At 54.8% G+C, this 66,642-nt stretch overlaps 6 protein-coding genes across 13 annotated transcripts in view; 4 read left to right on the forward strand and 2 right to left on the reverse strand.

Annotated features, from left to right (window-relative positions):
- P2RX5 (purinergic receptor P2X 5) overlaps positions 1–1,263 on the forward strand; it is a 7,918-nt gene extending 6,655 nt beyond the window's left edge. For 3 of the 6 annotated variants that reach the window (XM_074190519.1, XM_074190523.1, XM_074190525.1), the window contains 3 exons: positions 464–600; positions 712–969; positions 1,161–1,244. In XM_074190519.1, the coding sequence (XP_074046620.1) occupies positions 464–600; positions 712–969; positions 1,161–1,197 (432 nt within the window). In that variant the 3' untranslated portion in view covers positions 1,198–1,244. Of the gene's footprint in view, positions 1–463; positions 601–711; positions 1,078–1,160 lie in introns of those variants that run through there. The other 3 variants (XM_074190522.1, XM_074190521.1, XM_074190520.1) reach the window with 3 other exon arrangements.
- The window catches only part of EMC6 (ER membrane protein complex subunit 6), a 3,646-nt gene extending 1,655 nt beyond the window's left edge, over positions 1–1,991 (reverse strand). Inside the window, exon 1 of the mRNA XM_074192488.1 lies at positions 1–1,991. This exon is cut by the window's left edge and continues 1,655 nt beyond it. Coding sequence (XP_074048589.1) covers positions 1,638–1,991 — 354 coding nt within the window. The 3' untranslated portion in view covers positions 1–1,637.
- Positions 1,992–2,279: 288 nt separating this feature from the next.
- TAX1BP3 (Tax1 binding protein 3) lies at positions 2,280–5,728 on the forward strand. Of its 2 annotated transcripts, none has more exons than XM_074190528.1 (4): positions 2,280–2,378; positions 4,526–4,645; positions 4,788–4,865; positions 4,970–5,728. In XM_074190528.1, exons 1-4 carry the CDS (start codon positions 2,340–2,342, stop codon positions 5,105–5,107), a joined length of 375 nt encoding a protein of 124 aa, XP_074046629.1. In that variant the 5' UTR covers positions 2,280–2,339; the 3' UTR covers positions 5,108–5,728. The 2 variants fall into 2 exon arrangements, with proteins under 2 accessions (XP_074046629.1, XP_074046630.1); XM_074190529.1 differs by lacking the exon at positions 2,280–2,378 and adding an exon at positions 2,812–2,867.
- A 576-nt stretch (positions 5,729–6,304) lies between these two features.
- Positions 6,305–12,132, reverse strand: CTNS (cystinosin, lysosomal cystine transporter). Of its 2 annotated transcripts, XM_074190526.1 has the most exons (12): positions 12,070–12,132; positions 11,714–11,785; positions 11,134–11,212; positions 10,477–10,552; positions 10,257–10,360; positions 9,961–10,092; positions 9,037–9,136; positions 8,805–8,924; positions 8,141–8,311; positions 7,684–7,801; positions 6,805–6,919; positions 6,305–6,471 (listed from the first exon to the last, which is right to left on the reverse strand). In XM_074190526.1, exons 2-12 carry the CDS (start codon positions 11,775–11,777, stop codon positions 6,432–6,434), a joined length of 1,119 nt encoding a protein of 372 aa, XP_074046627.1. In that variant the 5' UTR covers positions 11,778–11,785; positions 12,070–12,132; the 3' UTR covers positions 6,305–6,431. The 2 variants fall into 2 exon arrangements, with proteins under 2 accessions (XP_074046627.1, XP_074046628.1); XM_074190527.1 differs by lacking the exons at positions 6,305–6,471; positions 6,805–6,919 and adding an exon at positions 7,001–7,090.
- A 156-nt stretch (positions 12,133–12,288) lies between these two features.
- SHPK (sedoheptulokinase) lies at positions 12,289–19,477 on the forward strand. Its single transcript, XM_074190531.1, has 8 exons — positions 12,289–12,486; positions 12,777–12,918; positions 13,334–13,517; positions 14,897–15,049; positions 15,182–15,357; positions 15,816–16,016; positions 17,980–18,429; positions 18,945–19,477. Exons 1-7 carry the CDS (start codon positions 12,322–12,324, stop codon positions 18,387–18,389), a joined length of 1,431 nt encoding a protein of 476 aa, XP_074046632.1. The 5' UTR covers positions 12,289–12,321; the 3' UTR covers positions 18,390–18,429; positions 18,945–19,477.
- Positions 19,478–39,714: 20,237 nt separating this feature from the next.
- TRPV1 (transient receptor potential cation channel subfamily V member 1) lies at positions 39,715–60,408 on the forward strand. Its single transcript, XM_074192489.1, has 15 exons — positions 39,715–39,992; positions 40,485–40,651; positions 40,733–40,885; positions 41,081–41,221; positions 45,188–45,486; positions 45,849–46,028; positions 47,868–48,026; positions 48,233–48,328; positions 49,167–49,237; positions 50,556–50,721; positions 54,177–54,243; positions 54,430–54,746; positions 55,594–55,721; positions 59,319–59,434; positions 60,236–60,408. Exons 1-15 carry the CDS (start codon positions 39,715–39,717, stop codon positions 60,406–60,408), a joined length of 2,511 nt encoding a protein of 836 aa, XP_074048590.1.
- The last annotated feature ends 6,234 nt before the right edge of the window (positions 60,409–66,642 follow it).

A 66,642-nucleotide genomic window follows, 5' to 3' on the forward strand; every position in this document is an offset into this window, starting at 1 on the left:
TTTAACAGCTACCTCTCAATCTTTCCCTGTCATTCTCTTGTTTTTTTTGGTTTTTGCAAGAGAATGGAATTAAGTGATTTGCCCAAGATCAATCAGGTACTTATTTAGCATCTGAATCTGACCTCAGACACTTGAAACTTGAAAATCCCTAGCTACGTGACCTTGGACAAATCACTTCACCCTGAACACCTCATGTCCAGGGCCATCTCTGGTCGTTCTAATTCCCCTCTGATCACTGGACCTAGATGGCTCTGGAGGTGAGGCCTCCAATTCACCTGATATGCCTGATGTGGTGCCACCTCCCAGACACTGTTTTGTCTGCCCAAGGATCTTGGGACACAGGCATCTGGAAATGTGATGCCACTACCGCCACTGGGGTAACCCAGAGTGGGGATGGGCACCACGGGATGGTGTGCCCGTTTCCTCCATTCACTCATGGCTCTCAACCTCTCTCTCTCTTAAGGGTGGGGTAATAGGGATTCAGATCCAATGGGACTGTGATCTGGACAAACCCCCTTCGGCCTGCCAGCCTCAGTATTCCTTCAGCCGCCTGGACAACAAGTTTGCAGAAAAGTACGTCTCCTCCGGCTACAACTTCAGGTAAATGGGATTATGTGGGGAGGGAAGATGTACGCCACCAGTCACCCCCCTGGGCAGACTCCCCTGTGTTCTCCCCATCCTTGGGACAACTGTGCCTCCTCTTTTGGTTAGGTATGCTAAGTATTACCAAGACGCCAACGGGGTGGAGTTCCGAACGCTAATGAAGGTCTACGGGATCCGCTTCGATGTGCTGGTGAACGGCAAGGTGGGTGTGTGGGGTCAGGCGTCCTCTGGGCCAGGGTCCTTCTCTGGGCCAGGCGGTGGGCCCTCCGGATCCCTAGTCTTTTGCATGCTTTCTTTCAGGCCGGAAAGTTTGGAGTCATACCCCTGGTCATCAATCTGGGCACCGGCGTGGCTCTCATGGGCGCTGTAAGTAGCCCAACCCAGACCTCCCCCAGGCCAGGAGCCCAATGGGGCCACGCCGAGGCTCCTCCCCCATCCCCCGCAGGGGCCCGGGTCTGAGGCCTGTCTCCCCGTTTCCAGCCCTGCCCTGAAGGGGGGACCTCTAGGAGGCTGGGGGGCTCGGGAGTCTCCTGGCTGACGCCCCTGGCTGCTTTTAGGGGGCCTTCTTCTGTGACTTGGTGCTCATCTACCTGATCAAAAAGAGCCAGTTCTACCGGGATAAGAAGTACGAGGAAGTGAGGTGAGGTGAGCGGCCCTCCGTGGGGGGGGGACCCCGCCTGGCCCGGCCGGGGCCCCCCGTGACGCCTCCTTTTCCCTCAGGCTGGGCCCGCAGCCGTTTCGGTCCAGACCCCTGGTCCACGGAAAAGGGTCCTCGGAGCCGGCGGAGCCGTAGCCCGGAGGGGCCGACCCCCTTCTTTGGACTCTGGACATCGGGGGGCTGGGGGGCCGGCGAGCGCCGAATAAAGGCCTGTTCGGAGCAGAGCGCGTGCCTGGGGGTCCGGGGATCGCGGGTTCCGGGGATCGTGGGGGCCGGGGGTCCGGGGATCGCGGGGGCCGGGACCGGGGGTCCGGGGATCCGGGGATCGCGGGGGCCGGGGGTCCGGGGCCGGGGATCGCGGGGGCCGGGGCCGGGCTCAGTACACGTGCACCATGCCGTAGAGGAAGGTCCAGAAGAGCACGTAGGTGAAGAGCCCCCCCAGCAGCCCCCCGGTCAGCAGCGGCCGCCGCGACTTGAAGTACTTGCCCCAGCGGCGGCCGGCCTTGAGCGCCAGCAGCAGCGACAGCAGCGCGGACGCCAGCAGGTAGAAGGCGAAGCCGCCCAGGCCGCCCAGGCCCAGGATGCCGGCCGTGGCGCCCGACAGCGCCGACACCGACGTGCGGCAGTAGTCCAGCAGCGCCGCGTTGCCGCGCACGGCCGCCTCGCTGACGAAGGGCGGGCCCTCGCGCCGGGGGCCGGCGGGCGGCGCGGGCGGCGCGGCCGCGGCCATGGCGGGCTCGGCGGGCTCCGGGGCCTGGGGGGGAAGGGCGGGCTGAGCCTCGGCGGGCCGGGCGGCCGCCCCCCGCCCGGGCCCAGCTCCGCGGGGGTTACCTGGTGCGGCGGCGGCGGCGGCGGCGGCGGCGGCGGAGGCGCGGGCGGCGGCGGCGGGGTCGCGGGCCTCAGGCGGGCGGGGAGGACGCGGACTCGGGGGGCGCCATCTTGGCCCGGAGGCTGCCGGGAGCAGGGAGGCGGGGCGCGCGCGTGCGCAGACGCCGGCGGGCGGCCGGGGGCGGGGCCTCGGGGGGCGGGGCCTCCAGCCCTTTTGTTCTGCGGGTGGGGCCGGGGCGCCGGAGCCAAGATGTCCTACGTGCCCGGGCAGCCGGTCACGGCCGTGGTGGTGAGAGCGGGGCCGGGGCCGGGGCCGGGGCCGGGGCCGGGGCCGGGGCCAGGGACGGAGCTAGGGACGGGGCTGGGCCGGGGCCGGGGCCGGAAGGAGCCGGGGCCAGGGACGGGGCCGGGAGGGGACGGGGCCAGGGACGGGGCTGGGCCGGGGCCGGGGCCGGGAGGGGACGGGGCCGGGAGGGGACAGAGCTAGGGACGGGGCTGGGCCGGGGCCGGGGCCGGAAGGGGCCGGGGCCAGGGACGGGGCCGGGAGGGGACGGGGCCAGGGACGGGGCCGGGCCGGGGCCGGGGCCAGGGCCAGGGACGGGGCCGGGCCGGGGCCGGGGCCGGGCCGGGCCGGGCCGGGACGGGACGGGGCCAGGGACGGAGCTAGGGACGGGGCTGGGCCGGGGCCGGGGCCGGAAGGGGCCGGGGCCGGGGCCGGGGCCGGGGCGCCGGAGCCAAGATGTCCTACGTGCCCGGGAAGCCGGTCACGGCCGTGGTGGTGAGAGCGGGGCCGGGCCGGGGCCGGTGCCGGGGCCGGGCCGGGAGGGGACGGGGCCGGTGCCGGGGCCGGGCCGGGAGGGGACGGGGCCGGGGCCGGGGGCCGAGGCCGGGGCGCCCCCGATGCCGCCGTCCTCGGCGCTGACAAGCCAGGAAGGCGGAGCCGGGCCCGGGGACCCCCCTCCGGCTCCGACAGCTCCCGCGGGCGTAGCCCCCCCGGGATGAGAATTGGGGGCCGAGCCGGCCAAGGACGGGGCGCCGGGGAGCGGGGCCCCGAGGCTCCCCCGGACACGCCCGCGCAGCAGGAGGAGCCGGGAAGCGGCTCTGGGGGGGCCTCGGGCGACCCCACCTCCTGCCCCCCCCCCCCCGGGGCCATCCGAGGACGTGGGGGCAAAGAGCGCCTGGGGGGGCGGGGCACAAGGGCGAGTCCCGCTTCCGGGTTCCCCGCCTTGCATGACTCCCCGGCCCGGTTGGGGGACCCCCACCGCCCCCTCCCCCTCGGGGCTTCCAGACCCAGTTGGACCAGCTGGCCCCCAATAAAGAGCGGGGCGAAGCCCTCGGGTTCCGCCAGACCCCGCCGAGGGCCGCCACGGCTTAGGGGATCCAGGGGCTCCTTCTGGGGGGTCAGGGGGAGCCCGCGGGAGCGCAGGGGGCTCTGCCCAACCCGGAAGGGGAGCGCTGCCAAGTGCCCAGGAGAAGGGGGCCAGCTGCTGGCGCCGGCGCTCAGGGCAGGCACCCAGACGGATGGAGCCCAGGGCCCGGCTGAACAGGCTCTTCAAGGCCTCTCCTCTCCCAGAAACTGGCAGGAGAAAAATTTTCCTGGGGGGGCAGTTCCCCGAAACCCTTAGGATCTTTTGAGGGGAAAGCCAAGGCTTCTGGGAGCCTGCTGGGAGGAGGGACCCCCGAGAGTATCTCATCATCACTTCTGCCTGTCTCAGTTTAGGGGATCATAACAGTCCCTTTCTGACCCCCAGGGAGGCAAGTGCTGGGGGCTTCCGGAGGCCTTTCTTCTCCCCTCCCTCCCTTCTCAGCACCCTCCTCCTCCCATGCCTCCTTCCACTCAACACCCCCAGAACTGGGGGGTAGAGGAAGGGAGCCAGACTTTCTGGCCCTTTTCATTTATTCCCATGAGTGGGGAGCAAGCCAAGGCAGGGTAAGAGGTCACCCCACCTTCTCCAAGGGTGAGCTTTTTTGGGGGGGAGGGGCGTATCAGAAAAGTGAGGAGAGAGCATCCATAAGAGGAGACAGACATGTGAAATGCCAGCTGTGGAGGACAGGGCAGAGCCAAGGAGCAGCCTGGCCTGGAAGGCCCCTGGGTGGGCCCGGGCACAGGAGGGCCAAGCTGCTCTTAGCTGCACCCCACTCCCCAAGTTGAGGCTGGTCATGCTTTACAAAATCGTAGCTGTCTCTCCTCTGCTCCTCCCACCCCCCACGTCCACCTTCCTTGGGGGGCAGTGGAGGCCACGCTTTGTTGGGGACACTAGCGGAGAGGTTCAAGATGCTGGCCAACACCCCCCCGCCCAACACACACGTCCGGACCAGAAGCAGCAGAAAAGGGCTGCCCCTTTCGGTTGTGGGTCCCGGCCGCCGGGTGGATGGCCAGGGCCCGCCAGGATGGCTGCTTTGGGAGGTGACCGTCCTCCCCTTTTTTCTGACCAGCAAAGAGTTGAAATTCACAAATTGCGCCAAGGCGAAAATCTGATTCTTGGCTTCAGCATCGGTGGGGGTATCGACCAGGACCCTGCTCAGAACCCCTTCTCTGAAGACAAAACTGACAAGGTGAGGGGCCCGGCGGGTCTCCAGGTTTGTTTCTACCCCAGGTTCTGGAGGCCCTGGCCCAGAAGGGGTTTTGCACCCTCCCAGGCCAGTGGGGGAGAGCCTGCCTCCAGAATGTCCTGCAATGACACTGTCCCCTTCCCAGGGTATTTACGTCACCAGGGTGTCGGAAGGGGGCCCCGCAGAGGTGGCCGGCCTCCAGATAGGAGACAAGATCATGCAGGTGAGGAGCCGCAGGCTGGGAGGGAGGGAAGCCGGAGCAGACTTGGACCAAGCCAGGGGGCTCGTGGGACCTGGGGCCAGCCTGGAAAGAGTCTGTGCCCACAGGTGAATGGTTGGGATATGACCATGGTGACCCACGACCAAGCCAGGAAGAGGCTCACCAAGAGGAACGAGGAGGTGGTGCGGCTGCTGGTGACGCGGCAAGGCCTGCAGAAGGCGGTGCAGCAGTCCATGCTGGCGTAGGGCAGGGCTGTGGGCCGGCCCCTCAGCGCTCCTTCTGGGGAAGAGAGGTGCAAGGGCCCAAGCCTGGAGTGCCACCACCCAAAAAGCCATGTGGGAGCCCCACCATCAGTGCAGTCAGCCAAAGAAGAGAGTCAGGGGGTACTTGGGGTGGGGCAGGGGACCAAGGGCACCTTTTCCCAGGTTCCATCCCTCTTTCCTTGGGCAGCTGGGTGGACAACACTCGGGCCCCCTCTCTTCTCATAGGGCGGGCAGAGGGCCAGAGGCCAGATCTCGGAGGCTTTCCCATAGGTTCTCGGCATGCTCCCCTCCAAGACTGTTCTCGGGCAAGGCTGCTCTGGAGCAGGCTGTCCCTGGACCTGGGGCCATCCTGTCAGAGTGCCTCTCTGGGTTCCCGTAGGCTCCCACCCCCAAGAACGCCTCGGGAGGGGGGGGCAGCCCCTGCTGCCATCCCGCTGTCTCCAGGCAGGACCACCTCTCCCTTTTGTATTTTTCCTTAAACTTTTGTATGTAGCCACTTCTAATTTTGAAGATGCCAAGTTGGCAGCGCCAAACCTCTGCACAAGCCCACAGGCCTTATTTTTGTTACTCTGGCTCCTTCTCAATAAACAAAGCCAGAATTCATGGTGGCGTTCTACCTATCTATGTGTCTGGGAGAGAAAGGCCAGGGTGCCTGCCCTCTGGGGGGAGGGGATCTCAACCTTTGGGGTGCCAAAGTGAGCTTGAGCCCTAGTTGGGGGGGCAGGGTTGTAATAACAGGAAGATGGGACATTGGAAGGTTAGTTTTAATTTAAAACTCTTTAAGTTTCTTACATTGATCTTTTAAAAATGAAACACGTAGGGAGTAGAAAAAAAAATTATGTCCACAGACCACCACCAGCATTGCAGAACTGAGACAGCCAAGGACCCCAGAGGCCCAGGGCATGCCTGCCCAACTCCTGGGAGCCAAAAGGGGGAAGTGGGGTTGGGGCGTGAGCCTAGCACCCCCCAAAGGATGGAGGGGGGTGTCTAGGTGTTGACCTTCCTCACCCCCCAAACTGCTGCTTATGGGGATGCAGAAAGCTGGCTAAGAAGCCCCCCCCCCCCAAGAAAATAGCAGGATTGTGCCAGCGACCTGGCCCCATGGGGTTTCCAAGCACAGCAAGCTGAGGCAGGCCTAGGGAGGAGCCTGCCCTGGGCAGGTGGCTTCATGGGCCTGGGCTGAGGGCCTTCTTAGCAGAAGGCTCCCAGGGGATGCTTGGGACAGAGAGCAGCAACAGACAGACAGACAACAGGCGCCAGGATGCAGTGCTCCCTGTGCCCTCCTCCCTGCTGGGGCGCGATGCTACTAGGGCTGCGTCTCAGACCCTGTGAATGGCGGCGGGAGCCTTTAAAACACAAAACAGAGAGATGTTTCTGAGCCCGGGGAAGGAAGGCATCCTGGGACCGACAGATGTGGAGGCCAGCTGGCTAGCCGGTCACTGGGGGGTCTGGGTCCAGGAAGACCCTGAGAGAGACACCAATCCCAGCATCCCCAGGTCAGCATCTCGGCAGACAATCGCCTTAGGATTGTAGAGGGAGGCCGGGGTGCCCGCCAGGGAGTGGCCAGCACGCTTGGTGGGGTTTCCGGCAGGCAGAGGCAGGGTCGCCATCCCTGAAGGCTCCGGCGGGTCAACTGTGGCCTCTGGGCCTACAGAGGGAGTTAGGTGAGCTGCTCGTACCCAGGCTTCTGTCTATACAAGCAGTAGTGCTGGACGATGAAGACCACATCAAAGATGATGGAGAACATGCCGAGGCCAAACTTGGTGGGGTCTCCAAAGACCAGGGTCCACTCATCTGTGGAGAGGCCAGACGAGAGCCGTGAGGGCCCCCTGGGCCGAGGATGAAGAGAGATGGGCCCCAGGGATGGGGTACCCCCAGGATACTGCCAGCTTTTCTTCTTGTGTCAGGTGGTTGGTGGGTCTGATAGAGGCCGCCAGGGGGCGCACGGTCCTCAAAGAACCAGGCCTAGCAGCCAGGAAGACCTGAGTTCAAATTTGACCTCATACACTCACCAGCTGTCTGCCTCAGTCTCATCTGTAAAATCGGGATTTAATAACAGTGCCCACCTCCCAGGGGGGTTGAGAGATCTAGTGAGGTAGGTACCTCCAGATGGTCAGCCAAGAGCTTGCATGGGTCACTTGTGGTTTAAGACCCCCTTTCCAGGGGCAGCGAGGGGGCAGTGGATAGAACACTGGCCCTGGAGTCCAGAGACCATGAGTTCAAATCCAGCCTCAGACGCTTGATACTTCCTAGCTGAGAGATCTTGGGCAGGTCACTTTCCAGTCCCCCCCCCACACCTCACTCGCTCTTTCACCCCCAGGCCCCACTTTCTGATGGTCCCAGGTCAGGAGGTCAGCTGTCCCCAGTATGGAAGAGGCTGGTGGTGGGGGGGAACTTAGACCTTAGAATCTTAAAAATGCTATTAAGAATGGATTAAAGGGAAAATCCATTTAACTGCCAGGGCTGGTCCCAGGCCGCTTCAGCCCATGGGGACAGGTTTTAAGGCCTAGGGGCTGCCACACTCTCCTGTGGTTCTCCCCTCCCCACCGACCACTTACCGTTGTTGTATGACTGGAAGAACATCTGCAGGAGGCTGAAGAAGCCACCAGTGAAGTCCAGGAGCACATTGCCGATGCTCCACCCTTCCGTGCTCTTGCGGCGGAAGTTCAGATATGCCTGCCACGCAGGTGGATAGAGTGGGTAAGGCCACCGCCAGGCTGCCCCAGCTCTTTCCAGAAGGCGTCCTGTCCTTCCAAGGGCCAGCCCTCCCTAGACTTTCCTACTTTGCACAAGTCCACATGCATCAGAAAGGGCTGATGTGTGGGCGCGAACGCACGCACACACACACACACACCCTCAGACATACGATATTTCTGACTTCTCATGACTTCTGTCTGTTGTGTGGTTCCTTGCTCTCTGGGGCTCACCCCTGTCCACACCAGCCCCCCACCCTCACAGGCTCTCTGCTGGTCCCCCCTCCCCGCCCACTGCCAGAGCTCAGGCGACGGGCTCCACCTGGGGAAAGTACTTGATGAGTGTGACAGCCAGCTTGATATAGGAGAAGCAGAAGAGAAACTGCAGCCAGGTGAGGGCCCCGCCAAGGGTCACGCACATCATGATGAGAGCAAAGAGCCAGGAGAGCACCAAGAAGGCCCCGGAGGCCTTGGACACCTTCTGGTCGCCTCTCTGAAAGGACAGAGGGGGCATCACTGGCTCAGCACCCCTCCTGTACAAGGCTCAGAGCCAGCAAGACTTAATGGACTGATAGATAAACAGGAGGACAGAGGCGCAAGGGGCTGAGGAGAGAGCCCGAGGGGAAAGGAGGTCTCATTCCTGTCTCTGTTTTCTCTGTCCTGTCCATGCCAGCAGCTGCCCAGAGGACACTTCCCTGGAGGTCCCGGTGGCTTCTCAGAGAGCACCTCCTTCTCATGCCAAAGAGTTAGAACTGCCCCTGCCATCCCACCCCCCAGGAGCCAGACCAGGAACAGGTCCTGATGCTCCCAGACCTCGTAGGGAAGCAGTCCTATAAGACCTGCAAGACCCATGTGTCCAGGATGGCTCCCTCTGTGCCTTGGGTGGGTCCTCAGCCCCGACTGGCAGCTACCAGGGCAGAGGGTCCAGCAGGGAGGGGATGGGCAGAACGTCGGCTTCAGGCCGTTCTAGGGAGACCCTCACCCACCTCATACAGACAACACTGAATGATGACCACCAGCGTCAGGACCACGGCGTGAAGACTGAAGAAGACGTCATTGCTGTCCACGGGGTTCACGCCAGTGGGGTGCTGCTGCAGAAACTGCTCCTGAGGGGCCGAAGCGGAGTGGCCGTGAACTGGGGGGCCGGGCACAAGGGGCTAGTGGTGAGGGAACGGTGGGCTTCCAGGGGCTAGCGGGGAGGGTAAGCTGGGACTTCACCTTGATGTAGGGCACCCAAAAGAGACCAACATTGAACACAGCATAGGCGATGAAGCCGGTGAGATTCAGGGCAATGAAGTCAAAGCTCAGACCAACCACACTACAAGGACAGGAACACACAGCTTAGATTTGTGGCCCAGGGGCATCGGAGCCAAGGCAGCAGACCATGGGGAGCCTGGGCTCCTGTCTGCTACCCCCCGCAGCGGCCCTGGGGGCACTGCCCATCTCTGGCTTCTTCTTGGAAAGGCCCAGCACTGAGGGCCTGAAGGTCACAGCAGACCCAAGGACTGAGGCCAAGACCAAAAGGAGTTGGGCTGTGTGCCCCATCCCAGCCCCCACCTTGGCCTCTGCCTGCCCCTCCCTATGGGCCATCCGCAGGGGAAGGCAGGGAGGCTGGCCACCTCCTCTAGGGTCCCCCAAGCTCAGGGCCCTGCTGCAGGGCCCCCCAAGGCTCAGAAGCTGACCTCTCAAGCCTAACAAGGAGATATTTGGCGATTTCCGCCAATTTTCCTCCAGATGTCTATACTGCCTGACCAGGCGCTGACCAAACTGGAGTGAGTGACAGCCAACATGATTGGGCCTGTCGAGGCACCCCCCCCCCCCCGCTATCAGCAAGGCCCGGGCCAGAGGACCAGGTGGCCACAGACAAGCTTTTTAGGCACCAACCACAGTGGAATGTGACCCTGGTGAAGCTGGTCCCTGGCAAGGGGCTGGGAAGCCAGAGAGAGAGAGCCCTAGTGGGATGCTGCCTCCCCAGGAAGGGGACCTCCAGCCCCCCACTCTCCCCTCAGCCCAGGGGGAAACTCATTGACTCCCTGGCTTGCTCCCCTCTGGTTAAAGCCCAGAAGTGCCAGGCTGCCTTCCTCATGGGAGACAAAGCCAGTGGCACGGCTCTCAAGAGATCTGGCGACCCCCCACATTTACCTTTTGCGTCTCCAGTTTTCAATCACCTGGGGGTAGAAGGAGATGGACCAGGCCACAAAGTAGATCCACCCGATGACCTGGTTGAGCCATTCCAGGGCACGGCTCCGGTACACCAAGAAGTGAATGAAGGTCCTGGGAAGGGATGTGGTAGGAAGTTGAGGGCAGTGAAGGTGGTGAGTGCGGCAAAGGTGGTGTTGGTGCTGAGGGCAGTGAGAGTGCTGAGGGTGGGGCAAGGGTGGCACTGAGGGGACCAGCCCCTCCCTCCAACCTCCACCAGGCTCTCAGCAGCCCCTCACCTGGTCTGATTGGAGCCATTCACCTGGAGGAGGAGGGTCACCTGGCCCACGTCTCTCCCCTTCACGGAGAATGAGAAAGCCTCCTGCCCTGCAGGCACCGTGACCTGTCAGAAGTGGTAGAGAGCCCTGCCCATTGGCCTTGGCCCACTGCCCCGCCCCACAGGATCCCAGGCACCTCCAACCTCCAGGGGGGGCTCCAGGAGGAAGCCCGGACACTCACCTCATTGGGGAATTCAAGGATGGTTTGGTTTTTCGAAACATAGAAGACTTCAAAGGTCACCACATCTAGAGGAGCCCTGGAGAGGACAGAAAGCCGTCACCTCAGGGCCCCCCAGAGAACTGACTGGCTCAGACCAGTCAGAGGTTCCCTCGGTGGGGCTGGACGGACAGTCCCAGAGCAAGGGAGCAGAGAGGAAAGTCAGGGTACACAAGGTGGGAACCCCAAAGTTTTCAGATCAGGCAAAGAGAGGTCAGGCAGAAGAATCCCCACCCCCCACCTCGGGGCCAGTGTTCAGAGGTGGGAGGTAGAGACCTTGGTCACGTGCAGAGCTGCTAGGTTTCTGGGAAAGGCTGAGCCTACTGGGGCTGCTTGGAGGACCCAGGTTAGGCAGTGATCGCCAGTCAGCCTCACCCCACCTGGCCAGATCCAGCTTGGCCCTGCGTTCCCCACCCCCCAAATTTAGTGTCATCTGTTTGGGTCCTACTGAGGCTCACATCTAGACCTGCCTTCAGCCTCCTCCACTGACCTGGCCATGAGGGAGAAAGGGCAGACGTGTGACTGGGGTGGGGGGCAGCCACTCACCTCCCCCCCACAGAAGCGGCCCCTTCCCAATTCTTGCACCCCCCCACTGGTCCTGGCCTGGGCTGACCCACTCACCCCAGAGTGACCGTGACGTTTTGGGAGCTGCCATTCTCAAGTTTCACGATCTGAGGAGCAGAGAGGCTGACCACGGCGCCTGATGGGACAGATAAGCAGCGATTTCAAAGTCTGGGCCTCTGATGCCCCTTCGGCTACCCCAGGGGCGGCGGGGAGGGGACCAGCGGCTGCGTGGCCGGGGGTGTGGGCTGGGTGCTTCCTTCCCCAAGGCTGGGACCCGAGGGCACTCAGGGGCCTGGGCCGGCCAGGGTCCACCCCCGGGTCAGAATCCCGCTGGCCATGTGACAAAGGGAAGTTCTGAAGCAGGAAGGAGGCCCCGAGAGCCAGGAGAGCCCAAGGCGGCGCCCGGCACGGGGCCTGCAGCAGGAGGGAAGGGCTGAGCCCCTGCCCCGGCCACTTCTTGGGGGCACCCCGCTTTGGAACTGCGCTGGGGGGCGGCCCCTGGGCGCCAGAAGAAAGCTCATGTTCCAGAGCCAGGGCCGGCCTGGCCCCCCCCCGCCCCCCAGGACCAGGGCCGGCCGGGGGTCCCCGGAGGCAGTGCCCCGCCCCCCGACATCCCGCGGGGCTCCCCTGCACTCACCACACACTCCTGCCAGCTGGGCAACCACGAGAAGCCCCCAGCCCGAGCCCCAGCACCTGGCCATGGTGGAGCCTGGGGGGATGCAAGCAGTTAGGGCGCCCGTGGGGTCGCGGCTCCCCTCCCCCGCCCCCGAGCTCAGAGGCCTGCGGGCGGCGTCCCTGCCCCGGGGACCCGCTCGTGGGGGGCCCAGGCTGGCACCCCCGATCTCCGGGGCTTGGGGGCTGCCAGGCAATGGGGCTGGGGGGAGCCACCCGCTCCGGGCTCAGGGTGAGGGGCGGCCCCCCGCCTCCCGCAGCCCCCCCCCCCCCCCCCCCCCCCCCCCCCCCCCCCCGCTGCGCCCCCGGCCCCACACCCACCCGGCTGCAAGGAGGCCCAGAACACGAACCGGCCCGGCGCGAAGGCGCCGCTACTTGGGGGCTTCCCGGGTGTGACGTCACGGCCCCGCCCCGCGCCCGGCGCCCAATGGGCGGCGAGCGCCCCGCTCCGAGGAGGGCGGTCCGGAAGCGATGGGCCCCGCCCCCAGGACGGGCTGCGCCTGCGCCCGCGCCTCTCCCCCGCCAAGCCGCGCCCGCGCCTGCGCACGCGCCACCTCCCCGCAGGGTCGTGTCATGGCGGCTGCGGGCGGCTTCCTGCTGGGCCTCGACCTGGGCACCTCGTCCGTGAAGGCGGTGCTGCTGGAGGCCGGAGCCCAGCGCGGGGCCCCGGTGCCCACGGCCAGCGCCAGCTGGGCCACGGAAGCGGAGGTGCCCCCGAGCGGGCCGGCGGGGCCGCAGGTGAGTGCCCGCCCCTCCCCCGCCGGGTCTCCCCTTGGAGGGGGAGGAGCCTGGCTCGGGGGCGGGGCTTCTGCCGGGGCGGGGCCTCGTCGGGGGCGGGGCCTCGCCGGGGCGGGGCAGGGGGCCCTGGCTCCAGTCTGGGGAGGGGGGCCTCCTCCTGCTCGCGGCCCCCCAGCGCGGCGCCGCCCCTCCCCCACGGATCTGCACGCGTGCCCATGTGCCCGCGCCCGTGCCCATGTGCCCGCGGGGAGCCCCCGGGGCGGGTGACGCGCGCCTCCCGCTGTCTCCAGGGCCGGGAACAGGACGCGGGCCGCATCCTGCGGGCTCTGGGCCAGTGTCTCGGGGCTCTCCCGGCCGGGGGGCTGCGCAGGGTCCGTGGCATCGGCGTGTCGGGACAGATGCACGGGGTCATGTTTTGGAAAAGTTGCCAAGGTAACAGGCGGGGGCCCTGGGGGCCTGGGGGTCCGGGGCGTGCGAGCCCCTTCCTTCTCTCTGGGGTCTCAGCCCCTCCTCCGAGCTCCCTCCCTGGCAGAACCTCCAGGCGCAGGTGGCACCGAAGGGACGGGCATCGATGAAACTCTTGCTGTGGACTCTCGCCTCGGAGCCGTGGGACCTCACAGCACGCTTGGGCGGGAAGTGCGCTTCTGAGCCCCATTTCACAGTTGAAGAAACTGAGGACGAGTGTCTGAGGCCTGACGCAAGGCCCGGTGCCCTCCAGTTGCCATGTTCTCCACCGGGGCAGTGCCACAAGGGTTTTTTGGCCTTTGTGGGATGGGGGAGTGACCTGGTCTTGAGGACCAGAGGCCCAGGGTGGGCGGTCCCGGGCTCAGGCGTCAACTCATTTCAGCTTGCACTTGGACGGAGAGGGGTCCCCACCGCATCTTTGAGCCACAGCAAGTCAGCCACCTCATCACCTGGCAGGATGGGCGCTGCTCTGGCAGCTTCCTGGCGTCTCTCCCCCAGCCCGAGTCTCACCTGAGCGTGGCCACGGGGTTTGGCTCTGCCACCATCTACTGGCTTCTGCACCACAGGTAGAGCCCAGGATGAGCACTCTTTTTTGAAAAAATTTATTTTGAGGGGCGGCTGGGTGGCACAGTGGATAAAGCACTGGTCCTGGAGTCAGGAGTACCTGGGTTCAAGCCTGGTGTGGCCTTGGGCAAGCCACTTAACTCCATTCGTTGCCTTGAAAAATCTAAAAAAAAAATTATTTTGAATTTTACAATTTTTCCCCAATCTCATTCCCCACCCCCACCCCACCACTGAAGGCTAGTCTTTACGTTGTTTCCATGATGTACATTGAGCTAAGTTGAACGTGGTGAGAGAGAAATCAGATCCTTAGGGAAGAAAAATAAAGTATGAGAGATAGCAAACTGACATAATGAGATAATGTTGTTTTCTTAATTAAAGAATTAGTCCTTGGTCTTTGTTCAAACTCCCCAGTTCTTTCTCTGGGTACAGATGGTATTCCCCATCACAGATAGCCCCAAATTGTCCCTGATAGTTGCACTGGTGGAATGAGCCAGTCCATCAAGGTTGATCATCACCCCTATGCCCCTATGTTGCTGTTAGGGTATACAGTATTGAATTCCCATTCCTCCTGGTTTGTAATAGAACAATAGTGCTCCATGACATACATATACCACAGTTTGCTGAGCCATTCCCCACCTGAAGGACATTTACTTGATTTCCAATTCTTCGCCACCACAAACAGGGCTGCTATGAATACTTTTGTACAAGTGACGTTTTTACCCTTTTTCCTGGTCTCTTCAGGGTATAGACCCAGTAGTGGTATTGCTAGATCAAAGGGTATGCACGTTTTTGTTGCCCTTTGGGCATAGTTCGCAGCTCCACCAATATTGTATTAGTGTTCTAGATTAACCACATCCCTTCCAACAATAATCATTGTCCTTTCTGGTCATTTTGGCCAGTCTGAGAGGTGTGAGGTGTACCTCAGAGATGGTTTAGTTTGCATTTCTCTAATAAGTGATCTAGAGCAATCTTTCACGACTATGGATCACTTGATTTCCTCATCTGTAAATTGCCTCCATATATCCTTTGACCATTTGTCAGTTGGGGAATGGCTTGTTTTACAAATTTGACCACTTTTATTATATATTTTAGAAATGAATCCTTTGTTAGAAGTACTAGTTGTAAAAATTGTTTCCCACTTTACTACATTTCTTTTGATCTTATAGTGGAGGATTATCACTCTTTTCTGTGACCTCATCCATGTCCCCATATTGGGGAAGAGGTGACCTGAGTGGTCAGGGAGGCCCATTCTTCGCTGGTCTGCGGCCTGAGTCTGGGTCAAGGCTTGGAACCCTGACACTGCTGGCCCTTGTGGCAGCCTTTGGGGACTGACCCCTCAGACACCAGGGCTGAGCTGTACAGTCTTGGTTTTTGCCAACAGCCCTGAGTTTCTGAAGCCTTATGATAGAGCGGGCACAATCCAAGACTACGTGGTGGCCATGCTGTGCGGCCTGCAGAGACCCCTCATGTCTGACCACAACGCTGCCAGCTGGGGCTACTTCAATGCCGAGAGCCGGAGCTGGAACTCCCACATGTGAGTCTCTGTGGCCCTGCAGAGGGCCCTCCCATGATGATCCCCTCACCTTGGGGTGGGTGGGCACAGTTTCTGCTGCCCCTGGGGGTCTTCCCAGCCTGTGCTGACCCAGGCAACGGCCTCATTTTACAGTTTGGAAGAGTCCGGCTTTCCCACCCACATGCTTCCAGACATAGCTGAGGCCGGCACCATAGCGGGGACCACCTCCCATGAGTGGTTTGGTATTCCCCAAGGGACCAGAGTTGGTGTGGCCCTTGGGGACCTGCAGTGTTCTGTGTATTCCTGTTTGTCCCAGAGCACAGATGCAGGTGAGAAGCATCATGGGGTCCCAGCAGTGCCAGCCATTGACACCAGAGCAAACCAGGCCATCCTTGTTCAGTTAGAACCCAGCAACCCCAAGAACTTTTCCATGAGGTCCCAGGTACCAGGGTGCAAGTGGTGCCTTTCCAAGCTAGCCTGCTTCTGGGTGTTAGAAGGGGCTCTGAGTCGCTTGTTTGGTTCATACCTTGTGTGGCCACATGTGGCCACATGTGGGAGCAGCTGTTCATAGACTGGCAGACCTGTCCAGGACTGTGCCCTCACCAGTGTCCCTGTTCCCCCCACCAGCACACAGAGGGTCAGGCAAGGTTAAGGCCTACCTCTGATCCTGCCCAGGCCTGTGCCCCTCCCCCAGCACCCAGAGTCCAGGAGAAGGAAGGCCCGCCCCCATTGCGTTGACCACTCAGGGCTCAACCTTCAGGCCTCACATCTTCTTTTCTGACTGCAGTTCTCAACATCAGCACCTCCATCCAGCTGGCGGCCTCCATGCCTCCAGGGTTCAAGCCTGCAAAGCGCCCAGATCCCTTGGCCCCCGTGGCTTACTTTCCCTACTTCAACCGGACCTTTCTGGCAGTGGCCGCGTCCCTCAATGGGGGCAATGTGCTGGCCACATTTGTCACCATGCTGGCCCAGTGGATGAGGGATCTAGGTAAATCAGTGCCCGGGGTTAGATGAGCAGTGATTGAATGTTTCCTGTTTGCCAGGCCTTGGGCTAAGGATAGAAGGAAAACACAAGATAGCCTCTCCCATCAGGGCACCCCCCCCACACACACACACACACACACAAACAGGGAAGGGTGGGACTCAGGCACAGTGTCTTGGGGAGGGGGAGGCTGGAGCTGAATCTCAGGAGAAGCTGGTGAGACCCAGAGGCCAAGAGAAAGCATTCTGGATGGGGGCAGCGGCTGGAGCCCATGCTCAGAGTCTGGAGATGGAAGGTGTCAGGCAGGGAGGGAGGACCCTGCCAAGAGGCTGGCCAAGTCCACAGCGTGGGAGGGAGGGTGGGCAGAGTTGACTGGTGATCACCCCCCACCTCCAGAGAGTAGCATGGCAAGCACTGGTAGAGACCTGGGAAGCCGAGCCTGGGTCTTGGACCCTGTATTGGACCCTGTAGCCCATGTTCCCTACTGATCTCTGCCCCAAGTCCCACCAGGCTTTTGAGGGGGTGCAGGTGGAGGTGGGCATCCAGTCTGAGTTGGGTTAGGATGCATCACCTGATCTTGGTTGAATGTGGGCAGGAGCATTTTTTCTTTTTTTTTCTTTTCTGTTTTTCCAATTACTCGTAAAGAAACGTTTCAAGATTCATTTCTTGTAAGATTTGGGGCTCTGTGTTTTCTCCCTTCTTTCCCTCCTCCCTCCCCAAGACAGCAAGCGTTCTAACACATCCTTTCTGTATTAGTCACGCTATAAAAGAGTCAGAACAAAAGGGAAAAATCCTCGAGGAGAGAAAAGATAGCAAATGCTAAAAAGTGAGAGTAGTGTGCTTTGGACTGTGGGGTCCAGACCCTGCAGCTCTTTGTGCGCTTTCCATCACGGGTCCTTTCAAATTGTCCAGGCCATCCCGGTTGACTGTCCCCCAGCATGGTGTGGATGATATTCTGCTTCTGCTCCCTTTCCTCAGCTTCCATTCATGTTAAAGTTGACCCAGGTTTTCTCAAGTTCTCGCCAGTTCTCCTTGAATGCTGGTTCTCTGTCACAGGCATAGGCCTTTGGCCAGCCCTCCCCAGGGCCCCCTCAGTCCTTTTGGAGGGGTGGGCTCTTTCCCCTTTGGAATACAGTCCTAGATGTGGTCTTGCTGGCTCAAAAGGTGGCTGACTGGTTGCCCTTGGTCGGAGTTCCGGATCATTCTCCAGAGGGGCTGGGTATGAGGTGGCCCCTCAGGGGTTTGGGTTTGGAGTTGGAGGCTTTTTCCCTATGACTATAGATAGCTTGAATTTCTTCCTCTGACAGCCAGGCAGAGCATTTTGAACAGCCCTTGGAGTCAGTGACCAGTTTTGCCCAGAGGAGCGACCCCCATCCAGTGTCATTCAGGAGGCTGACAGGATTGAGGAGAGGGAGCAGAAAGGGGAGGCTGTTGTTAAAAACCTGGGAGAGTGATTGAGGGGAAGGGGAAGAGGGGGTGCAGTTGTCCCCGGGGCTGGGGGAGAAGCTAGGCCTGATGGGAGGAGAGCAGATTTGGGGGAACTTCCCCTTGGTGGGGGAACTTCCCCTTGGTGGGGGAAGAGGACCTAGGAAGGAAGGAAGGGTTTGGTGACCATGGTGGAGGCTGGTCAGGGGCTGTGGCTGAAGGGTCCTCAGGGGAGAGGGTGGGAGGAAATATGGCCAGAGGAGGACAAGGAAATAGGGGGTGGGGACTAGAGGCAGGAAATGGGGGCATTCTTCTGGCGAGTCGGGGGATCTGGCAGTGAGGAGAGCCAAGCTGCGCTGGAGAGCCTGGCAGTGGAGACAGTGCAGGGGCAAGACTTGGGCAACTCTGGGGCACACCCTTGGTTATGGCTTGGCTGGGTCAGGGCTGGGCAGTAGGCTGCTAGTCTGTGGGCTTGGGGAGGGGGTCCAAACCTGTGACCCCAGAGCCATAGACTGAGGGCCAAGTGGACGGCTCTGTTTGATAGGACTGGACGTAGTGGAGAGCCTAATTTATTCGAAAATGATCCAGGCGGCCCTGGCCCAGACGGACACTCAGCTCACCATCAGTCCAACTCTGTTGGGAGAGAGGCACCTTCCAGAAGAGCTGGCCTCTGTCAGTAGCATCTCTCCCTCTGCTCTGTCTCTGGGGCACGTGAGCCGAGCTTTATGCCGGGGTATTATCCAAAACGTCCATGCCATGCTCCCATCTCAGCAGCTGAAAGAGTGGGGCATAGACAGGCTGATCGGCAGTGGCAGCGCCCTGACCAGGAACGAGGTGTTGAGGCAGGAAGTGGAGAAGGCATTCCCTTTCTCCATCTCCTACGGCCAGGATGTGGATGCTGCAGCTGGTGCCGCCCTGGTGATGCTGCGGGAAAGTGCCAGGGAGGCCAGCTGAAGGGTACCAGAGGCCTTGCTCTTCCCAATCAGTCCTGATGGTATCTTGATTATTTGCTCTGCCCACCTGTCCATAGTGGTCCCCAAAGAGCCCCAGACCCCTTGAAGTCATAGGAAAAGGGGGGTCCCAACTGGAGCCTCAGTAGGTACTCTTAAAGAGAGGCTCTTGGGTCAGAGCCATCCATAGGAGAAGCTGGGCACAACCTTAGAAAGCGAGGAGAGGACGAAGGCCCAGAATTAGGAACTGGCGTCTTGGAAGAGTCCCAAAGGTGCAGCTGCCTGGGGGGCATGGATAGCTGGTCACTCAGGTTCATTCAGGAGGGCACCTGTGGCCTCCCTGGGTGAGCAATGGGCCCCCCTAGACCACAGGACCCACCATGGGCAGTGGCCTTATTACATAGAGCTTCCCAGTGGGTTCTATTGGGGGGCTGTCCACAGAACAAGTTGTTCCTGGAGTGGTCCATGAACCCAAATCCCTCTGTAGACTCCAGGGGTGGAATGGGGTGGGTCTCCTGTAGCCCTACACTTACATGGACTCCTGTGCTCTTCTTTGCAGAATGACCTGATAAAATCAACCATAAAGATTGGGATCCCCAATATTTCTTAATCTTCAGCTAATTGCTAGGAAAGCAACTGGGAAGATTTCCTGAAGCATTGCTCAACCCTGCTTGAGGTCAGATGTTCTGACTTCAGACTCACCAATCACCTGACGGTGGCTGGAAGTCACACCCTGTGGGGATCAGCCGAAGCCAGTGGGGCTCTCTGGCCTGAAGAAGAGACCTCCAGGGGACATCACCCCCCTCTGCAAATACAGGCAAGGCTGTCATGTGGAAAAGGAAGTGGGCTGGCCCAGTGGACTGGCTGGGGGGGGGAAATCAGGGTGGGCATTGGGAGAACCTGCTCGCCCTTCCACCGGCAGAGATCCCCTGCTGCTAATCGACCTTGTTCCTCATCCATCCTCATTGCTGAGGTTGGCACTGAACAAATGCATATTTTTTTATGAGCCTATTTTTGTAATTTAGAGATTCTTAAGGAATAATTTTCCTAATGTTTTTGTATTGATTAAATGAGCAAGGCTTTGAAAAGTCATGAAGTATGTGTTCCTCTGATGTATTAGGAAGGCCCAGCCTTGGGGTGGGGGTGGGGCTGTGTTTACCAATTCCAGCTGGAACAAATCCTGATGTGGGGACTTGGCGAGCTGGTCATCTCGTGCTAACTCCCACATGGCCAGCAGCCTAGCGTGCTGGCCGCCTCTTCATTGACCAGTCATCCCACTCCCCTTCTCGAGGACCCTCGCATCTAGGATCAGATGGAATTCCTCTGGCATGACCCATTTGAGCGCCCCACCCTAGACAAAGTGGCTGACTCCACTTCCTGCCTCTCCACCCTCCATTTTGCTTGGAGAATCCTTCACTTCCCCCACAACTTAGCTCCTGTGTCACCTGCAGGGGGCTTTTCTGGCCCCCTCCTCCCCAAAATTACCTGGTATTTATATTTTGTCTTAGATATATCTTGTGTCTTCTGATAGGGGCACATTTTGTTGCCCTTGAGGGCAGGGACTACTATCTCACTTCTTTCTGTCCATGGTGGTTGGTACATGAGAAGCTCTTGATAATCGAGTTAAACAGAGCTCATGGTTTCTCCCAAACCTTTCCCTGTTTATGCCAAGGGCCCCACCTCTTTCTGTTTACCAGGGCTCACCACCTGTTCCCACCCTCCCCTCCAATACCAGTTGCCAGATCTTGGTAGTTCTCCCTCCTCAAAGGTCCACCAAACCTCTTGGGTCTCCCAGTCTCCATTCTCTTATCAGGTTGGGGGCGGGGGAGACCTGGGTGTGTTCCTATAAGGAGTGGCCCTCTAAGGACCCTTAGGAATCAGCCTGGAGGCAGGAGATGAATGAGGACAAAACCAGGGACCCCATGGCTGGTGCCAGCCAAGCCCAGATCCTCAGCACTTATCACCAGAGACTGCAATGAGGTTTCCTAAGTGGGCTCCTTGTGCCAACCCCCCCCCCCCCCCGTCTGAAATCCTGCTACTCCAGGTCTCCATCCCACAATAGAGACTGCAGACACAGGGAAGCACCGAAAAAGGGACCTAGCTGTCTAAGAAACTTCTGCTATGAAACACAAAGCAATTCATTTGAAAATAGGCCAGGCCCCCTCCCCCACAGCCACCCCACCCCCCTTCTCAGGACCTCCGCTATCTCCTCTGTTTGGCTTTTAAGCTGTTTACCAGGGGCTTCTAGGCTGTTTTTCCAGACTAGTTAGTCATTACTTCCTTTCAAGCCCTCTTACTATCGCCCGCCAAGGGACCCCTTGCCATTGTTCTGGGAGGGGATTCCATCCGGTCTTTGGTCTTTCTTCCCAGCTTAGCTCAAGGGCCACCCACAGGGTCTCTGGACCGCCACTTCCCCAGATTGCCTCAACTTTACATTTGTGCATTCTAATGGGGCCTACTTCATTACTCTTCTTTATGTTGCCCTGGCTGGCACAGTAGGCTGGTTGGTGGAACTGATGGAAATATCCGGCAGGTGATGGGGACCCAGAGCTCAGGAGAGAAACTGGAATTGGAAGTTCATCTTTGGTTGGGAAGTTACCCCAGCTTTGGGAAGAGAAAATTGTCCTCATTTTACATATGGGGAAATGAAGGCCTGGACAAACTAAGTCACTGTGAAGAAAGCCAGGGTGAACATGCTACTCCCTGGGTTTGTGCCCTCCCCAGCCCAGGGGTCTGGGCTGAGATGGGAGGACTGGGACCAGTGGTGGGATCACATTCTGACCTCACTAATCTCACTCATCTCCTGCCTCCTGGCTGATTCCTTAGAACTGGGGCCAGGATTTGAATCTGTCCGTAAGTGTACTGACTACCTGAAGGCTGGGAAGCTTCAGTCTAACCCAAACTTCTGTGTCATGGGAGGAAGGGGGAAAGGGGCAGCTAGGTTGCCTAGGGCTTGGGATCAGAAAGACTTATTTTCCTGGGTTCCAGTCTGGCTTCAGATACTTCCTATCTGGGTGACCTTGGGCAGGTCACTTGCCTCAATTTCCTCATCCGTAAAAGAAGAAAGCCCCCAATGGGGTCCCGAAGAGTCAGACATGACTGGACAATATGGTGGTGAAAAAGTCCCCCTAAGAAGACTGGACTGAGCAAGGCAGAACTTGGGGGTGGAGAGGGAAACAGCCCGCAGGTGGCAGAGGACAACCCAGGGAAGAGGGCCTGGCCCAGGGAGTAAACCTGCCAGGGGCGAGGGCAAGGGGGAGGAGCACTGGTCTGGCTGGTTAGGAATGCTGGGGGTGGGGATTCCTGTCTTGGGCAGTGTGGGGCAGGAGACCAGGCAGGACAGCCTCCAAGAAAGGTTCTTGGCCTCTGAGCTTAAGCCAAAGGTCTTGGACCAGGAGCCTTCGTGGGCCAGGCCTGGAGAGGGGGCCAGAAGGTCTTCACCTAAGTCCTAGCTCTGGCCAGTCGGCCACCCCCGAATGATTGCTTGGACATCTGGGCCATGACGCCCAGATCCAGGAATCCTGACATGTTGGGAAGGCAGACTCAAGGGCAGGTTTGGTGGTCCTGCCAGCTGTGGGGTGGTGAGCCCCAGTGCGAAGCAGGAGGCTTGTGGGGGCTTCCCTGCCACCCTCTGCCAGCTGGTGGCCTGGCAGGGCCTGACCTTGGAGCTGGTTCAATCCCCTTTCCTCTTCTCCCCCTCTCCCAGTGAACTGTGAGCCCCTTCCCCTCCTGCACGAACCCTGACCTGGATGGCCAGGACTATTTCCTGATCATAGAGTCTCTGCCCTGGCAGGCAGGGCAGGCACCCCTTTGGCTGAGTCCCACCAGCCAGATGTTCTCCCACTGCTCGGGTTTCAGGTGGCTGGGGGCCAGAGCCTTGGCTGAGACTCCTTGAACTTTCACAATAGCTTCAGCCTGGGCAGGCCTTGGCAGCTCCACTAAAGGAACCCCTGAGCTCGAAAACATCCCCCCAGCCCCAACCACAGCAGATCTGCCAGGCAATGGTGCCCTGGCCTCCCCCTGCCCTTTTCTCACACCAGCAGATTCAAAATGGGCCACTGGGGGGAGGGGAGGAGGGAGATGAGGATGGGGAATGGGGGCAACCCACAGAGGAAATCTGCCCAAACAAATCTTGTTTTTCAAAGACTTCCTGCCCCCCCAACCCCCATAGACTCGAGGGCTCCAGAAGAAAACATTCTCATTTTGGATTGATCTGTAGATTCCTACAGTAGCAGATAAGGGCTGGGGGCTCCTGGTGAGATGACCCTGGGAGGGGGGGTCAGGGAGCAGGGGCTGGCTGTGTCCCTCCAAGGCTCAGAGAGAGGAAGCAGTACTGTCCCAAAGCCCATTGAGGGGGCTAAGATGAGTCTCAGGCCAGGAAAGCTGTCATCCAGGGTGGGCAGGGGGAACACACTGGGGCCCCAGAAGTCCCAGCTTTCGTGGTGCTCCCCATGCTCTCTGGGTCACCCAGGATACTTCCTCTTCCCGCTCTGGGGCTGGATACTCTGCCTCCTCCCCTCCCACTCAGAGAGCCCCTGTCTCTTCTTGGTACCCTCCTCCACCCAGCCTGGATTTGCTGCATTACTGTCCATGTACAAGCACTTTTTGTCTGTGCCCTTAAAGCTTGCCCAGCATACAACCGGTGCCTAATATATGATTCTTGGTCAGTTTTTCAGGTGTGGGCATAGTGGATTCATGTTCCTTGTCATTGCTCAGTGATTGGGGTTTCTAAGTGGATTGGCTGGGTGCAGGAGGACAGTTCATGGCTCAGACCAGAAACCCATCATGGCCATTGTGTGAACTGACCTCTGCTTTCTGAAACCCCACAAAGCCTCAGTTTCTCCATCTGTGAAAGGGGCTCCCAGAGCTATGGAGAGGATCCAGTGAGATCAAGTGTGGAATGAGCTTGACAAACTTAAAGCCATAGCAAGTCGGCGCCTGCCCCTCCATAAATACCAGGGAGCAGCTGGCTGGAGCTGAGCAGCCTCCCACGTGGGCTTTTATACTTCTCCTTCCCTCCCTTCCCTCCCTTCCTCCTCTTCTCTTTTGTCTCTCTCCTTCCATCTCTCTGTCTCTATCTCTTTTCACCCCACCCCCACCCTTGCCCCCCAAGTATTGTTAGCCATCTGCCTGAACCTTCCTTAATCTCACTTTATGGGTACATTCTCTCTGTAGCGCCAGGATGTCTGGCCTCAAATGGAAAGGGGGCAGTCAGAGAAACCAAGGATGGGGGTTCTGTTCTCTTTCCTTCGTTGAAGAGGAGGCATTGGCTCTTTGTGAACCTGGCCAGACTACAGCGGAAGGAATTCTCCTGGCTCTGCTATTTTGCCACCAGTGTGGCATAAACCTCTTCTCCTGTTTGGGCCTCCCTTTCATCATCTGTAAAATGGGAATAATAATAGGGCTGTTGTGAGGATTAAAAACAAGAAAAAACAGTTGCAGTGCTTGGCCAGCCTTAAAGTCTCAAGGCTAGCTATTATTCTTGACCATAGGAAATAGGCCTCAGGCAGCAGGATGGCTTAGTGGATAGAGCAACGGTCCTGGAGTCAGGAAGACCTGAGTTCAAATATGGACTCAGACACTCATTAGTGTGACCCTGGGCAAGTCACTTAACCTCTGTTTGCCTTAATTCAATGGAGAAGGACATGGCGAATCACTCTAGTATCTTTGCCAAAAAATCCCCAGAAACAATGTGGTCCACAGGATCACCCAGAGTTGGACACAATTAAACGACAACAGCAAACATCACTCAAGTCCAAAGCAGCTAAAGGTGGCTGGCTGTTGCTGAGATCACAAAAAAACTGACCTCCCCCCCCCCCCCCCCCCCGCCCCAGCCATCTTGACCTGGTAGGAATAGGAGAGGTAAGACCTGAACTTGGAGGGAAATTTGATAATTTTAAATATCAGTTCAAGACGCCAGGAGAGACATGCTGGGTCTTGCATGATGCATGTGGTGTGGGTTTCATCTTAGCCAGGACTGGTCAACCTGGGCTCTAGAGACAAGACGCCATCTCCAGTGGTCTGTGAAAGGTGGGAAGCCTTTGATGGACAAAGCAGAAGAAGGCATATTTTGGTGGATGCATGGACATGAGCCACAGCACAGTCATGGGAAGGCCCAAGATCTTGTGATGGAACAGAGGGCCTTGAATTGGTCATTCTGTAAATTAACATTTATAAAGAAAACATGCAAACAACTCTAAACAAATAAGCTATATGCAGCATAAATAGGAAACAATGAACAGAGGAAGGTGCTTAGAATTAAATATTTTTAAAATTTTTATTTATTTAAGGCAATTGGGTTAAGTGACTTCCCCAAGGTCACACAGCTAGGTAATTATTAAGTGTCTGAACTCAGGTCTTCCTGACTCCAGGACCAGTGCCCCATCCATGGCACCACCTAACTGCCCCTTAGAATTAGGAGGATTCCTGTAGCAAGTGGGATTTTAGTTGGGACTTGAAACCAGGGAGCTCAGTTCTGAGAGCATCAAAAAGTGTTCCAGACATGGGGGACAACCAGTAGGGGGCTGTTTACAGAAACGTCAGGAGGTGGGGACACTGAAGCAAAGAATATGTGGAGGTAAGTAAAGTGTAAAAAGCTGGAAAGCAAGGAGAAGGCAGATTTGGAATGTCAAACAAGGGGTTTTGTGTTTGATCATGGAGGCCACAGGAAGCAGATGACCTGGTCAGGCCTGGCCTTTAGGAAAAATCACTCTAGGGGAAAGGTGGAGATGTACTGGAGTAGGGAGAGATTTGGGGCAGGCAAATCCCCAAGCAGCTACTGTAGTGATCCAGGTGTGAAGAGGGTGGGAACAGAGTCAGAGGAGAGAAGGGGACTTGTCCTAGAAATGGTGTACAGTTAAAATTGCCCAGAGACGCTGCAGAGGTGAAATCCCCAACAGATGTTGCAGGAGTGAATTGATCAGAGATGTTCAGGGATGAGATGGACCAGTGCAGGGTGAGAGGGGCCAGTGCAGGGGTGAGAGGGACCAGTGCAGGGTGAGAGGGGCCAGTGCAGGGGTGAGAGGGACCAGTGCAGGGTGAGAGGGACCAGTGCAGGGTGAGAGGGGCCAGTGCAGGGTGAGAGGGGCCAGTGCAGGGTGAGATGGACCAGTGCAGGGGTGAGAGGGGCCAGTGCAGGGTGAGAGGGGCCAGTGCAGGGTGAGAGGGACCAGTGCAGGGGTGAGAGGGGCCAGTGCAGGGGTGAGATGGGCCAGTGCAGGGTGAGAGGGACCAGTGCAGGGTGAGAGGGACCAGTGCAGGGTGAGAGGGACCAGTGCAGGGTGAGAGGGGCCAGTGCAGGGTGAGAGGGGCCAGTGCAGGGTGAGAGGGACCAGTGCAGGGTGAGAGGGGCCAGTGCAGGGTGAGAGGGACCAGTGCAGGGGTGAGATGGACCAGTGCAGGGTGAGAGGGACCAGTGCAGGGTGAGAGGGACCAGTGCAGGGTGAGAGGGGCCAGTGCAGGGGTGAGAGGGGCCAGTGCAGGGTGAGAGGGGGCCAGTGCAGGGTGAGAGGGACCAGTGCAGGGTGAGAGGGGCCAGTGCAGGGTGAGAGGGACCAGTGCAGGGTGAGAGGGGCCAGTGCAGGGTGAGAGGGACCAGTGCAGGGTGAGAGGGACCAGTGCAGGGTGAGAGGGACCAGTGCAGGGTGAGAGGGACCAGTGCAGGGTGAGAGGGGCCAGTGCAGGGTGAGATGGAAGGGGTGAGATGGACCAGTGCAGGGTGAGAGGGGCCAGTGCAGGGTGAGAGGGGCCAGTGCAGGGTGAGAGGGGCCAGTGCAGGGTGAGAGGGGCCAGTGCAGGGTGAGAGGGGCCAGTGCAGGGTGAGAGGGGCCAGTGCAGGGTGAGAGGGGCCAGTGCAGGGTGAGAGGGGCCAGTGCAGGGTGAGAGGGACCAGTGCAGGGTGAGAGGGACGAGTGCAGGGTGAGAGGGGCCAGTGCAGGGGTGAGAGGGGCCAGTGCAGGGTGAGAGGGGCCAGTGCAGGGTGAGAGGGGCCAGTGCAGGGTGAGAGGGGCCAGTGCAGGGTGAGAGGGACCAGTGCAGGGTGAGAGGGGCCAGTGCAGGGTGAGAGGGACGAGTGCAGGGTGAGAGGGACCAGTGCAGGGTGAGAGGGACGAGTGCAGGGTGAGAGGGACGAGTGCAGGGTGAGAGGGACGAGTGCAGGGTGAGAGGGACCAGTGCAGGGTGAGAGGGACGAGTGCAGGGTGAGAGGGGCCAGTGCAGGGTGAGAGGGACGAGTGCAGGGTGAGAGGGGCCAGTGCAGGGTGAGAGGGGCCAGTGCAGGGTGAGAGGGACCAGTGCAGGGTGAGAGGGACGAGTGCAGGGTGAGAGGGGCCAGTGCAGGGGTGAGAGGGACCAGTGCAGGGTGAGAGGGGCCAGTGCAGGGTGAGAGGGACGAGTGCAGGGTGAGAGGGACCAGTGCAGGGTGAGAGGGACCAGTGCAGGGTGAGAGGGACCAGTGCAGGGTGAGAGGGGCCAGTGCAGGGGTGAGAGGGGCCAGTGCAGGGTGAGAGGGGCCAGTGCAGGGTGAGAGGGGCCAGTGCAGGGTGAGAGGGGCCAGTGCAGGGTGAGAGGGGCCAGTGCAGGGGTGAGAGGGACCAGTGCAGGGTGAGAGGGGCCAGTGCAGGGTGAGAGGGGCCAGTGCAGGGGTGAGAGGGACCAGTGCAGGGTGAGAGGGGCCAGTGCAGGGTGAGAGGGACCAGTGCAGGGTGAGAGGGACCAGTGCAGGGTGAGAGGGGCCAGTGCAGGGTGAGAGGGACCAGTGCAGGGTGAGAGGGACCAGTGCAGGGTGAGAGGGGCCAGTGCAGGGTGAGAGGGACGAGTGCAGGGTGAGAGGGACCAGTGCAGGGTGAGAGGGACCAGTGCAGGGTGAGAGGGACCAGTGCAGGGGTGAGAGGGACGAGTGCAGGGTGTGAGAGGGGGTGAGAGGGGCCAGTGCAGGGTGAGAGGGGCCAGTGCAGGGTGAGAGGGGCCAGTGCAGGGTGAGAGGGACCAGTGCAGGGTGAGAGGGGCCAGTGCAGGGTGAGAGGGGCCAGTGCAGGGTGAGAGGGGCCAGTGCAGGGTGAGAGGGACCAGTGCAGGGTGAGAGGGGCCAGTGCAGGGTGAGAGGGGCCAGTGCAGTGCAGGGTGAGAGGGGCCAGTGCAGGGTGAGAGGGAGTGCAGGGTGAGAGGGGCCAGTGCAGGGTGAGAGGGACGAGTGCAGGGTGAGAGGGACCAGTGCAGGGTGAGAGGGACGAGTGCAGGGTGAGAGGGGAGTGCAGGGTGAGAGGGACGAGTGCAGGGTGAGAGGGACCAGTGCAGGGTGAGAGGGACGAGTGCAGGGTGAGAGGGGCCAGTGCAGGGTGAGAGGGGCCAGTGCAGGGTGAGAGGGGCCAGTGCAGGGTGAGAGGGGCCAGTGCAGGGTGAGAGGGACCAGTGCAGGGTGAGAGGGACCAGTGCAGGGTGAGAGGGGCCAGTGCAGGGTGAGAGGGGCCAGTGCAGGGTGAGAGGGACCAGTGCAGGGTGAGAGGGGCCAGTGCAGGGTGAGAGGGGCCAGTGCAGGGTGAGAGGGGCCAGTGCAGGGTGAGAGGGGCCAGTGCAGGGTGAGAGGGGCCAGTGCAGGGTGAGAGGGACCAGTGCAGGGTGAGAGGGGCCAGTGCAGGGGTGAGAGGGACCAGTGCAGGGTGAGAGGGGCCAGTGCAGGGTGAGAGGGGCCAGTGCAGGGTGAGAGGGACCAGTGCAGGGTGAGAGGGGCCAGTGCAGGGTGAGAGGGACCAGTGCAGGGTGAGAGGGACCAGTGCAGGGTGAGAGGGGCCAGTGCAGGGTGAGAGGGGCCAGTGCAGGGTGAGAGGGACCAGTGCAGGGTGAGAGGGACCAGTGCAGGGTGAGAGGGACCAGTGCAGGGGTGAGAGGGACCAGTGCAGGGTGAGAGGGGCCAGTGCAGGGTGAGAGGGGCCAGTGCAGGGTGAGAGGGACCAGTGCAGGGTGAGAGGGGCCAGTGCAGGGTGAGAGGGGCCAGTGCAGGGTGAGAGGGACCAGTGCAGGGTGAGAGGGACCAGTGCAGGGTGAGAGGGGCCAGTGCAGGGGTGAGAGGGGCCAGTGCAGGGTGAGAGGGACCAGTGCAGGGTGAGAGGGGCCAGTGCAGGGTGAGAGGGGCCAGTGCAGGGGTGAGAGGGACGAGTGCAGGGTGAGAGGGGCCAGTGCAGGGTGAGAGGGGCCAGTGCAGGGGTGAGAGGGACCAGTGCAGGGTGAGAGGGGCCAGTGCAGGGTGAGAGGGGCCAGTGCAGGGTGAGAGGGGCCAGTGCAGGGTGAGAGGGGCCAGTGCAGGGGTGAGAGGGACCAGTGCAGGGTGAGAGGGGCCAGTGCAGGGTGAGAGGGGCCAGTGCAGGGGTGAGAGGGACCAGTGCAGGGTGAGAGGGGCCAGTGCAGGGTGAGAGGGACCAGTGCAGGGTGAGAGGGGCCAGTGCAGGGTGAGAGGGGCCAGTGCAGGGTGAGAGGGGCCAGTGCAGGGTGAGAGGGGCCAGTGCAGGGTGAGAGGGGCCAGTGCAGGGTGAGAGGGGCCAGTGCAGGGTGAGAGGGGCCAGTGCAGGGTGAGAGGGACGAGTGCAGGGTGAGAGGGGGCCAGTGCAGGGTGAGAGGGGCCAGTGCAGGGTGAGAGGGACCAGTGCAGGGTGAGAGGGACCAGTGCAGGGTGAGAGGGACCAGTGCAGGGTGAGAGGGACCAGTGCAGGGTGAGAGGGACCAGTGCAGGGTGAGAGGGGCCAGTGCAGGGTGAGAGGGACCAGTGCAGGGTGAGAGGGACCAGTGCAGGGTGAGAGGGGCCAGTGCAGGGTGAGAGGGACCAGTGCAGGGTGAGAGGGGCCAGTGCAGGGTGAGAGGGGCCAGTGCAGGGTGAGAGGGACCAGTGCAGGGTGAGAGGGACCAGTGCAGGGTGAGAGGGACCAGTGCAGGGTGAGAGGGACGAGTGCAGGGGTGAGAGGGGCCAGTGCAGGGTGAGAGGGGCCAGTGCAGGGTGAGAGGGACCAGTGCAGGGTGAGAGGGGCCAGTGCAGGGTGAGAGGGGCCAGTGCAGGGTGAGAGGGGCCAGTGCAGGGTGAGAGGGACCAGTGCAGGGTGAGAGGGGCCAGTGCAGGGTGAGAGGGACCAGTGCAGGGTGAGAGGGACCAGTGCAGGGTGAGAGGGGCCAGAGGCTGCAGAGGTGAAACTGACAAACCTTGACACCTTAATGGATCGGGATGAGAGTCAATGAGGAGTCCAGGGTTGTGAGTCTGGGGGACCATGAGGATGGGGATACCCTGGACAGTAATAGAGAAGATAGGAAAAGGGGAGCATTTAAGGGAAAAGAAAATAATTTCCGTTTTGGACATGTTCAATTTAAGATGTCTACTGGATACCTATAGTTCAAAACATCTAAGAGGCAGTTGGAGATGTAAGATTGGAAGTCAACAGAAAGATTGGTGCAGGAAAGATAAATTTGAGAGATCACCAGCACAGATGGTAATTAAATTCATGGGAGCTGATGAGATCTCCAAGTGAAGAGTCATGGAGGGAGAAGAGAAGAGAACCCAGGAACAGAACCTGAAGGACACCTATCGGTAGAGGGTGTGATCAGGAAGAGAATCCAACAAAAGAGGCAGAAGAGGAGTGGACAGAGAGGGAGGAGAAGCAATAGGAAGTGCTCCTGAAAACCCAGAGAGAGCCATGACAAGGAGAGAGCGACTAACAACACCATCCAAGGCTGCCAAGAGGTTAAGGAGAATGAGAAGGAGAATAAGAAAAAAATGCCACTAGATCTGGTCATTCAGAGATCTCTGGCAATTTTGCAGAGAGCAGTTTTGGTGGAGTGATGCGATCAGAAGTTAGAATGTAAGAAGTTAAAAAGAAAATGAGAGGAGAGACACAGTGGAGGTGCCTAGTGTAGATGCCCTTGGCCACAAAGAGCAGAAGAGACAAAGTATGAGAGTTAGTGGAGATGGATGAATCAAGGGAGAATTTTTTCAGGTTGGGGGATAGAGAGAGAGAGAGAGAGAGAGAGAGAGAGAGAGAGAGAGAGAGAGAGAGAGAGAGAGAGAGATTGTAGATATATGTGAGAGGGGACAGTCTGTTGGAGAAGATAGGATGGAAAGGAGTCACACGTACAGGAAAAGGGTTGACCTTGGTCAGGAGAGAGGCTTCTTCATCTTGTGAGATGAGTAAAGGAGGACAGAGGAGCAAAATGTATCAGAGTGATGGGGACGAGGAAGCCTCAAATGCCAAGGCATCTCTTGTTTCTAATTGTCTGGAAGGGAGATGCTTCTTTGGGGGGGTTCTTTAGGGTCTTTCTGCCCAAGACCTCTTCTGAATTCTCCAGTTGTCCTCCTCTAGATATTTTTTTGAGATATCTGGTTTTCTCTGGTAAAATGAAACCTCCTTGAAGGCAGAGATCCATTTCATTTTTGCTCTTCTCCCAGTTCAGACCCTACAGCCATTAAACTGGGGAGCAGCCACTGGGGAAAAGGAGCCCATTATGTGTCCCCCCAACTGCCATCTCACTACTCCTGGAAGGGCAGGCAGGCCAGCCCATCGGAAGCACCTGGCACCTTGAGAAAGCAGCAGGAGGAAGGGGATATGTCCACTACACTTGGACCCTGAAGGAGACTGTCCAGGGTCCTGGACTGAAGAGTGGTCTCCCAGATCACCATCTCTGCTGCCAGCCTGGCCTCAGGAGTTGTCATTCAGAGGAGCAACTCTTGTGGGGATGCTGTCAATTGGCATTACATTGGTGGGCACCGAGCGCTGCAGCCCTAGAAAACCAACATCTCCCTCCTCAGTCCTCGGTTCTGCCCAGGGGCTCAGTGACAGAAACAGAAAGTTCTTTTAGTGGAAACAACAGTAGAGAAGAGACCTGACCTTCCACCCCACTGTTGCCCCATAAAGACCTGCCCCTAAAACATTCCACATTAGACTGTAAGCTCCCTGAGAGCAAGGACTGCCTGACATGTACCCCTTGGGATACCGTAGGTCTTAATCTGCTTTGGCACTTGTTCATTTAGATGCTCTATATTCTTAAAAGGCTTCCCAGAGCCCTAAGGGGTGTGGTCCAGGGTCCCACAGCAGGACGAGCCACAGGTGGCACTTGAACCCAAACCCTTCTGACTCCCAGACTAAGAGCACTGTCTGACACCCAGTAGACACTCAATAAATGCCCGAGGGTTTGGGGTTATACATTTAAAAAAAAATTCTTCCCCTTTCTCATACCTCACTTTGATTTCGTTTTGCCTCTGCCTCTGTCTGTCTCCCTCCCTCTGCCTCTCCCCCACCTTCCATCTCCCCCTCTCATACCTCACTTTGATTTCCTGTTCTGTCACTTCTGCCCCCCCCCCCCGACCTACAGAGCAGGTGGGTTATAGACTGGGCCCCTGTGTAGGGTGGACTGGAAAGGGGATTGGTGCAGGAAGACCAGTCAGGTCAGGGCCAACCAGAGCCAGTGGTTAGGGGAGTTTTTTCCTCACTCACCCCCCATCCCCAACCCCGCCCCATTAGGTAAGCTCAGTCCCTGGGCAAAGTCCCAGACTAGGTGAGACCATTAACTGGATGGAAGTTGGGGGAGGGAGACGAAAGAGGAGGAAGCACAAGTCAGGAGTCTGGAAGGCCAGGCCGAGGCGAGGCAACTGAGGCTGTCACAGGGTCAACACCGAACAGGTGGCAACTGGACCTTGAAAGAGGCAACCTAGGGGAGCAGAGCTCAGGGGGACAGAAGTTAGGCTGTAGGGGCTGAGGGAGGGGATGAGAGGGTCCGTTTGTAGGAACCAAGATAAAAGAGGAAGGGAGAAGGGCAAAGAGGGACCGAACCCAGGGAGGGGGGAGACAGAGACAGAGAGGGAGACAGAGAGACAGACAGACAGACAGACAGAGACGGAGACAGAGATACAGAGAGGGAGAGACAGAGAGAGAGAGAGAGAGAGAGAGAAGGGAAAGGAAGGGAAAACTACCTTTTAGGGGAGGGGGTGGGATGGGAATGAAAGGCACTCTAAGAAGGGTCCCTTGGAAGAGTAGATGGGGGAGATGCAGAAGACTTGGGGGTGGGGTAGTATTGTGAGATGGGGATACAAATTACCAGTGGTCTGAGTTTTCTCTGGAAAACCGGAGTTGAGGGGAGTGAAAGTAAATGGGGGTTGGAGGAGCTTGGGGCTGAGGTTTGGCTCTCCGCTGGTGGAGGAGTGCTGCAGAGGAGCAAGGCTGCAGGGCAGGGATGGGTCTGGAGGCCAGGCCAAGCCTACTGCCCAGTTTTAGGCCGGGTCCCAAGTGCTTTGGGAGCAGGTTGCTGCCTGAGGAGCTCTGCAGTGCTAGCCAGCTGCCTCAGCTTCAAGGGCATGAGGAGGCCGGGCCTTTGGCCCTGACTCTGCCAGCCTCTCCTGCCTGGAAGCCAGCCCTCATGGCAGTGCCACCGTTGTCTTCACCACCTTCTCAATTCTAGAGGAGCAGCGTGGCTGCCCTCATTGGTAGTCCCCCCACTCCGCCTTCTGCCCCGCTCCTGCCACCCCCCCGAGCTGGGTCCAGAGACGCATACATCCTCCATAGCCTCGCGAGCATGCATGTGTGTGGTGTGCACCGATGTCTCCAGACACAGGCTTACCTGCCTGGTGCATACACCAGGAGAAATGTCCCCGGGGAATTCTGTTCTCTCTTGTCCAGTGTCACTGAGGAAATGGGAGCTGCCAGGCCATGGAGGGTGCTGCCGGTTGTCTCCCATGGGGAGCTCCTCCTGGGGCCTCCATTGGGGGATGGGCCCAGGTCGACCCCCTTCCTCTTCCTCCCAGCTCTGCTTCAGTCTGTCTAGATTTGGATGCTGTAGCCCAGTTGAGCCTCACTTCCTCTGCCTGTTTTCATTAATTCATTAATCGATCGAACCATTCCTTGGACAAAAGTTAAAAGAAATCATGCCTTTGGCAGAGGATCTTCCTTTGTTAGGGGTCAGCTCCTTGGCAATGGGGTCTGAGTTCTTTGCGGTATTTGCTCTCGGCATGGTGCTGGGAGGCAGCCCGGAGACTGACAGCTGAGGAGGGTCTGGTCCTGGACTGGTGATGCTCCCAGCACTCCCTGCTTTTCCTTGGATCTCCTTGGGTGATTAAAAGCTGCTTTAAAGGGTGACTGAGAGCCCTAAGTGGGAGACTGGAGGCAGTTCCAGCTCTGATTTCATTCCTATGTCAGAACAGCTTCCTTCTGTTTGATTGATAAATGATAATGCCTCTTGTGGGTGTCTACGATCTCCACATCTTGGCAGATTGGGGGGCAGCAAGATGATGCTCATTTACAGATCGGGGCGGGGGGGGCCTGAGCACTTGTCCCCAATCCCCGGGACCTTTGTAAAATCTGGGCCCAAGCTTAGCTAGCCCAACATTCCAGTCAAACCCATACCCCCCCTCGACGGTGCCCATGCCTTTCTAACCTGTCTCCCAGCTTCCTGATTTCCTCCCAGGATATATTACCAGTGACATCCCTAAGTCTGTCCCTTTCTGAGAGTCCTGCAGCTTGCTGGCTTCTGACCTTCCTGCTTGGGGAAGGCCTGCAGGCAGAGACAGGCTGGCATCCTCAGCCCCTGTGTTCCCATTAGACTGGCAGCTCCTTGAGGGTCTTTCCTCACATCCCTAGAGCTTCACCTGGCACCTGGCACCCAGCATCTAGGAGAAGGCCCTCAGGAGACAGTGGTTTGAGTGACTGGCTGGAGCTGCTTCCTCTGCCAAGCTCAGACCCAGGGCCTCAGATGGGAGGGATAGACTTAAATGCTTTGCAGCCCTGAAAGCTTTCAGGGAGGGGCCCAGTGAAATGAAGCTACTGAAAAAGGGTGAAAATGATGGGAAAAAGCACAGAGGCCTCCTGGGACCATGGGCAGCCGCTGCAACAACAGCAGCTGCCCGCCAGAGCCAGAGCCAGAGCCGCCTCCCTCCTCGGGCGGTACTTAAGGCCCCTCACTCTAGCTTCACCAGCTGCAGCCCCAGCTCAGCCAAGGGAAGCAAGGGGGCTCTGACCAGGGCCAGCCGCACCCCTGGGGAACACCTGTCCTCCTGCGGGTGACCACCAAGGTGAGTCGGGCCCTGCTCAGTCATCCAGAGGGAGGCACAAGGTGTAGCTTGTGAGAGCCAAGGCCTCAGAGCTCATCTGGGGAGGTTGCTGTTGGCTGGTCCTCAAAGGGCAGGAGAAGAAGCCCAGGTCCCTTGCCCAGGGCCAGAGCAGTGGTGTCCGCTTGAGACAACAATTCTGCTTCCGACAAAGCTCTAGGGCATTGTCCCCAAAGGAGATGGGCAAGGAGGGCGGGGGCCCGTGCCAGATCATGCTCCCCGGCTCTTGGGCTCCTGGACCTGCCTCTCTTTCTTTCCAGCTGCCTTCCTGCTCTTGTGCCCCACCCATGTGGCCACCTGAGGCAGCTCCTTCAGAAGCAGCCCATCTAATGGTGGGGGGCAGGGGTTGGGGGTGGCACACTGACAGCCAGGGCCCCCTCTGCTGTGCCTTGAAGCAGAAACCCTGACCCACTGAGGCAAGGCTAAGCCCTCAGAGCCCAGGGTGCCATGGCAGTCACAGGTGGCACTCATCTGGGGGCCAGTTCCTGATCCAGGAAGCCTGGCCTGAGCTCAAGGGCCCAGCTGTGCCAGACATGGGTACCCACAGACACCCTGCTGCCATCTCCACTGAGTGTGACTGGAGAAACCAGATGACCAACCATTGTTCTTGGAGGAGGAGGAAGAGAGGGGAGGAGAGGGGGAAGAGGGAATGGAGGGGAGGAGGGAAAAAGGAGGATGGGGAGGAGGTAGAGGAGGGGGACAGGGAGGAGGGATGCCCAAGCACAGCAGCCTCTTGGAGATGGTAGAGAGAGGTTAGAGGCTCAGCAGCAGTGGTGACTCTATGGAGGGGGGATATCTGACCTGGGAGTCCCAGTTCTGGGCCTGGGTTCTGTCAAGAGGTAGGGCAAGGGTAGGAGTCATAGGTCAGCCTGGCAGCCACAAGTTCCGTGACCTTGGGCACCCTAGCCAGGTCTCAGTCTCCTCCTCAATAATATGAAGGTGTTGGATCAGATAATGTCCCTCAGTGAGGTGTTGGCCGTCCTGGCCCTGCTCCTGCTGCTATTTTCCAAGAACCAGGACCAAATGCTCCCACCCTGTTTCTAGGCCCATCAGTGCTCAGATCCCTAAGACCTGACTGGGGTAGGAGCCTTGCCTAGAGGGTGACATGGGGGCTTAGTCCTCCCCTCCTGGATCCCCAGGTCACCTGGGGAATGGGTTCAGGCACTCTTCCCAGCAGTAGCAGAAAAAGAATTCTTTGGGTGGGAAGCTCAGGGCTCCTAGGGAGGGTTGGGGTTGGGGAAGGGTATAGGACTTTTCCAGAGAACCCTGGAACCCCAGTTCAAAGGAATGGGAGGCCTTTCTTGGATAAGGTGGCCATGAGTACACAACTTGGGGTGAGTCCTAGTGAATTTGACTCTGCCTTAACTACCTGTGAGGCTCTGGGCAGGTCACACACCCTGCTTCAGCCTTAGTGTCTCCCTCTGTCAAACGAGGGCATGAGATCATATGAAGACTAGCCCCCTCCCAGCTCTAGGCTTGGGTACTACAATGATGCCCGTTTTGGGTTTGGTTTTGATCGGCTTGGGATTTCAGTGATTTGGAGAACTCCCCAGAGGCCTCCCCAGTGCCTGGGAGAGCACCTGATGTAAGGCCCTGAGGTTCTTCCTGACAAGTCACAGCAGCTATGGGGTGCACTGGCACCAGGCCCCCCCCCAGCACTGCCCCTAAGAGTCCCCAGCACAGCACAGCACAGTTTGCGACTTCCTTTGTTTCCATACAGGAGTCTGAGGGGTTTTTGTCCCTGAATTGGGGGATAAAACTAAAAGGTAATTTTAGTATACACTGTGCCCCCCTTGTTCCCTTCCCCAAGGCTCAATCAGACTAAGGTCCCCAGGGACTGGCATTTACAGTGTTCTCTTTAGAAATCCTGACAAGTCTCTGCTTACATACCTTCAGAGATGGGGAACTCATTATTTTGTAAAACAATCCATTTGGCATCATTCACTTCTTCAACTAGCAAAAATGTGTCCTTAATTCCAAGGTTTGAATCCTTTCATTTTTGTTCATCAAAATATTTCTAAGGCAGAACTCATCCATGGAAATTCTTCTCCTGGACAGGAGTCAGTGCTAGCTGGGTGGCTGTAACTCCCCTCTGGCTGAGATGTCCTACTTCAGACACCCACCCTCTTTGGGGTTCCCTCAAAACCACCAAGTCTTCCTGGCTTCTGCCTTGGCCAGTTTGCCAAGGATCTTGGATTCTCTGCCAAGGACCTTGGATTGTCTGGTGTGAGGAGGGAGACACAGGATGGCTCTGCAGCCTCCTCTTCCCGACCCCCCAGGTCTTGCTGATCTGGCTGGTTACCCCTTAAAGGTTCTGGTAATGCAGCCCCAGCTCTGGCCTCCCAGAGGGGCCCAGGTGGACCTGGCCAGGCCGGTTTGGAGAAGTAGCCGCAGCAGCCAAGGAGGGTTTGTGGCTGGAATGAGTCATGCAGCCGTGCTCATAATGCCTGAACTGGGGGGCGCAGCTGGGCTCTGAGCACACCATTAGTGCTGGGTTGCACTCTTTCCAAGGCCACAATTTTAGCCAGTGCACTGGACAGCATCCAGGGGAGGGCAGTCAGGAGAACAAAAGGACCTGTTCTCCGAACTCTGGAGCATTTGGAGAAAGGTTTTGGGCCTCGGGGGAGGCAGTGGATAGGAAAAAACCCAAACCCCAAACCCATACCCCAAGGTGCCAGCAACTGCCACATGTTCTTTAGCCTCCAAGGCTGACTCTTTGTAGGATCTGACAGCTCTGGGTAGGGAGGGGTGGAACTCATGAACTGGCTCCCTCTGACTCTGAGACTCGGGGAGGGACAGAGCATCCAGCCTAAGTGCAAAGGGTGAGTTCCAGGCAGACTTGGAGTGGCAGCTGTCCAGGGCTCTGACCACCTGGCCCCACTGGCCCTTTACCTGGTTTCCCAAGTTCTCCGTCTAAGCCACAGCTTAGATCTCCCCCTCTCAACTGGTAGCCAGCCACTGACTGAAAGGATTATCTGGATATTTCTGAAAATTGTGCTCTTCATCAGGACATTCATTTCCTACCTCCACTCCTTTGATCTGACCACTCCCTAAATTTGGAATGCAGTCTCTGGGTACTTTTCTCTTCCCCAAGAGTTCCAAGTTTCCCCCAAGGCTTAAACTGTACTGACTCCTCCAGGATTTTTTTTTCCTGATCTCCCTATCAATAATGCTTCACCCCTTCCCTCTCCATTCCACCCTACCCCCTTTCAAATTACTTGTCATTTATTTTGTTTTTAAAAATTATATGACTGACTTTTTCTCCATAAAATATAAATTTCTTGAGTGCAGAGATAGTTTCATTTCTTTGTATCCCTACAGCTAGCATAGTGACCTTTGTATATGGATACTTATGAAATGAATGAAGGATTCTCATGTAATAAGTCAACTATAATTTGTTTTTAGAAAAAACTACTTACTTTGGTGGTGAATGAATGAATGTACAGAAAAGTCCATTGGGATTATAGTTCATAGGTTACTAGCTCCAGAACTGGAAGATGACAGGGAAGGGTTGAGGTGGTGACCTGTCCAATGTCACTCAGACAATAAATGACAGAACCAGAACCAGGATTCAATCTCAGAACATATGATTTCAAGTCCAAAGGTCTTTCCACTGCCCAAAGGGAGCAGAACCATTTCTCCTACTCTTTCCCAGTTCTTCTTCTGTGAAGACTAACTCTGCTTGCAATAGCTTTCGCTTAATTCTAGAGAGAGAAAAAGCATCAAGTTCTTTCTTTGCCTTCCCCCAACATACACAAATACACAGTGATTCCTTAAAAAGTCTCTACCTTTTGTCTCCATCATAAGAGGGATGTCTTTTCTAGTGCTGGTTCAACTTATGAGCCCCCAGTGGTGTTTTCTCACCATGATTATTAGTTGATTCTTTTGCAGTAAATAAGCCAGATACAATTTGTTTTTAGGAAAGAAGTATTTACTTAAATGGTATAATAAGGCATTTGATGCAAAACATCCCATCCCCTCCCAAATCTGTGACACACTTTCCCATAGGTACATGCAGAATCTAGGGAAAGTGGGCCCCAGCTCAAGAGCACATGAGGAAGTGGGATATATCACAGCTCTTGATTGCTAGAATTCCTTTTCTCCCTTTTGTGGAGGATACAAGCAATTCCCCTTAGGGAAATGCAGCTTCTTTGCTGGGCTCCTTCTGAGGATGTGACTACATCTGGTCTACCTTTGGTTCCCAACAGATGCTGCCATCAACTGGTCTGAGAATACTGATAGGATATTGGTAGGACCTAAGGAAGCCCATCCTTCTCTGGGCCTTACCAAGTTTGCTCAGTTCTCCTCTGGTCAGTGGTGGGCTGTGATAGGAGTGGGTGTATTCACAGTATTCAATCCAGTCTCTGAAACATCCCTTAGTTCAAAGCTGGTTGGACATTTTATAGTGGACTTCTAGAGAGTGACCTTGTTTCCTCAGCCAATCTGAGCACCCTTCATCATCATCTTCATGTTCATGTAATTCCATTTCCTGGGCCTGTTCACACAGTCTGATGTCACTCAGTGTAAGTAAGCAGAGGAGACTGACTTGATTTCCTCAATGCCCCACGTGTAGACTTGCCTCTGTTCATTGTTTCCACTGATAGAATGTCTGTTCCTTAAGAGCTCAGATTGTCTCATTTTTTTTTCAGTCCTTATCTCCGCATGATAATCATTAATAAAGGAGATCCTAAAGAGGCAAAATTCTTCCTGGTGGCATGTTGTTTTTAATAAATCGATGTTAATTAAACATCTACTATGGGCTGTGCTGTGCTAAGGCTGGATCCATTCCCTAGGTGAAGGCTGGCCCAAGGCATCTGAAGATTCTGTGCCTTTCTTGAGTCTGGAGCTGCCGAAGTCTGGATGCATTGTAAGCACTGTCCAAGATGTCCATCAATCTTTCCCTGGATGTACTTGGATGAGATGACCCTGACTTTTCCATCCTGCAGCCCACAGGCCCACATCCTGGGGTCTCAGACGCCTAGAGGGGAGGGGAGGGCAAGGTACAGGACAGTCTTTAAAAGGTCAAAGAATAAGGGATACTGTGGTTGGAACCCTGCTTCCTATTGTGACCACCTGTCATGGCATCTTTGATCCTCAGTTTCTTCATTTGTAAAATGGGGATAATGTTCCTGGAGTCCCTAAATATGATAAAAAAACATACCAGCCTTGATGATGGTGCTGATGGCCATGGTAGGACTAGATATAGAAACTGGGTTTCTTCTTGGTTTCCCTGCAGTCTAACTTGTGACTCCTGGCAAAGATGAAGAAGTTGGGTACAGATGAGGCAGAAATTCCTGATGAGACCCTGGAAGAAACTCCCCAAGCAGAGCCCTACCCGAGCAACCCCGAAAATGCCTCAGCCTTTAAGACCCCACCACCCAAAAGCCACACCTCCTTGACAGCCTGGAGCCGGAGTCGCCTCTTGGGCAGGTGTAATTCAGAGGAGTCTTCGGTGATGGAAGGGGAGCCAACTCCAAACCCCATCATCAAGTTCAGCCCCATGGTGGAAAGGCCACAGTGTAATGATCAGTTTTCCTGGTAAGTTTCCATCCCAGTCCCTGGGGATCCCCAAGAAATAGCTCTTCAGGCCTTGGCATCTGCCCTCCTTCCAGTGCGGGACATATCCTGTTCAGCTGACTTTGTCCTCGGATGCTATAAGTCAGAAGTTTGACCTGGGCTTTGAGTTCATTCTATGACCTAAGCTGCAGCAGGTGCAGGACTTAAAGAGGTCTTCAGGTCCAGTCGCCTGCTTCCAGGCAGGCTTACATTCCCAAATGCAAATGGCAGGGAACTATCCAGTGAGACAAAGAGCAGATAGCTTCCATTCTGACTCATTTGCGGCTTTTAATTTAGATTGGACTTCATAAAATAGTTAATCTGCTTTTTTTTTCTTCTGAAGGGTGAGGCCTCAGCATTGGGTGGTTGGGTTGGGCCAACCTGGGATGGGGCATGAAGAGGAGAAGCAGAAGACTGGATCTTCCTTTGACTCGCTCATCCCCTCTGTCCCCTGTCTCTACTGGGCCCTCCCAGGCAGTTATCTCAAGACACCATTCCCACCAACTCGGAAAAATGCCTCAAGCTCTATGATCGCCGGAAGATCTTTGAGGCTGTGGCCCAGGGCAGCTGTGAGGAACTCAGAGACCTGCTGGTCTACCTCCATCGGAGTCTGAAGAAGCTCACAGACAGTGAGTTCAAAGGTAGGACTTGCCATCTCCACCCCTAGGAAGGGAAGGGTCCTGGGGTGAACATGTGCCAATGACCCTGATTTTGGGTCCTAGATCCAGAAACAGGGAAGACTTGCCTGCTCAAAGCCATGCTGAACCTCCAGAATGGCAAGAATGAGACCATCCCCCTCCTTCTGGAAATCGCCAGGCAGACGGGCAACCTGAAGGAGTTTGTGAATGCCAGCTACACAGATAGCTACTACAAGGGTGAGGGAGGAAGTGGGGGACCATTTTGTGCCTGAGAAACCCTGGGGACTCTGGCCTTATGGGCAGGTCTAACAACCTGTCAGTCTAACTACCATTTATGAAGGGTCTCCTTAGCAAGCTCCCTGAGAGCAGGGCTTGGGTACAGTGCTCAGCAGAGTGGCGACACTGACTGAGTCCTTGTGGACTTTGCCCCAGGCCAGACAGCTCTCCACATTGCCATTGAGAGGCGGAATATGGCCCTGGTGACCCTCCTGGTGGAAAATGGTGCCGATGTTCATGCTGCAGCCCATGGAGACTTCTTTAAGAAAACCAAAGGAAGACCTGGTTTTTATTTTGGTAGGCACAATATGTGATGGGCACTGATTCTTTTTAAACCTTTTTATTGATATCTTTTGTTTTCACATCAGGTCCATCTCCTCTGCATGCTTCCTTCTCACCACTCCCAGAGAAGGATCCCTTATAACAAAGATGTTGTGAATCCATTTGTCCACACATAGACCCCTCTATCGCAAGAGGGGATCTTCTCCCATCGATTCCATTTAGGTTCTTCTCTGTGGCTTTTATCTCCTTTACTCCATTTTCCTCATTTGGTGCATTGCTTTCTTGGCTTTGCTCACATCCCTTTGCATCAGTTCATACTTCTTGGTGTCATTTCCTACAGATCTGTAATTTCCTGTGATGTTCACTGAGCGTTCCAAAGCCCTCCCTTTGTGCTTTTGGATGAGTCTTGGGATTTCCAAGCCTTCCTAATTCTGTTTGTCTCTGACTGGTATGGGTCAACCTGATCGAGTGCTTGAAGACAGGTGGGGAAGACTGCTGGGAATTCCTGATTTTCTGGGGTCTCAGTCTTCATTCTTCATCCCTGTGGTTCCTTTGAAGGTAGCAGGGCAAAGATACTCTCCATGGACCCAGTGCCTCACCATTACCCTTCACTGTTTCTGTTGCTGTGGGAGGCTCCTGCCAGAGGACTGGGTTCTCACTGAAAATTGAGAGTCTATTGGCCAAGAAGAGGGAAAGGCTAAGGATAGGAAAGGACTAGAGTGGGAAATCACACTTGACAATATCCCTCTCCAGACTCTGAGGACTAATATGGACCCTCCACTTCCTGCCCTTCTCTCCACTCAGCTCTTTGGAGTCTGGTTTCTATGTCCATTGATTGACTAAAGCAACTTTAGACCAAGTCTTGCTCTGGCCTCTAGTCACTAAATCACCTAGCCCTGATTAAACACCTGCTATGTGGGGGCACCATGCTAAGCCTTGGGGAGACGGAGGAAGGCAAAAGATAGGCCCTGCCTTCAAGAAGCTTCCAGTCTAATGGGGAAGACAATGTGTAAAAAACTCAGTGCAGATGTGCTGCAGGCAGGATGACATGAGGCTAATCTCAGAGGGGAAGGCCCTAGAATTTAAGGGGGTCAGTAAAAGCTTCTTGTAGCAAGTGTGGGATTTGAGGCAAGATGGGAAGGAAACCAAGGAAGCAGTTGAGGAGGAGAGTGTCAGAACAGCTAGTTGGGAGCCGGAAGGATCCTTGGGTTGGTTTTCAGGGCATTTCCTAGCTGATCCTGCTCCCCACTTTGTGATCTTCTAACCATCTTACTCCCCTTTGGTAATGCCAGCTTTCTCTCTCCTCACACCTCTCTACTAGGTGAACCAGGAGGGGGAGATGCTGAAACCTGGGCCAGAGGGCAGGGGTCATTTCACAGTCCTTGTCTTCCCTGACCCCTGTGGCATCTGCCTCCACTGAGTGCTCCTCATTCTGGCACAAACTCCTCTTGCTAGACACATCCTTTTGCCTTTTAATGTGGAAGCCTCCCTAAAGCTGTTTTGGATTTGCTTCTCTCTCTAGACAACTCCATCTCCCCCCAGAACCTTCTTCTGGTGGCTTGATGGTGTCCCATCCTTCCAGTGCCCTGGGTTTGGACCTCAGGGTCATTTCTAACTCTTTGTTCTCCTTTCCCCTTTCACTAAGACCTACCATTCCCCCTTGGTCATCTCTCCTCTCCACTTACCCTGCTGCCCTTCTGACCCTGGGCCAAGGGGCTTCTCCTAAGAACGATTTCCAACCAAGTCTTTCCCAATGGAACCTATCCCTTCTCATGAAGGGAGAGCTCTGTTCTTACACTGCCCAATATTAGTAACTCCCTATTTCCACCTGAAGAAGAGAGCTTCTCTTTCTTCCCAACCATTATCTCCCCACTATCTCCTCCCCACCATGGCTAGATGGAAAGAGCACTGAACCTGGAGTCAGGCAGATCTGAATTCAAATCTGGCTTCAGACACTTATGCTAACTAAATGACCGGGGGCAAGTCATTAAAACTCTGCTTGCCTCAGTGTCCTCATCTGTAAAATGGGATTGTAACACCTCCCTCTGAAGACTGTTAGGAGGATCAGTGAGAGTGTCAGACTTAATAAATGCTTGTTCTTTTGTCTTCCCCTTGCCCTGGCATGGTTTGATTGATGACCTTCTTGCTTGGTCACAAGCTCCAATTCATAGCCCTCTTTGGTCTCCAGGTCCTTTTCCCATGGTCTCTTTCCCCATTATAACTTAAACTCCTTTTGGACAATAACCATCTTTTGTGTATATTTTTCTTTTTAAAATATTAATTGATTTTTACAAACATTTATTATCTGTCCTTTCTACTATCCCTCACCTCATAAAGAATAGAAAAAATGAAAAAGAAAATATAACAAATATATATAGTTCAGCAAAACAAATTCTTACATGGGCCATGTCCAAAAATGTTTGTTTCTTTCTAAGTCCATCACCTTTTATCAATCTTCTGGACTAGTGGTTTATTATCTCATTATTCAGTATTTTTTGGTGCAAACGCTTTAATTTTACAGAGTCCAAATTGTCCATTTTATTTCCTATTCTCTTCTCTCTTGCTTATGTAGTCATAGACTCTTCTTGTTCCATAGATCTGAAAGTTAATTTCTTCCTTGCTCTTTTGATTTGCTTACAGTCTCACCTTTATGTCTAAATCATGTATCCAGTCATAGTTCTTTTGGTATGTGGTGTGAATTGTCTATCTAAACTTTGTTTCTGCCAGAATACTGCCCAACTTTCCCAGCAGTTTTTATCAGATGGTGACTCCTTACAGTAGTTGGATAATAACCCAACATTAATATAATATTAATATAACATTAAGATACTGTGTTTCCTCTTGCGTGTTGTACATCTAATCTTATCCCTTGATTGACCTTGATTATTTTTTATCCAGCAACTAATCATTTTTTGGCAGGGCGGGGGCTGTTGGGTTGGTTTGCATGTGCATTCCTTGTGCTTAGTAGAAGTATTTAATAAAAGTTCTATCTCTCTACCTATCTATCTATCCATCTACATATCTGCATAACCATCTGCTTCCCTATCTAGTGATCCACCATTTACATATCTGTGTATGCTGATCTATGATCAGTCTGCCTATTATCTGTATGTGTCTGTCATCTGTCTGTCTCCCTGTATCACCCACCCATCCTGCCACCTGTCTGTCTTTCTGCCTGTATGTATGTGCATATATGTGTGTGTGTGTGAGTGTGTATCTATCTAGTTATATATCTATCATCTCAGTCTTATTCAGATATTCCAAGCCCTACATGGTCTGACTTTGACCCACCTGTCTGGTCTCATTTCACATTTCTCCCCATTATGCACAATCAATTCCAGTCACCTTGTTGTGCTCTCTGCCTTCTGTCCTGATCTTATTTTCTCTGATCCCTGTGCCTCAGGTGTCCCCTCTTCTTAGGCCTTCCAGTTGTCCTGTTGAATCTGACTCACTGTACCTTGAGATGAATTTGTAAAGCATTTAGCATAGGACCTGGTACCTATTCAGTGCTTGATATATACCCATTCCCTTTCCCTTCCCCCTTGTATTGTCCCCCATTCAATTGTAAGCTCATTGAGGGCAGCACAGTGCCTCAGTTCATCTCCATCTACAGGTCCCAGTACAGCTCTTGTTTCCTCTACCTTGACTCTCTCCCCTCCCCCTGCCCTCCAGCCCTGGGAGATCCTCAGCTCAGTGGTCCCGCTCTCTCAGTCTTGTCTTCCCCATCTTTTTAGCAATCAGGTGGATTTGTCTTCTGCCCAGAAGACCCCACAATTTTGGTCAGCCTGGCTTTTAGGTGGGAGGTATATGGCTAATGTAAGAGCCTTGACTCTGGAACACGACCAACAGTGGGAAGGACCCTGGGGGAGGTCATGGGGCATTGTCCAGTATCTCTGAGCTGAGGCTCTTCAAGGCAGTGCAGTGGGGCACCCCCTGCCCTGAGGCCATCGACCTGAGCCTTACTGTGAGCTTGGTCCCCAGGCGAGCTGCCCCTCTCTCTGGCGGCCTGCACCAACCAGCTGGGCATTGTGCAGTACCTGCTCCAGAATCCCCACCAGCCTGCAGACATCGAGGCCAAGGACTCTGTGGGCAACACTGTCCTCCATGCCCTGGTGGAAGTGGCCGACAACACTGCCGAAAACACCAAGTTTGTGACAAGTATGTACAATGACCTCCTGATACTTGGAGCCAAAAGTCAACCCACCCTGAAGCTGGAGGAGATCACCAACAAGAAGGGGCTCACACCACTGGCACTAGCTGCCAAGAGTGGGAAGATCGGGGTAGGTGGTGTGGGTTAGAGAGCCTCAGATAATTGGGGTCTGCTGGCAAAGGATCCCCAGTGGGGGAATGGGGACAGAGGGGCAGCCCCGGGGACCAGGCAAAGGCCAGGGCAGATCTCCCAAGCTAGGTTCTGCCACTGCTAAGCCACAGAGGTCTGGCCTGGGCTGCAGCAGGAAGGATATCGCATGCTCTGTTCTGGCAGCCTTGGGGCTCAGGGGCAGCTTTATCTGGGACTGTGACCATGGTCAGGCTTTGGGAAGACCAGGACACAGAGGCCTCGTCCAGGCAGCAGTTGCTGGTCTCAAGCGTCCCCACTCACCTGTGGCAGCACAGGGGGTGAACTGCCTGTTTCTCTGCCTAGGTCCTGGCCTACATTCTCCGTCGAGAAATCCAGGAGCCAGAGTGCAGACATCTCTCTAGGAAGTTTACCGAGTGGGCCTATGGACCAGTCCACTCATCCCTTTATGATCTGTCCTGTATCGACACCTGCGATAAGAACTCTGTGCTAGAGGTGATCGCCTACAGCAGCAGTGAGACCCCAGTGAGTGCAAGGGACCAGGGAAAGAGGGCCCAGGGGCTGGGCACCTGAGAACCAGGGCCTGGGGAAGCAGGGCCTCAGGGCTGGGCACCTGAGGACCAGGAGCTGGGTGACCTAGGAGGCAGACTGGACTCTCCACCATCTCTTATCCCATATATCTAATCTGTGGCCAGAATCTGTAATTTGTAACAACTCTTGAACCCCCTCCCCTCTTCTGACCCTTCACACCTGGACAATTGCAGGACTTGCTTGGGGGTCAACCTGCCTCTAGTCTCTTCCCCTCAGTCCATCCTCCATTCAGCCACCAGAATGAACTTCCTAAATTGCAGATGTGATCAGGTTGTTCTCTACTTAGAGACTACCATGGACACCCAAAGCCCTCTGGTTGGCCTTCAAGACCCTTCCTAAGCTGTGCCTCCTCCATGCCAAGTTCCTTCCACCTAACTCCTTTTGTGTTCTCCCCTCCAGTGACCTTAGCCTCCTGACTGGACCTTGAACAAAAGACTCTGGCCCTTCTCTCTGCTTGTCCCTGAATTTGGAACACTTTTCCTCCTTCTCTCCCTGGTTTCCTTTACATCCTAATTAAACTCCCTTCTACAGGAATCTTCCCCAGGCCCCTTAGTGCTGGGGCTCTATGGGTTCTCTCCAGTTGAAAGAACTAGCTTGTCTCTACCATTAGACTATCAACTCTAGAGGGCAGAGATGGTCTTTTGCTTCTTTTTACAAGCTCGGTGCTTAGCACAGGATAGATGATTCATCAGTGTTTGTTGACTGACTGACTGTCTTGTTAAATAATTGTTCAGATTGATTCAGCACTTCAAGGTTGTGCTAGACATTAATTTTCTCATTGAATCTTCACAATGACCCTGGGAGGAAGGGGCTAAATTATTATCATTTTACAGATGGGGAAACTGAGACCAACAGGATCTTTGGCTTACCTAGGGTCACACAGCTAATAAGCATGTCCTCTTTGCCTTGGTTCCCCAGATATGACAGTCTGTTTTCCACCTTCATATCCTTGAATACATGATGCCCCATATTTGGAGTTGCCTCCCACTTCAACACCTCTTGGAAACACTAACCTCCTGCAAGACATAACATTAGCACCGGTTCCTCCAGAAGCCCTTCTTGACTCCCCTTTCCCACCTGGGAATGCTCACTATGTCTTGCAATGTCTTGGGTTTCTTTGGCATCTGCTTTGTATTTCCTTACCCAAGGACAAGCAGAGTGACTCAAATCAAAGATATGGCCAGGGTGGCCTTGCTTTTGTCACTAGATGCCCAGAAACTAGCAAAGGATTTGGTGTCATCTTCATATTGGTCTAGGTCTAGATGTAGACAAACAAAACCATTGGCTTGGATATAAAAAAAGACAGTTACAGAGAGAGGCGTAGACATGAGTATAGAAATAGATATAGGGTTAGATATAGATACAGATACAGGTGGAGGTATAGACATGGACAGGTACAGAGAGAGGCAGAGACATGGGCATAGACATAGAAACAGCTGGATGTGTGTGTGTGTATGTGTGTGTCTGTGTGTGAACTCACTCTCACATTCAGATTCAAGCCCATCTCTGATCTACTGTCCCCCACCCCTTCTTCCCTTCCCCTGGTGACCCTATCCCAGAGGTCCCTGGGGACAAGACTGAGCTCCAACCAGTTCCTGCTCTACCTATGAGGGAGGAGAAAAAGAGCTGAGTGTGGCATTATAGTCCAAAGCTCTCTCTGGTCCCTAATTCTCTGCTTTAAGCCAGACTCAATGATGGTGGTGGAGGCACAGAGCCGGGGGTGGGGGGCTGGGTAATGTCCCTCTCTCCTCAGCTTTTTCCTGGCTTTCTCAGAACCGCCATGACATGCTGCTGGTAGAGCCCCTGAACCGACTCCTACAGGACAAGTGGGACCGATTTGTGAAACGCATCTTCTATTTCAACTTCTTTGTTTATTCCGTGTATATGGTCATCTTTACATGTGCTGCCTACCACCGGCCTGTGGGCAGCTTGGTATGTCTAGGCTCACCTGGGGGTGGGAGTCCAGGGTCACTATCAGCCAGGCTGCTCCCCAGGTGGTCCTGACCTTTGATCCTGGCACTTGCTTCTCCTGCTGCTTTGGGTGGGGGGTTTGTCAAAGAAGGGTGTCCTGGTTGACCCTCCTCTGGCCCTCTACCTGGTTATTTCCACTGTTGCCTCCTGCCCCTTTTATCTTACAGCCTCCGTTTAAATTTGACTACACCACTGGCGCCTATTTCCGAGTCACAGGAGAACTGCTGTCGGTTCTAGGAGGAATCTATTTCTTTTTCCGAGGGGTCAGTATGATTGCCTGCTCACTGAGAGCATCCCAAAGCCAAGGGCCTTGTGCCCACAGCTACCCAGGGATAGGGTTGGGAAGTCCAGGTGACCTTGGACATCAGCATTCCCTCTTCTCAGCCTCAGTCCCTTCAGCTGTGATATGAGACTGGATGTGGGTGGGAGGCTCACTAAGTCAGTGGGTATTGGGGGAAGCCGCTGGTGGTTCCTCCAGGTGGGTCAGTCAGCCAATAGGCTTCTGTGACCAGACACTGGACCAAGGCCTGGGGATAAAGAGAAAGGTCAAAGGCAACCCCCCAAGGAGCTCCCATCTAATGGGGGTGATCACCTATAAAGATCTAAGGATTGTCCAGGTGATTGGAAGGAAATCCCAAGGAAGGCACTGTCCATGGTGGGAGTTCGGCAGACCTAGGGAAGCAGGAATCCCAGGACAGCAGGAGGTGGTGAGGAGGGAGTGTCCAATCCTGAGTATCTGTATAGAGGTGAAGGACAGCAGAAGGCAGGACCCACCCCATCAGCAGAGGACAGTGCTCTGGGGAATCTGTGAGCACTCCCAAGCTTCCCCACCAGCAGAGGGTAGTGTTCTGGGGGTCCATGAGCACCCCACCCCATCATCAGAGGGCAGTTCTCAAAGGGTCCAAGAGCACCTCCATCCCACCCCACCAGGGCATGTCTTGGGGTCTATCAGCACCCCCACATCATACCACCCAACCAGTTGGCTATGGCCCTCCAGCACTGAGGAAAGTATTGAATAGGCCGAACAGGCTGAGGGAGAGTGGGGGTTTGGGGGATGGGAGAGACAATGACAGAGGGTGACCTATCCATCTCTGCCTGCAGATTCAGTACTTTCTACACCGGAGGCCTTCCCTCAAGACTCTGTTTGTGGACAGCTACAGTGAGGTGCTCTTGTGAGTCTGGCTTTGGCTGGGGCTGGGCTGGCAGTGGCTGCCAGCGAGTCCAAGTTCCCGACTGATCCCATTACCCCGAGCAGCATCTTCCAGACCCAGTGGTGTGGGGGAAGTGACTGGGGTCTGGTCAGGTGAACCAAGTTCAACCAAGATCTCTGCTTCTTCTGAATCACTGCCCTCCCTACCTTGGCGGCCTTTTGGACTGACCCCTGAAGTCACACCCTTTGATCTGAGATATTCCTGGGGGAGGCGGAGGCTCACATTCATCCTACCGGTCCCCCAGGGAACTATGGGGGCAGTGTACTAGTTAAGGTGATGGAGAAGCACCATCAGTGCTGAGCTCAGGGTGTCAGGTCCTGCTCATGGGGGCCTCAGAAGTGGCCCAAGCTTCAGTGGTCATGGCCCAGGTGGGGGCAGTGGGTCCAGGTTCCAGGCCCATCTCGATCCCACTGGTCCTTGGCAACATGAGGGCTCCTTCAGCTCCTACATTCTCTGGGTCTGTGAAGCTATGGGGTGGAAATATCACTATCCATGGCTCTGACCTTGCAGCCCTGCTGGACACAGATTCCAGCAGGAGCCCCAAGGACACCATTTTGTTTGGGCACACACAGCCTATACCCGCGACCCCCGTGATCAGGACAAGCCCTGAAGTGGGTCCATTAAAATAATGGTGTTTTGGACTGGAGACACAAACAGCAAGGACGAGACCTTTAGCCTCATTTATCTGAGTCTGACCAAGCCCACTGTGTTTCACCAGAATTCTTCTGTCCTTCAGCATCTATTTTTACAGTCATAGGATAGTATCCAGGCTCTTCTTTATACAAAGGAGAAACTCAGTACAGATTAGGGAAGTGTTCTCCCCAAGTCATACATCAGCTAGTTAGTAGCTGAGCCTGGATTTGAGTTTGGGTTTCCTACCTGCATAGTCTTCTTTTCATGACTCCCTAGCTATTGGGAAGGCCCTTGTAGAAGGCAAGTATGAAAGGCCCATGTTTACATCATCCTTGTATGAGGTTCCTGGGCTCACTTTAGGAGATGTGGGGGCGAGGGTGGGACTGGGGATGGAGGAAGACCAGCAGGTTCCCAAATCTTGTGCTGGACCTCCTAAGCCCAGGTCAGGTTGTCCCTGAATGTCCTACATGGGACATTCAGGCCAGATTGCTTTGCACAGGTCAAGAGGATCTCCAATGTAACCGTCACTCTGCTGTGCCCTCTCACACCTCTGCTGTGGGTGCCAGACATTCTAGACAGGGGCCTATACTGAGCCAGTCCTTGTTCTCTCTGAAGAATTTGCTGTCCTGTGTTTTTTGTCTTTCAGTTTTGTCCAGTCGATGTTTCTCCTGATCTCTGTTGCATTATACTTCAGTCATTGCAAGGAATATGTGGCCTCCATGGTGTTCTCTCTGGCAATGGGCTGGACTAACATGCTTTACTACACCCGAGGTTTTCAGCAGATGGGCATCTACTCAGTCATGATTGAGAAGGTTGGTCCATCTCAAGAGCTTAGAGATGCAACTTATGGTTTGAGGAAAGAGAAAGAGTCCAATGAAAACATCATTAGACCTGACAAGTCTCCAGAAGTAAAGGAAGGCTCAGGAGTCCTTCTAATCTGGCCTAGCCCTTGTGAAGTTCACTCCATCAGGGCTCTCTGATCTCTGACTGCCACTGCCCCTGGTTAGGTGAAGGTAACTTGGTTCTTAAAAAGTGCCTGGAAGAACTGGCTTCATGGATGAAAGCACCCCTCCTCAGAGCCTCAGTGGTGTTTCATCTTGTAAGGCTCCAATCCCTTCTTGCTATCACAGGCACTTGTCTGCTCAGCAGCCCAAAACTGTCTGATCAGAGCAAAGAAATCACACTAACAGTTATTCTAATGATAACATTTATGTTATCCAGACTCTCAGTTGGTCAAGAAACATTCATAAGCTGCGTATCAAGCACTGGGAGATACAAAGAAAGACCAAAAACCAGACCTTTCTTTGAGGAACTCATTGACTAATGGGGGAGACAAGAAACAAACAATCTAGTACACATAGGATAGGCCCAGGCTAAATCAGGAGCAGCCTCAGAGGAAAGACTAGTTCTTGGGGTGGGGAGATGGGAATGACTTCTTATAGAAGGTGGAATTTTGTCTTGGACTGGAGACAGAGGTGAAGAAAGAGCCAGCGAGAGTGGGCAGGAAGTCCCAGGATCCAGAGTGACTGGGCAAGAACAACCAGAAGATCAACTGGTGGGAGAAACCTGGAAGTTGGGAGGGGTCAGATAAGGACAGGCTTGGAATGTGAAAGAGAGTCCCTAGAGCTGATCCAGTAGGGCCACAGCATGGTTGGACCTTTCCTCTCATTTTGACAGTTGAGTTGAGGTTGAACTAAAGTGAGGAGGGACCCCCACCCCCACCCCAGCATCTGTGGCAGGAGACCAGGAATGAGGAGATAAGGCCTACACCCAGGTCCCAAAATGTAAAAGGAGGGGCGGCTAGGTGGGGCAGTAGATAAAGTACCGGCCCTGGAGTCAGAAGTACCTGGGTTCAAATCCGATCTCGGACACTTAATAATGACCTAGCTGTGTGGCCTTGGGCAAGCCACTTAACCCCATTGCCTTGCAAAAACCTAAAACAACAACAACAAAAACAAAATGTAAATGGAGAGAAAGGGGCACAGATAAGAAATGTTAGGTAGGGAGAAAAGATAAGACTGATAAAAGATTGGGCCTAGGGGAGGAGTCAAGGATGATATTTGATTCCTGCTTGTAAGTCTCGTGGCAGGAGGATAGTACTACCTTTGACAGAAATTTTGTTTGTTTTTGTGGTTTGTCCTTCATTTTCTTTTCTTTGTTTCTTTTTTTTTTGCAAGGCAAAGGAGGTTAAGTGGCTTGCCCAAGGCCACACAGCTAGGTCGTTATTAAGTGTCTGAGATCGGATTTGAACCCAGGTACTCCTGACTCCAAGGCTGGAGCTTTATCCACTGCGCCACCTAGCTGCCCCTGTCCTTCATTTTCAAAGAGGACCAGTAACATCATGGGTGAATTGGATTGAAGTGAGATAAAGTTACACAAAGTCATCAGCCTCACTCTCTTCCAGTCATCAAAGTCCAGTGGCAAGACTAAAGTCAGGACAGCTGACGATGACTCAGGACACAGTGGGTGACCTTGGCATCTTTGATGTTTAACCTTGTCAGAAATAGGGAAGTCAGGAAGAGGAAAAGTTGTTGGGGTTTTTTATGTCAATGAGTTCAGTTTTGGACAATTGAGTTTAAGATGTGTACTGAACATACAGTTTGATATCTGAAAATATGTTGGAGATCTGAAAATAAATTGGGCAGCAGAGAAACTGGGGCGGGAAAGGAAGACCTGAGACTCATTAGCATGATGATGATGGTTTTTGTCTTTCATTCTCAAAGAAGACCCTGACATCAGGGAGGTCGTGCCATGACAAGTATTTGAGTGGGGGGTGGTGCTAAGTCCCCAGCCTCCCTTTCTTCTCCAGAGCCATCTGAGTTCAGTGGCCAGATAAGAACCAGGATGACTGGAGATGGTCTGGATAGGAGGCAGTCAGGGTTAAGTGATTTACCCAAGGTCACACAGCTAGTCAGTGTCTAGTGTCTGAGGCTGGACTCAAACTTTGATCCTCCTGACTCCAGCACCAGTACTCTATCCGCTGTGCCACCTAACTGTCCCCATTAACACAGAGAGGATCACTGAATGCATCACCCACTTAAGTGGATAGAGGGAGAAGAGCAGAGTGGCCCAGGACAGAACCCGAGGGACACCAAAGGTTAGAAGGCAGGAAATGGAAGAGAATCCACCAGCGGAGACAAGACGAGCAGTCAGAGAGGGAAGAGAACCAGGAGGAAGTGCCCTGAAAACCCAGAGAGAAGAGACTATCAAAGAGTTCTACCTTTTTCTGCCACCTTCCCTTCCCTCCACTCTCCCCATTGCAGTGAACAGTCTTGTGGTAAAAGTTATATTTGTATAATTGGTTTAACATATTTGCATATTAGTCATTTTGTGTAAAAGGAATTAGAACTAAGGAGAAAGCAAGCAAGCCATGAGATAGGAAGGAGAAGAAGAAAAGTTTTAAAAGTGGACCGAGGATGCATTCAGATTCTGTGTTTTTCTTCCTCTGAGTGTGTTTGGCATTGTCCATAGTCAGGGTTTTCCTTGATGTCTGAACTGCTGGGAGGGGCTGCATCCCTCCTAGTTGAGCATCTCACACTGTTGTTAATGTGTCCAGTGTTCTCTTGGCATCAGTTTGTGTAATTCTTTCCATGCTTCTCTAAAGTCTGTCCGTGCGTGGTTGCTTTTAGAACAATAGTGCTCGGTAGCATTCCTGTACCATAACTTGTTCAGCCATTCCCCAATGGGCATCCCCTCAATGTCCAATTCTTTGGCACTACAAAAAGAGCTGCTAGGAATATTTTGGAACATCTGGGACTTTTTAATGATTTCTTTTGGATATAGACCTAGTATTGGTATTGTAAATTAAGGCAAAGAGCTCACACTCCCCTTAAATTTGAGGCTCTTTCCTAAATAGGTGTTCCTCAGTTTTTGGTTTTGCTTAGATTTCCTAAATCAGCAGAGGGGAATCCATGGTCACCCGAAGGACTATTCTAGTGCCTCAGGGCTTAAAAGGAGCCTCTAGCGAAACAATGGCCTTATTGTAAAGCAGTGTTGTAACAGTCTTCTTCTGCCCAGGAGACAGAAGTGCTCTTGGTTCTGGCCGAGGGGGCTGGCTCTGAGGGGGGCTGACCCCAACCAGTCATCTTTCAGGCATCGTGGAGTCCCCACAGGACTGGACAGTAGGTCAAGGCTTGCTCCATCTCTGTTGTAGAAAGCTGGCCGTCAGGAGCAGGTGGTGGGAGTAGGCCAACAGGATCCCTGGAACCCGAGCAGACAGCCTCCCAGGCCAGGGGTCCACTCTTACCAGATTCTCCTCTCCCTGCAGATGATTTTGAGAGACCTGTGCCGCTTTATGTTTGTCTACATGGTCTTCTTGTTTGGATTTTCCACAGGTGAGCATATCTCCAGTGGACCTTTGGGGGTGGACACAGGGAGTTTCTCCAGGAGGGAGGCAAGGCAGAACAGAAATGTTAGGTGGGTGTGGGGAGAAGACCAGCCTTGGTGGCCTGTCATTTGGGGGTGGCAGGTATGAAGGGGTTCAGGCTCGGGCCCCCCTGACTCCTTCCGGGCCCCTTCAGCGGTGGTGACGCTGATCGAGGATGGACAGAACAACACAGAGACCTTCTGCCATGGGGGGCGTCGCTCCGGCAGCTGCAAGGCCTGCACCAACTCCTACAACAGCCTCTACTCCACCTGCCTGGAGCTCTTCAAGTTCACCATCGGCATGGGGGACCTGGAGTTCACCGAGAACTACGACTTCAAGGCCGTCTTCATTATCCTGCTGCTGTCCTATGTCATCTTGACCTACATCCTGCTGCTCAACATGCTCATTGCCCTGATGGGGGAGACTGTCAACAAGATTGCCCAGGAAAGCAAAAACATCTGGAAGCTCCAGGTCCTTCCTCTGTGTGTGTGTGTGTGTGTGTGTGTGTGTGTGTGTGTGTGCATGCGCGTGCATGTGTGTGTTGGAGCGTGTGTGAGCATGTGAATGGAGATGTGTGTGCATATATGTGAACATGTATGCGTGAGTATGTGAGGAATGTGAGCACGTGTGGAGATGTGTATGTGAGTGTGAGCGTAATCCACTCCATATGTTGGTGGAACTGACCCTTAGACCCTCAGGTAAAGGCAGAGGAGCCTCAGGGCAGCAGCCAGCAGGACCTGGGTGCTTGGTTGTCAATAGGGATTTAGGCTGCAAGGAGGGGGCCTGGCCATAGCGCAAAGGTGTGTCTTGAGGTCCCCTCCAGTCCCTGTCAGGCTGGTTCTGTACAGCAGATGGAAGCCAAGGGCCCATCACTAGTCCCCAACCAGAGTCAAGCAGGGCTGTGTGGCAGAGACTGGGGAGGGCACAATGACCCCAGACTGAGCTCCTGGGGGGCCACAGGAAGTGTTGGTGAGCCCTGGAGAGAGCCAAGAACAGACCCAGGCAGGCTGCTGGAGCAGGGAGCATGTGGAAGAGTTAAGCAGCCGGAGGGGAGTGTTCCCAATCCTGGGGCAGGAGATGGAGCTCATGGCCTTCCTTTCCCTGCCCTGCTGGTCCCAGCCTCCCTTCAAGGCCCACCATGACCACCCCCAAGATCCAGCATCCTGGTCACTGAATCTCCAGGCCCAGGCTGTGTGTCTGTGTGTCCATATATGTGGGTGAATGAATGAAAAATCTGCAAGGAAATCCTGAGCTGCTCCAGGCCCAGCCCCAAGCTGAGGCCCCGGTGCCTCTCCCTCCTGTTTGTATCTTCCTGCAGAGAGCCATCACCATCCTGGACACTGAGAAGAGCTTTCTGAACTGCATGAGGAAGGCCTTTCGGTCTGGGAAGCTGGTGCAGGTGGGCTACACGCCTGATGGCAGGGAGGACTACAGGTGGTGCTTTCGGTGAGTCTGCCTGAGGGGCCTGGCATGGGGAGGGGAGAGAGAGAGACAGAGACAGAGAGAGACAGAGACAGACAGAGACAGGTAACCTCCCCCCCCCACACACACATAGGGAGACAGAGAGACAGAGAAGAGAGAGACAGAGAGAGACACAGAGAGACAGACAGAGACAGAGTCCACCAGCCCACCAACCTGCCTCTGCAATGGCCAATGGAGGCCTCTTGCCTTCCCCATCAGCTCATGGGTGGTATACTGAGCTGGGTTCACCTTCAGTTTCCAGCTGGATGATGGGTCTCATTGGATACCCAAGAGGGAAGAAAACCAAGAGGAGGAAGCCCCAGAGCAAGGTTTACCCCAGACTCAGTGGGAGGAGGAAGAGCACTTCTTCCCTTCTCACTTCTCCTCCCTCAGTCCTTGGAGTCTGTCCTTTACCTCCACAAACACACATGGTCCAGGCCTGGGTTCCATTGGCTCACCTCTGTTACATACCCAGAGGGCAAAAAAGAAGCTCCCTATAAAAGTGGAACATTTGGGCAGGGGCAGGGACAGTGTGTGTGTGTGGGGGTGGGGGGAGGTTACCTGATCTGCAGCAATGACTGATCAGATAAACAAAGGTTCAGTGCTGATTTGGGGGGCTGAATCCAGCCCTTGACCCTGAGGTGAACTAGCCTGGTGGCATCCTCCAGGATCCCATCCCCCATCTTCCTGGAGCACCTTTACATCAGTCACCCCCTCTCAGGTTGAGCTCCCTGACCTTTGTTAGCTGACTGTTCTCTTGCCTCTGGTTCAGGTGATTCTTCAGACTGTTACTGGACCCCAGCTCCAGTCACTTGTAAAGTGTGTGTGGGGAGGTGGGGAGGATGGAAGGGGCTCTCTTTATTGCATTTATTATGAGTGCTAAAGAGGAGATGGCCTGGTGTCCCTGAAATGATGGAGCAAAGGGAGCCCCTTGAAGCATGGAATGCCACTCTCTCAGAGGAAGCTGAGCCCTCAGGGGCCCCTTGTCCAGGGCATTCTGAAAGGAATGCTCTCACCTAAACCTGGTAGTGAGAAGTGGTAGTTGAGCTTCTACTTGCTGCCCTCAGGGAGGGGTGGGCACACCATCTCCTACCCAGATGGCCTGTGCTGCAGTGGACAGTTCGTTTTTCCTCCAGCCCAAACCTGCATCTCACCAGCTTACCAGGGTCCTTCTTAAACTATAGGATCCAGAACTGAAAGAAGCTGGTAGGTCAGGTGTGACTCGACCGGAGTAGAGAGAAATTATTACCTCCTAGGGCAGCTCAGTGGCTCAGTGGATGGAGCACCAGACCTTAGGTCAGGAATCTGGCTGCAGACACTTACTAGCTGTGTAACCCTGGGCAAGCCACATCACCCTGTTTACCTTAGTTTCCTCATCTGTAAAAAGAGAACCCAAGGGAGTCACAAAGAGTCAGACAGGACTGAACAACACTACCACCTCCTTATTCCTGGATACTCTACCTCTCAATACAGTCCAAAGTTGCATTAGCCTTTTTTGGTGCCACATCCCCTGGTTGGCTCCTCCTGAGCTTGTTAGGGCCCCCAGAATGGTTTTAGACCAACTTCTCTAACCCTGATTTCCACACTCCCTGTCCCTACCACCCTTGCCTTTATCTCAAGGAATGCTAAAAATATTAAACAGCCAGGGACAAGTGTAGATCCCTGGGGCACTCCATCAGAACTTTTCTTCCTCATTTCAAAACTATCACCTATTCTTGAAGGGGAGCCATTCAAGCTGTTTTGAGTCCATCTAATTGTATTATTGTCTGATCCACAAGTCTCCATCTCCTCCACAAGAATAGAATGAAATATTTTACTAAAATCTGGGTAACCTACTGATGACATTTCCCTAATCTGCTAATATAGTGACCTTATCAAGAAAGGAAATCAAGTTAGCCTGGCAGGATGTATTCCTAAGGAAGCCCAGCTGGCTCCTGGCATTCCCTGCTCCCCATTTTAGATGCTTATCCACTATGGCCATGACGATAATCCCTTTGTGGACTTCCCAGGCCTGGAGTTTGAGCTCCCTCACCTGTTGCTGGCAGACTCTGCTCTATTCCCTTTTTAAAGAGGTAGATTCGTACTTTCCCTTCTCCAGCTTGTGATATACTCCTGCCTTTCATGGTCTTTAACATGTCACCATGGCATCTCTGATGTTTCTGTGGGAACAGTTCATCTGGTTCAGGGCCCCTGAATCCATCTAGGGTACTTCAGGCTCCTTTTTGTCTTCCTTGTTCATCTTGGGCACCTCCTGGCTCCTGGCGACCTCTCCAGTTCAAAGGACATTCTCAGCAGAAGAGGAAACTGAGCAGTGCCACCATAGTTGTTTTTGAGTTATCATTATCTTTCCACTCCCCAGCAAAAGTCAAATATGATCTTGGGGTCAGAAGCCGTCTCCTCTCTCCACAAGGGGGAGGGAGGGGTCACTCTTCTGGAAGGCTCCTATCTTTTCCATTCCCATGACCAGGTTCTCCCTGGGAGAAGGAATCAGGTCTAGAATGGAATTTTCCCTTATTGGCTCCAATAAGGGGAAGAATTAAATTATTATTAAGGCAAACCAAGAAGACAAAGATGAAGGGGGGAGAGAGAGAGAGAGAGAGAGAGAGAGAGAGAGAAAGAGAGAGAGAGAGAGAGAGAGAGAGAGAGAGAGAGAGAGAGAGAGAGAGAGAGAGAGAGAGAGAGAGAGAGAGAGAGAGAGAGATCCCTAAGATGATGCCAGGACAATTGGAGTTCCCGATTAAACCTTGCATGTGGCCAGCTTGTCATCTTTCCTCAAGCTCCCCCTTCCTTTCATCTCTTTGTCCAAGTATTCTGTGGTCTGTCTCTTCTTCCTTTGACCTTCACCCAAATGCTCTCCACATTGCTTCCTACTTCTGCTCCCTGGGGGTTCCTCTCAGAAGCACACCTTCTTAACAGATGATGCTCCTTCTGAACCCTTCTAATAAAAGTCATTGTTTCTTGTTTTCCCACTGACTCATCCATCCAAACCCCCTTTAGCTTCTCTCTTTGTGTTGGGTCAGGAGATCTCAGCTGGACTCTCAGGTCAGCTCTTTAGGGTCCCTCCTAGCTACTGACCAACCACAGGAGAGACATCTTGATGAGAAAATCCCAGACATCGGGACAGGTTAGAGATCTGGGGGCCCCACCATTGCCAGACACTGCCATCTCCACCAGCTCCCAAGCCTGAGGCATTGGGTGCTGCTCATCACAGCATCTACTTCAATCTCCTGACATTTTTTCAGCACTTACTGTGCATCAGTCCCTGTGCCACACATGTCCATCACAGACTCTTAGGACCCTCTTGGCAAAATCTTGAGTCTAGGAGGCTGAGAAGACTAACAGACATAGACATTCATGAGATGTTAAAAGTGGTGGGGGCCCAGAGACCCTGGTTTGCTAGTGCAAGGACTGGAGGGCCCTCCCAAGAGCTAATGGTATGGCTCCTTGATCACAAGACCCCTCCCCAGGCATTTACCCAGGACAGGTAAGGTTTCTCCTGTTTCCAGTCCCTTCTTTTACAATGGGGGAGACTGAAACCCAGGGAGAAGAAGGGAGCCTCTCACTTGGATGGTTTTTCTGCAGAGTTGATGAGATCAATTGGACCACTTGGAACACCAACCTGGGCATCATCAATGAGGACCCTGGAAACTGTGAAGGGATCAGGCGTACCTTGAGCTTTAATTTACGGTCCAGTCGAGGTAAGTCCCCCAGGGAATCTCAGGCAGATATCCTGGGGCAAGAGTGGGGATCAGACCATGGACCGAGCCACCACATGGCAAGGAGCTTGACTCCTTGACCTTCCCCTGAGGAAGAGGGGAGAGGAGAGGCAGAGATCTATTCCTTGATCGTCTGCTCCCTGAAGTGATCCCCTCACCTGGGAAGGTGCTGGCAAGCTATCATGGGTAAGGAAAGGAAAGGTCCTCCTGGAGGGCTTTTTCCTTCTACCTGGAGCATGGGTGTTCAGCTCTGCTGGGTTGTATCGCTCAACAAAACTTGTCAAGGGCTACATATAGAATTTAATATTTACTTATGACTCCAATGTAACCCATATGACAGACAAGTATAATAACAAAATGTATTAATGCTGCATGAACAGGCTTCGAGGTCCACAGGCCGGACATACCTGAAGCAACAGTCACAGCTGTGCTCCCTGCCTCCCTTTTCCTTTTTTTTCTTTCTCTGCAGGTGTTGGATGGGTTCAGAGGGGACCGGGGTTAGTCTTCCCACTTTAAGAAATGGAGGCCCCAGGAAAGCATTGACTTACTGGGGGTTCCAGTGAGTCAGGAGTGGAGAGAACACAACGTGGGCTTAGAGGGAGTTAATGGTCCTCTCCAGCAATGAGGGGGAAATGATCGGAAATGATCAGTGATTTCATAGGGGGGGTGGGTAGCCCATTCCTTTTGCCATTTCAGGACCACTGGGCAGAATTCCTGCCCCAGATTCTTTGTCAGTCTCCACTTGCCCTGGCCTTGAATGATCTTTCTCCCTCCCCACCTCAGTTTCAGGGAAACACTGGAAGAATTTTCCTTTGGTTCCTCTTTTGAGAGATGGGACAAGCCGAGACAGGCGCTCCAACCCCCATGAAGAGGTGCGGCTGAGGCCCTTCTCAGGGTCTCTTCGGCCTGAAGATGCTGAAGTGTTTAAGGACCCCCTTGCTTTGGACTCTGAGTGACAACTGTGGTCCTGGCTTCACTCACCCAGTCTTCTGCAGTCCTGTGGTTCAGCGAGTGAAGCAGAGAAGGGGGTCAGAGCCCCACCCTTGACTCCTGGTGACTTGGAACGATCCCCTCTCCCTTCCCATGCTGCTGCTGCTGCTGTGACCTACGGGTGCTTGGGCTGCACTGTGTGGGTCTTTGGTTCCTTTGAGATTTCCTTGGACATGCATCTTTGGATGGAGCTAGAGGAGGGGTCCCCTGATGAGCTGCTTCTCTGGTCTTAAAAGGGTTTCCTTGGCACTCCAGTCAGGCCTCCCCCATCTCCTACCTTGCCCATAACTTGTCTCGTCTTCATTGTCCTTGTGGTCACCTCCACATGCCCACTCCCGCCCCCCAACAGGAAAGCCTAGGGCTGGCCAGCACGGACCTAGAGGAAATCCAAGGGGAGCAGAACTTGATTCCACAGGTTAATCAGATAAGATTGCAGTTAGCCTTATGGTCCTTAGCTTGTTGAGCTGCTATGGATTCTTAGCTATAATAAATGATTATGTGTGTGTGTGCATATTATGGGGCAGAATGGCTTTGCCCCTCCTAGCAGCCTCATCTCCATCCCAAGGTTCTTGCCACCCTGAGGCTCAGGCTGTAGCAGGAATTCTGACCCTTTCTTCTGTCATGTACCTTCCTCATAATCATGGGAAATGCATACAATAAACACATAGGGTTATAAAAGATTATAATGATGTCAGCATGTCATTATCGAAATATAGATTTTTAAAAAAGACATCCTCAGTCATCCTGAAGTCTCTCCCTGGGGCAGTCAGCAATGGCCCCTTCTGCCCAGAGTCAGCTTACCAGCGAAGTCTGTGTGACTGAAGCTGACCCTGGGGCCTATGGGACTGAAGCTGACCATTGGGCCTCTGGGTCTATTAGAACAGACACCTTGCTAAATAGGGACCAGGTTGTCAGGCTGGTGTCATCTGACAATCTGTCTCTTCACCCAGCTGACCGTTCTGCCACGAGGGTAAAGGAACCTTGGAGAATGCGGAACATTACATTCAGCTTCAGCCGATCCAAGGACTGGGTTGGAGCCACATCCCACCCTGTCCTGCCCTGAATTCATCTAGTATCAATCCAGCTCTTCATTCTTAAAGTGGGAGACAACAATTGCAAGGGAATGTCCCTTCTTGTACACCAGGTGACTCAGGTGACACGTCCCTGTGCCGGCCAACCCTCCACCTCCTGCAGCAGAATCTTAAGCCCCCATGGGAGCCCCTTCAGAGGACTGGGAGGCAGCAGGAGTGGAAGGTGGCTCGCTGGTAATTTCTGCCCTTATAATCCCCTCAAACATGGCAGGGATGAGATTTGCAGAGGGGACCAGCCAGCCCCCAAGGCTCAGTATTTCACAATCTTTTGAAGGAAGTGGCACCCCCAAAGCAGGGGAAGGGGTAGAATGATCTTGTGTGGGTCCCTGTGTGGGTCAGGGAAAGCCCAGCTCAGGGCTGGGGTTTGATGACTGGCTCAATGTCACCCCCCTCCTATACATGCAGATAGAATCTGGGTGGAACGGGTGGGGTGCTTCTCCTGAGGCTTTCTTCTTCTTCCTCAGGGGAGCCACTATTATTTCTTGCCTTGATTCTGTGAGCCCCCCACCCCCCACCCAGAGTCAGTCCTGGAGCTGCAGAACTGTCCATATGGCAGATGCTTATTAACTGTACACTGAGGTGTGGACCTGGATCCCCCTCTGCTGCATAGTCAGGTAGAGCAGCTTGGATGCAGATGGTTCAAGGGGGGCTTCCTCTAACTGCATTCAGTGGGAGCAGGATCTAAGCTAGCCAGTCAGGGCTGCAGGTCTGACCTGGGGGGAGATGAGTGTGAAGTTAGGGCTAGATAGGGCATCGCCAAAGTGGCTCAGAGGCTTAAGGAGGGGGATGGCATTGCCCTCTATGGTCCTGGGGGCGGGGTCAGAGAAGCAGGGAGGAGGAGCTTGGTGTGGGGCGACCTAGGGAGACAGTTCTCTGATGGGAGGAACAGAGCAGATGCCTCAGAATGACCAGAGACCCAGCCCATATACTGAGTTAGCATCTCCCAGTACAATCCATTAGTCTTGATAAACTCTGGCTGTCTTCACCGAGTATGCAGTGTCCATCCCCAAGGCAGGCTGGGAGTAGGTCAGCCCTACCACAGTGTTGGGGGGAGGCAGTGGCCCAAGGTTGGCCTGGTCTCTACAGGGCTCTGCGAATGGCTAGCATTGTGTTTTGGGGGGGCTAGAGTGGCCCATGGGTTGGTCTACAGGGTGATTGCTGGGTAGCTGGACCCCCAGAAGCTTCCCAGGACCAGGGAGGGCCTGAGTTTGAACTAAGGAGAAGAAACTTCTTTCAGGCTAAGGGGCTATGGGACCAAAGAGGTGCTTTCTTCAGGTTCACATAACAATGATAAAAACAGCAATAATTAAAAACTACTGTTTATTTAGCACTTACAATGTGCCAGACCCTGTGGCAAAACTCTTTGCACTCTTTATTTCATTTGATTCTCACAATAACCCTGGGAGGGTTATTATATACCAATTTTACAGATGGGGAAACTGAGGCAGACAGCAGTTAAGTGATGTTCTCAGGGTCATACAGGCAGGTTTAAGGTCAGATTTGAACCCACGTCTTTCTGACTCCTGGACCAGGGCTTTAGTTAGTATGCCACCTTTATGATTTCATGCCTTAGGAATCTTTAAAAAAAAAAAGCTATATTTGTTCACATTTCCCAACAAAGTTTAGATGTATTCATATCTTTAAAAATAAAATTCATTCCTTTAAGGACCCACTGCCTTCACCCTTCCCCAACAATAGCCTTTTGCAAAATCCTTGCTTCTCCATGCAATCCCCACTCCCTTCAGCCCCCCTCTGAACTATCCCTTCCTGCTAGTCACCAGCTCTCCCCACAGTTGTGTTTACAGGGACCTGGTATTTCTAGGGAGATCTACAAACAGCATCCCTGAAAAGGGAGGCAGGTGCTCTAAGTGAGGGTCTTGTCCTGGGTCACATCTCCTGAGACAGGTCTAAAGCTGCCTCCAGGACCAGGGTGCTACCCACTTTACTACCTAGCTGCCCTTATGGGAGTCTGGGGACTTACAGGTTAGGCCCCTTTGTCTCCCCCACAGGCAGAGCCCAGGGTGGGGAGGTGGTATTATTGCCTACATGACACCCACACTGCCATCTCTTGGGGCTACTGGGCCCCTGGGTACAATTCTTTATGGTGGCAGATTTAGAAAGTTCATTTATGGATAAGGAGAAAGGTCTGGACATGGGAGGCCAGCCATGAAGTTTGGGTCACTCTTTAATAACTTGTGCTTAGCTGCCTAAGCAGAGCCCCTCTTGGTGCAGCAGGTGCAGGTGGTACCAATCTCCCTTCCCTGAGGGTATATCAGGGTGCAAATCATTCAGAAACAGAGCAGTTCCTGGAGGTTCCCCTGGTTTTAACCTGACCTGGCCCACCCCACCCCCAGCTGAACCGGATGAACCTTAATAACCATTTAGGAAAATGTCTGTCTGGGATGCCAGGATTGGGCTGTTTAACCTCCCTTGGGTCAGCCTGGGTTGTCTGTGGGGAGGGCAGAAGCTGCTGACTCTATTGTGGGCCTAGCAGGAGCATCCCCTGTGGGAGGGGTCCCATTCTTGGAACTGCACCCACTGTCAGTCCAAAGACTGATCAGTCCCAGGGTTCACTCTTCAAACCAAGTCAGATTGCCCTTAAAACTGCTCTAGAACCAACCGGGTAACAGCAGTGCCAAGAGGGCATATTTTCTGCACAAGGATTGGGCCTCAGTCTTTCCTAGGATTGCCTCTGCCCTGAGCTGGGCTTCTCATTCCCTCTCCAGAAGGTCTGACTGGAGCCATGGTCAGGGTGGGCTTCCCTAGGAGGGAGCCTCCTGCTTTCTCTCACACCTACCCCCAATTCCCATCCTCAACCCAGGTTGGCACCTCCTGCCCTGGCCTCAGTACCTAGGAACACGGTGGGGTCTTCATTGATGCCCATGACTTGATTCCCCTCAGCAGATCTTTCCTGTCTCCTCTCTTCATTCACCCTACAGAAGGGGAAGAGAGGCCGGTGTTGACCTGTGTTGAAGAGGTTTGCCCAGCCTTGGGACCTGCCAACAGGATTGTGAGCACCCTTTCCTGAGTCTGGCATGGGCCCTAGGCCACTTTCTAGAGTCCTGCTTCTTCCTTAGACCCTCATTCATGGTTTTACCTTCAATCCATTTTATAGTTAAGAACACCCAAGCTCCCAAATGAAGGAACTTGCTTCCATCCCAGGTCCTCCCTGATCTGGCAACAATGGGGAAAGAGGGGGGCCTTCCCCTCAGGCCACTAAGGGGGTTATGCTATGCTCTGGCCCCTGAAGGGTGACCCCCTACCCTGCCCTTCTGACTGACTGAGGGAGCCCTCTCTGATCAGACACAACCCCTCTAGGGCCTCCTGGTTTTACCTTAAGCATGACCTCAGGTCTTTTCCCTGACCTTCAGTCAGCCCCACCTCCAGGTTAGAGCAAATCTTGCCCTTCTGAAGCCAGTACCTCCAGGTGACTGGCAGACACCTCTCCAAGTCCAAGATAGTGATGGCTCTCTAGAATCAACATAGAGTCTTTCAGCCTGGTCCAGCTTACAGGGGTCATATTTTGATGACCGTGGGAAGCCTTCCCCCCCCCAATCCTTTAGTGTGAGGTAGATAGAGCAGAGAAAGGGGGGAAGGGACCCCAAGAATGTCATTCTCGTGCTTCTCTCTGGCAAAAATCTTGTACATCCCTTTAATCTGAGCCCTATGGTGCTCCGTTGGGGCTCCTGGTCTTGAGTCCCCAAAAGTTCACCCAGAAATAGGCAGACACCCTGAGAATGGCTGACCAGAGACTGGCTCTTGGCCAGAGAATAAAACGTAGTCTCTTTTTGCCATTCATTAAGCCCCCCCCCACAACCACCGATTTGATGCTCCCTGGACCTGCCATTCCATCTCCTGCTACTTTCACACCTGGGCTGTTCTCCCTCCTGAATCCTCAGCTCCCACTTTACCTCATCTCCCACACAAGACCTTTCCTGCCCATTCCTCCACTCCAGTTTTGGCTCATTTGACTTTGTACGGATTTGGTAGTGATGCCTCCCTGCCCTTCTCCCTACCCCTATAGAGTGGCAGCTCCTGGCCAGCCTGCCAGTACATGTCCATTCATGGGTGCATCTCCACCCTACTCTGGTCTTCACTGTGGGGTCTGGCTCTGGCCTCCCTTATCTACGAAATGGGGAAAATAATTCTCAACCTATCCACAGTCAACTGTAGATTGCCAAAGAAAAGTGACTGCAGGTTCCAGCCATAGGATTTGGGAGCTCAGGAGAGTAAAGGAAACTCCTCCAGGTTCTAAGCCACCCTCCCAGATCCAGGTCCTAGCAAGGACAAAGTGCCCCAAGTGGTCCTGCTGTTAGTGACTGTACCTGCACTCGCCAGATTTTCTGGTTCTGGGAGGATGCCATATTGACAGTCTCATTCATGAGGGCAATCAGCATGTTAAGGAGAAGCACAGAGGTGAGAATCACATAGGTGATGAGGAGGAGGAGGAAGGAGACTGGAAACCTGGAGTGCTTGGGGACAGACAGGTCCCCGAGTCCAAAGGTCAGCTTGAAGAGAGCCCCCAAAGCGCTCCCCAGGCTGTAGTAGAGACAGTGGCCAGACTCTGGACATGGGTCGGTCAGGGCTGAGAGGGCTGTTAGGGAGAACACCAAGGTCAGTCTGGGGGAGTGGGGGGATGGGGAGGGGAAGACGGGCCCCCCTCTGACCATTGAGCCCCCTTCCTTCAGAACTCAACTTCAATCCCCCCCTTCTACAGGAAGCTTTTGTCTGGTGCAGCCTGGAGTCAGGAGGTCACTTCGTGCCACCTATGCCTGCCTCAGTTTTCTCATCTGGAGAGGATAACAGTCCCTCCCTCCCAGGGTTGCTGTCAAGTCCAAAGAAGAAAATCATTGTAAAATATTTGGGGTCCCTGGCACAGGGCTAACTGCTGTGTCTCAGCTTTTATTGCTGTTACTTATTACCTTCCTGATCCCAGGGACTCCCTTTGGGATTTTTTCCTATTTTTGCTGGGTCGAGCTTACTTGGTACATATTTGTTTGCATGTTATTTCCCCTCTAGACTGTAGGCTTCCTGAAGGCAGGGCCTGGCTTTTGCCTCTTTCTGAATCTGCGGCCCATGGCTCGTCATAGGCACTTCATGTGTCTTGAC

Source organism: Macrotis lagotis, chromosome 6, assembly GCF_037893015.1.
Source record: "Macrotis lagotis isolate mMagLag1 chromosome 6, bilby.v1.9.chrom.fasta, whole genome shotgun sequence".
NCBI classification, from domain to species: domain Eukaryota; kingdom Metazoa; phylum Chordata; class Mammalia; order Peramelemorphia; family Peramelidae; genus Macrotis; species Macrotis lagotis.

What these genes read in the sequence shown, in the direction of transcription:
- TAX1BP3 (XM_074190528.1), top strand. Translation starts at nt 2,340, where the DNA reads ATGTCCTACGTGCCCGGGCAGCCGGTCACGGCCGTGGTG. An exon ending in AGCCGGTCACGGCCGTGGTG is followed by an intron (nt 2,379 to 4,525) that starts GTGAGAGCGGGG and finishes TTTTCTGACCAG; the next exon opens with CAAAGAGTTGAAATTCACAA. An exon ending in CTGAAGACAAAACTGACAAG is followed by an intron (nt 4,646 to 4,787) that starts GTGAGGGGCCCG and finishes TCCCCTTCCCAG; the next exon opens with GGTATTTACGTCACCAGGGT.
- CTNS (XM_074190526.1), bottom strand. Translation starts at nt 11,777, where the DNA reads ATGGCCAGGTGCTGGGGCTCGGGCTGGGGGCTTCTCGTGGTTGCCCAG. An exon ending in GAAAACTGGAGACGCAAAAG is followed by an intron (nt 9,137 to 9,960) that starts GTAAATGTGGGG and finishes CTGTCCTTGTAG; the next exon opens with TGTGGTTGGTCTGAGCTTTG. An exon ending in TTCAGTGTTGTCTGTATGAG is followed by an intron (nt 8,312 to 8,804) that starts GTGGGTGAGGGT and finishes CTGTCCTTTCAG; the next exon opens with AGAGGCGACCAGAAGGTGTC.
- SHPK (XM_074190531.1), top strand. Translation starts at nt 12,322, where the DNA reads ATGGCGGCTGCGGGCGGCTTCCTGCTGGGCCTCGACCTGGGCACCTCG. An exon ending in CGGAGCTGGAACTCCCACAT is followed by an intron (nt 15,050 to 15,181) that starts GTGAGTCTCTGT and finishes CTCATTTTACAG; the next exon opens with TTTGGAAGAGTCCGGCTTTC. An exon ending in CCAGTGGATGAGGGATCTAG is followed by an intron (nt 16,017 to 17,979) that starts GTAAATCAGTGC and finishes TCTGTTTGATAG; the next exon opens with GACTGGACGTAGTGGAGAGC.
- TRPV1 (XM_074192489.1), top strand. Translation starts at nt 39,715, where the DNA reads ATGAAGAAGTTGGGTACAGATGAGGCAGAAATTCCTGATGAGACCCTG. An exon ending in CACAGATAGCTACTACAAGG is followed by an intron (nt 40,886 to 41,080) that starts GTGAGGGAGGAA and finishes ACTTTGCCCCAG; the next exon opens with GCCAGACAGCTCTCCACATT. An exon ending in AGCTACAGTGAGGTGCTCTT is followed by an intron (nt 49,238 to 50,555) that starts GTGAGTCTGGCT and finishes TTTGTCTTTCAG; the next exon opens with TTTTGTCCAGTCGATGTTTC.